Source organism: Arachis stenosperma, chromosome 1, assembly GCF_014773155.1.
Source record: "Arachis stenosperma cultivar V10309 chromosome 1, arast.V10309.gnm1.PFL2, whole genome shotgun sequence".
In the NCBI taxonomy this organism is placed as follows: Eukaryota; Viridiplantae; Streptophyta; class Magnoliopsida; order Fabales; family Fabaceae; genus Arachis; species Arachis stenosperma.
In genome coordinates, this window is record NC_080377.1 from 117,848,155 (window position 1) to 117,910,769 (window position 62,615).

Here is a 62,615-nt window from a genome sequence, read left to right on the forward strand (position 1 = left end):
TTGAAATGAAATTTTCAATTTACATATATATACATGATAAATGTGTTTAGGTTTTGTAGCATTTCAGATATATAATTTAGTAAAAATTAAAGGAAAAACTGTTGCTGAATTCATCAAAAGGTTATATAATTGTGGGGGAGAAACTGCTAGAAAACAAAATATGAAAGGATTAAAAAAAAAAAAAGTTCACAGAGTTGCACTTTCCATCTTCTACCAACCCCATCCTAATGCAAGTTTAGAATTTCAAATAGCCGAAGGTTCCAAAACATTAGAATATCGATTGATTCTCCTCCTTCTTAGCTGATCCATAATGGGATGAAATCCGAATTGAAAATTACAGGAAGCTGAGGAGGATAATGAGTATTCTTTTCTAGATATCAATTCGTAGTGTTACCCATTTTCTAGATATCCTTGCCTAAAGTTCAACTAAAGAGATACATGGATAATTGGTTTCTTGAATCCGTGCAACCACCAAATATTGAAGCAATGGTTGCACCTTAGCTATGCCTCAAGAATGCTCATTTTGAAGGATTCTTAAAAATGCAGCTCAGTGTGACATTACGAAAACATCAGTACTCATACTAGATCTAATAGCTAGGACCTATACTATACTGTTGCTGTTACTATCTTCAGAAGGTGTTGTTAATTAATTAGTCATCTCTAGTGGTAAATAATGCATTGTGAAGAACAAGTGAAATCCATTGATGTGAAGTATATGACCATAACACAAAGAAACAAAGATTTTCAGACTAATCAGTGCAAGGTACATGAGTACAGGATCAAATATCCAAGAATGCTATATGAACACAACCCAACCAAACCATACAATCTCATTATAACAAAATTAAAGGAGAAAAAAAAATACAGCCCCCTTATAATCAACTATCTGATTACAAATCAATTGCACATGTAAACCCCACTCTCCAATTTATGACTAACCTCATAAAAGTCTGTCTTACCCTCAGAGGCAGGCCGTAGACTAACTCCAGAAAATGATTGAGCTCCTTGTAAAGAGAATTTCACATACCCAACCACCTCAATTTCTTCATCACCTTCACTAGAATCTACAGGCATCCTTGCTCTCAACCTTCCAGGAGAGCCCTTTAACGGGATCTCCGAAACAAGCCACCTCACTTCCTTTTCAGTCCTATTCAACACGGCCTTTGGTGAAAGTTTCAACAGTGTCGGGTCAACCGGCAGTTTAAGAATGAATGTAACATCAGTCAGAGGAGTCAGCAAATCAGGGTTTGAAGCATATTGTATCATCACAGAGAGTAAACTTCCAGTATGTCGTTTTATAAGCCGAACCCTCAAAGGCAATGGTGTCAGCCTCGGCAGTAAACTATACTTGATTATCGGTATAGGCTCCTCTGAGGCTGCAGTCCTTACATGAAACATCCCATTACCAAGGCTACTAACACGAGAACTCTGCATAGCAAATCTCTTAACAGCACTAGTTCCCTCAACCCGGAATGAGAATTCAGTTTCCTTATCACCAGCAGTTTTAGGTGGCAAAGTCCTGAGGTAAACAACACCCATCAATCCAACCCTTGCAAGCAATGATTCCCTAAACTCTGCACTAATCTCCTCCGAGATATACATCTCAGGACCCTTCATGCTTGTCACCAAATTATCAAGTGGAGTACCAGCACCACTACCGGCAGCACCCGGTTTAGTTGCAGCATCAGGACCTGTCTGCAACAATTCTAACCCACCTAGACCTTGCGGCTTGGGAGCCTTGGATGGACCCACAAACTCCGAAGGATCAAGCCCACCACCCCAAGCATCATTGAAACCTTCAAAAGCTTCACCAATAGAAACTTGCTCTTGACCAAACTCAACCCCACCATAATTCCCTTCAAACCCTTCAACATTTATCTGCGTAGACTGTGTCGCCTCTGGCGGAGGCAATGTAGTTACCTCAAGCCCCGCCAATGCCAACGTCAAATCAGTAGCAGAAGGATCCTTCGTCTTCTTGAACCCACCCGCAAGATCCTGAGGCTTGTTAATGGCGTCACTGGCGGCAAAAGGGTCCTTTTCTGCCGCAGCCTCCTCCGGCTTTTGCTGCGCCTCGTCCTGATTCTCCGCGGGGGCGGGGGCGGGGGCAGGGGATATGGCAGCTGCGATCTCATCACCGGCCTGGAGCGTCTCCGCCGGAAGCTCAAATCGGGTGCCAGAGAAGGCATCGATCGCGGCCTGTTGCTCGAGAGAGTGGATCTCGACGGCTGACCAGGTGTCGGCTCCGCGGATCTTGTTCTCGGTGTCAACGGCAGAGTGGACCATCTTGGCAATAGATTCGCCGTGCAGGGTGGCGAGCATGGCGGCGAGTCGGATATTGCTGACGCCGCGGAGGACGATGTCTAGCGCCATGTAGATCTCAGCGTACTTGCGGCTGAGCTTCTCCGGCGTGACGTCGACGCCACGACAGGCGGTGACGACGACGCTGACGGCCTGGTTGACGACGTGAATGCACTCGAAGACGTTAACGGAGTTATCATGGTCGGCGACGGTTATTCCAAGGACGTAAATTCCGTTGACCAGGCGATACACGATTCGGTAGCGGCTCTCGACGCCGACGATGACCTGGCCGCTGGAGGCGGCAAGGGGGTCATCGCCGATGGACTCTGCTGCGTAGGCGTCATCGGGGACGGCGTTGGGGTTCTTTGCGCTGGCGGCGAAAGCGTGGCGTGTGTGGCGGAAGGCGGAGAGTGCACCGAGGGCGCGTGAGGGTGGGAACCACTCGCGCGTCTGGAGGAGGATGTCAGATCCGTTTGCCGGTTGTAGAGAGAGCGCCAAGCAAGACATTGGCCGTTATAACGGATTTGGATCTGTTAGGGTTGGGTTGGGTTTAGAGATCCAGGTTTTGGCAATTGCAGAAATGAGATTTTGTGTAGCATTCGATTACCATAACTCTAGCTTAATTGGATTATAGAGTCGATAGGGTTCTGATCGAGGTTGAAGGAACGTTTGGCATTCTTGATTTGAGAATTGTAGCTTGGAAGTTGAAGCGGTGAAGAACTGCGTTTTCAAACAGGGAAGAGTGTAGTTGTCAGATGATAGATCAGATCAGACTCAATAATTTTTTTTTTTGGTAGTTAAAACGGGAGCTAGACTCATAGTTTGATTCAGAACAGCTGAGACTCGCTTCAGGAATCTACACCATTTCTTCTTCTTTTTTTCTCAACTTATTGGGCCGAATAGTCCATAGGCAGGCCCATAGCTTGTTTGTTTCAGAGTGAACAGCACCATTTGTAGCTGCTATTATTATTATTATTATTATGGATTTAGCTATTCTAATGATAGTTATTCCGTGTTTATATAACATCTAATCATCACCGAGAGTCTAATTATTTTGCTTTGCTGTATATCATATTGTAGTTTCGTCGCCTTATAAGTTAGGGATAAAGTTCAGCCATAGTCTCAAGTATATTATGAATGAATTATCAGTTCTTCTTACAACGATGCTTAATTTGTCCTTTTTGGAATGAATTTTGATGTTTCATTTGTTCTTCAACAAAACATATTTCATGATCTCAAACCTTGATTGTTATCAACACCAATGAGCTAAACACTTTTATATTCACAAATTAACATTGTTACAAATTACAAGCCCCTCAAATCCTTTTCATTTATTAGATTGCGTACAAACAGCTAAGCAGCTTGGGCATATATTAAACATGTACCAAAGTAGACGTAACATTATAAATGTTTTGTATCTGTATCTCTATGCTGCTACCAATGATAAATTTTCATAGACTTCTCGTGATAGGTAGCTATAAAATCTAGATGTCAAATTAAATAAATATAAGTTGCACCCGAAAGTAAGTATAAGTGGGAGGGAGAAACAGTGTGGAACTTGCATTAAATATAAGATGAATGTATATACATTTGATACGATATGATTTAGTAGGAACTCCTCTAATCCATGTAGCATGGAGGTTGGTTATCCTTATCCTATGAGTATCCACACATTGGTTGGTTTAATCTCAACTCAACAACCACAAAACAGGAGAAGACTACACTGACTCTGCTGCCCCATTGAACAGACTTGGCTAATTGGCTTATTGAATCCCACATATTCTCTGTATTACTATTTTGTCTCGGGACAATTATCTTATCAAACTGGGCCGACAGCACTCAATAGTGACCCTCCTTATGATTCATGAGGACGAGTAAAGCCCTGCACCAAATGCCAAAAACAATCCATTCATGTAATGAAACTCCCCAATTACAAAGCATAACAAGAAAAAAGAATAATCAAATAATATCGTATTAATTTCCATGCATTATCACTGTGCTGCATTATCAGCTGATTATAACATTTCAATTTTGTAAAAATCAAAAGTAAGAATTTTCTTTGAAATGAAGCATAGATGCTATGTTTGGGCGGAAAGAAACATGAAAGCTGTCTGCACGTGTTACTTGTGGAAAAATTCACATGTGAATTAAATATCTTGCTAAATGACAATGAACCATCTGGTGAAGCAGGAAATGGCAGCATTCATTGTCTCCAGCCAAGTTTATATTAAGTATGTAATATGTACTACCTCACAACAAACTCATGTTTGTCTACTTGAAACATTTCAGATGTTATATATAACTGAAACACAAGTTCAAGATTGTAAAATTACCTCTTGAACTGGTTGCTTGAAGCAGCTGTTTAACTCACCTTGAATAAAGCACAAAGGGAACTGCAGTGTAGGAAAAGAAAATACCATTGATTAGCAGCATGGTTTAATATAGAAACTAAGATAGTAAATCTTTAGCATAGAGGTCTAACACAGGCAAAAAGACTACAATGATTAATCTTGTGCCAGAAAAAAGATAGGAGTACAGAAAGTGTGAATATCTTGTGAAAAACTCAACCAGCTATTTAATACCTTATGTTGCTACTATATATAACAATATATTTGTGTTAAATGTGTTCACTATTGATCATCATAATCAAGATTCTACAAATAAAAAGTTTCATGATCTTCTAAAAAAGGTTTATTACTCAACCATAACTCATCACCCGTGTACAGAAAAAATATGGACTCCTAATTTAATACAACATTTTTAACAAGGATATGTGAATAAAGCTAATAGAAGAAAAAAGTAGAGACAAATGTCATGCAGATGAAAGTTTTTAGGACCTGGACGTTGAAAAGCTTACCAATGAGAAAAATGGTCAACAATAGAGCAAGTTTAACTTGAACAGAACAACCTTGTCGAAGTTGCAGGGGACTTTGAAATTGTCTGTGACTCAAACCAATACGCCCAAAAAGCTGCAGAGTAAACAAAAAACTCATTAGCATCTATGAGGAAATCATAAATATCAATTTGTGAACATGTTTCAAAATTGAAGAGCATAAACACAGCATCATAGACATTGAATGATTGAATAAATTCAAATTTTATTTTACATGCATCTATTTCTTAGAACATTATTCATCTAACCTGATTGAACCTAAGACCTGTCCGCATGGCCTGAGGTTCTTCACATTTTTGTTTCCAGAAGAGAGATCTGAATCCTCTCCCTTTTGGAGCTGCATCGACAGTCCATGCAGGTTTAATTCTCTGTTCATCTTCATTGGCAATTACAATTTTCAAAGCACCATATCCTGGTGAACTCCATGTCTTCCTTGTACTACTTGTTCTATCTGTCTGAGAAACTATGTCATCACTATCTCTAGAAACAGCATCTGTTTTTATTTCTATTGCATAATCTGCATCTCTCTTAACAGCAATAACATCCTTCGAAGCCTTTTCACTATCAATGATATCCCACTTGAAGGCAGCATTTGCATTTAGATTTTTATCTTCTATGTTGCCTTGTCTCTCCAAAAATGAGCTTTTCGAGGAAGATGTACCCTGTAGGCATTCATCCTTATTGTTTTGTATGGTCTGAGAAGTTCCGGATAGAAATGCAGCCAAATCATCTCTCTCTTCTTCATCGAGGTTTACCCACTGAAGCGGTTGCTTACCTTCCTCAGAGTAAGATTCCCTCAGCGCTGTTTCAACCTGTAAAATTTGGCTTTCAATGGCGTAAATAAACTGCCTATGCCTGGTGGTTGCAGTGTCGTCACCATGTCGGTAGCTTAGCTGGACAGCTTTCTCAAATTCTTCCAACTATCTCGGCATGTTCAACAAAAGAAAAATTAGGAAGAAAGATTCCAGAAAATAAAGGAAGAGAGTTGAAAAATAGAGAATCTATAATAAGATAATTAAATATTTTTAGTGCAAACATATATATTCAAGTAAGTTAGGGATGAAGAGGAACTCAAAATTAATGATAATAAACAAAAGATTATTGACAAACCTGCCATTTTGCAGTACCCAAAGTAGTTTGCAGCTCTCTACTCAGTTCATAAAATTCCTCAGGTGTTGATCTGTCTCTCTTCTCTCTTAACCATGCCCTATATGTAGATTCCATTCTGCAAAGGAGTAAAGAAAAATGAAATTCACGAATAACAGAAATTACATACTCCGATATACTTCTAAAAGGAGTTTCCAACAAAGAACATAGCATGCTGATGCTGGGGGAAAACTAACAATATTTACCCACATAAAGCTGATAGACTTACCCAATCAGAATATGTGAATCTATGGCATGTTGCTATGCACATCATTTTAAATGCACAGTTACTCAAGCTAGATACTGGTATATGATTAACAATATAAGAAACCAGCTCCATGAACGTTATTTAACATGAAATTCAACGAGTCTCGTGATTGAATCAATCAGAAACAACAAAAACACCATTACACGCAACAAAATAAATATTAAAAAAAGGATATTTTTTTATAATGGAATCGGAGGTTAGGAACGTACATATCAGCTGATTCCTGCACCTCTTCAGCTGCAGAGAAGAAGGCGTCCTTTCGCCATAGATCGAAACTATTAGCTACCAACATCTTCAGAAACAACACAACACAAACCCTCAACGAAAACCAAATCAATCCACCCTCAGAAGGAAGAAAACGAAGCTTAAATCCTTCTAAGCGCAAAGGAAAGTTATATCCGGTGAAATAAACAACACAAGCAGTTAGGTAGGTAGATTCGCTCGTAGATTAGGTTCCTTCTCTCTCTCTCTCTCTTCGAAGTTATGGCGAAGCAAAGCGAAGAAAGAAGAGAGAGAAAGAAACCTTCACAGAGGGAAAAGAGAGAGAAAGACGTTTAAGCGACCCCTGTCTCCTTTTTATTCCGGGCACTGTCTATGCATAACCGGTTGGGTGTCATCACCTGTGGAAGCCTCCACAGTAAGCCGCCTCCATCTATCTGCCACGTGTAAGATCCGATCAAAACCAATAATATTCTTTGACGTGTCAAGTTCTTATTGGGTAGCGGCTTCAGGGAGTTTTTGGGGAAGGTTGGAGGGACTAGAGAGAGGCGTCGGCGGTTGGAGGGAGAAAAAGACAAGAGGCCAGTGTGTTAATGGCTGTTACATCATTGATTCACCAAAGCAATTTCTGTTTTTTTTTTTCTTTTCTTTTTTTTTTCTTTTTTTCTTTCTGCCCCCAAACTTTAATTTAGTAATTTACTCCAGCAGAGTTGTTCAAATTTAAACCAATCCAAATTAAATCGTTCATCTAATTTAATCTAAATCGAAAATCAATTAAAATCATACTAATGTGAATTTGATTTGATTTTATTTTTTGTAAACTGTGGATCAAATCGAATTTTAAATCTACTTTTTATAATCAATTCAAATCACACAGTGTGCTATAATATTATTATTTTATTTTATATTTATAATCATATTTATAGCATGTCCAATTTATTATATATTTTTATATTATTCATATATTATTATTATTTAATACATATTTTATATTCAAAATATGATTTGTTTATTTATTTTAACTAATCTATAATTTTATTTCTATTGTTATATTATCGTTGGTTTTTAAGATATTGTTAAGATTTGTTATGTCATTGTTGGTTATTTAAAATTTAATGTTGAGACTTATCATATATATTTAATTTTTTTAATCTACAAAATCGCAAATTCAATCTAATCTAAACCGCTTAAAATTGGATCGGATCGGATCGGAATTTTTTTAAAAAAATCATCCAATCCAAACCGTACTGCAAGTAAAATTAATATTTGGATCGAATTAATTTTTTATTCAAAACCGATTCAAACTGCACTGCGAATACCCTAGTTTGGTGCAGCCACATAATAGATAATACTTATGAATTTTATTTATTTTCTTACGACACAATATGTGTTGATGGGTCTATGATGAATATTTTCAGTTTCATTGGTAGTTTGGAGTTGGACTTGTGATTTAGCTGGCTATAGTAATGCCATTATGATAAAGGCAATGTTTCCTTCTTTTTTAGGTGGCTTCGTACACAAAATAGACTATAAATATTAATATGATTAATATATTTCTTGCGTTTGAGTCATATATTAACTAATTTCTAAATTAAAAATAATATCCCCTAATATTCTCCTAAAAGATATGTTTAAGAAGAATACGGCCATTTGCACCTAAAATGCATCCTAGTCACACTTCACTTACCAATCTCTTTTACCCTCGAATGTTGGGTGGCCTGAAACGAGAATATGCTTTATTTCATTCTTCTTTATTACTTATCTGATCAGCTTCTATAATTTAAACTTACTTGTTATGAATTCACGAGGTTGAAGGGTTGAATGAACTTATTAGTCTTTTATTCATATTTTAGCATGATTAGGTTTAAACTTTAAATACAAGACTACTGAATTGCTATACAAAGAATATTACACAAATTTTATTATTTTTGCGCCAATCATTTTAATCTGTTAGATACACGAAATATGTCACCATCACAACCGGAAATTTTATTTTATTTGGACACAAAGGAAGAAATAACAAAAAAGCATATATATCGGATCAAAATTTTTTAAAGTGAAATTGATAAAATAGTAAAATAAAAAAATATTTTTAAATTAAGAAATGAGATACATATTTTATAAAATTTATAAAATTAATAGTGATTAATCCTTTACTTTATTATTCTATCAACTTTCTCACTTTAAATGATCCAAATTTAAACCTAAAAATAGTAATCCTTTTTTTGTGATTAAAAGAAAAAGCTATTCATGATTCACATGATGTATAATTTAACAAAGTCAACACACTTGTGAACTAGGAGCGATAAGCCAAAAAGAATCAGGACTGGTGGTGACCAGATTAAACGATGCATATAATTATTGTTAATTAATGTTACTGTTTGGAAGTATTATGTCAATTTTAAGACATTTTTATTGGGTTGAAGTCAAATTAAGACAGCCGAATACTTTAATCCAGATCTACCCTAATTCAACGCAACGTAAGCCCAGGCAACTAGTTATAATAATCAAGACTCTTCCGACCGCACATTTTAAAGGTAGTGCATGCCCCATTTTCTTTAATTTTGTTGGATTTACAATGCGCATGCTTTTTATTTAAACCAACATTTCATTATTGCAACTGCAAGTACTCTCCACCTAGCCATAGCAAAAGAACACGTAGCGCAAATGGTTACAAGAAGCAACTGCTCTGATCTCTAAATAAAACTCTCTAACCATCTACTCTCCACCTACTAAAATAATACATTCTGAGCTGCCCGCGTGGGTAATCAACATCGGCTATAACGAGTGACAAAGCCAGCCCTAGAGGGGTATATTTTTTTGACAATATGTAGTTAACAATTTCATTTACTCTTCATCTTTCTCAAACAAAAAATAATATTTTTGGTTAACTGATTTCTTTGTTTTTTATCATGTTGGCTACAAATCTAGTCGTGTAATATGACTTTTTTTTTACTCCATTTTCCACAGTGCTATCCTAAATCTTCCAAAGAATTTCGTTATCGTTACAACTGGTGTCCGCGTCACAAACAACAATCCATGGTGATCAATTAGCCTCGTGTGTCCTCAGCCATGCACTTGTTTAATTCATTCGTCAACATGTTGACACCATTATGACATGAGCTTGAAACAGAACACGCAATTCGTCTTTGTAGATTCTTAAAATCCATTGCCAATTTTCCATCCCAGCTGCAGTTTTCTCTGACAACGAAGGCATGTGATAATATCAGAATATATATATAAGTTTTTGCAGCAATTCAGTAATGGCCCTCACCTGTAATCAAAATCGCTCTCACCCATGTTGTCAATCATGTCATCAAATATATATATTAGATCTTCAAGAATTTGCAGCTCATTTTCCAAGTTTCCTTGCAACTGCAAAAGAAAAAAGATGAGATAGAAAAAAAGTAATGCAATATATTTTAACTAAGGTAGGATTTTGAAAATGAAGAAATGTTATATGCAACATCTCTGAGTACATTTTTCTCATATTTTTTCACTTTTGATAATAAAAGTGATTGATAAAAACTTTAGAAGAATAAAAATATCTCTTATATCATAAAAAAATTGTACACAGTGATACTAACATCATTTCTCTATGAAAATAGGGTAACAATGAGCTTGCTTAGAGGGTTAATAGCAAGTTTTCTCTCTCTCTCATTAAGGTCAAACTACCAATGCATTGCACACGCGAAGCCTACAATTCAAAACTGTAGAAGGCAGATGACACCTGAAATCTAAAAAATTGAAAACAAGAAAAGGTTAAAATTGGGAGAAGGAACAGTACCAAGGTCTTCGTATTCAGCATGGGACTTCGAGATCTCCGAAGATGGTCCAATAATGGAGAGGGAAGGCCATAATAGAATAGGCTGTGATGGTTGGAGAGCCAAGTACCACGCACCATGTGAGTCGTCCAGTTGGGCGGGCATTTATCCTCAACATAATCAACATCAGAACCATCAATATCTGCAAAATGACAGTTAGAATGTCCTATCTAACAGCACACATAAGCAAGCTTGCAACCAAAAGCACGTTAAATTCTGGAAGGGGGCATTGATTGAGATACGTATACGGCATAATATTAGTACCTAATGGAATGGTATCATATGGGTTGTCTCCTCGCGGTAAGAAACCATAGAAGGTAATTAGATGAGAACTGGAGAAGTTCCCATAGCTTAAGCAGCATTCTTCTCCAGATTTGCATGGTCTTGATAGACGAAATTTCAATGAATTTGTAGTAGCATCTACTTTGCCATAGTGCAAAATATGTGGGCACAGCTGTTGTCAGGTACCAGAAAAGAAATATAAGAGAGAAAACATTTAAAGGGCTCATAAGGTAGCTATGAAGATCAGTGATATTCTTAATAAGAAAAGCCAAATTGTACAATAATCAATTATATTTGTGGAGCACATCAGGCATCATCAAATGGCAATTCTCAAAAATGAAAAACTAGCTAGAAGCAATATATGCCAGCCCAGCTGCAGAGAATGTTCTATTCTTAATTAAGTACTAATCCACAGCCCAGGTATTTTACAATTTGGTTACCTTTTTTTCCGAATACAGCAGCCAATGCACAATACGTAAATAGTCTTTTATCAAAATATTCAATAATGGGAGACAAATAAGGGACAGGAAATGATAAAAAGAGAAGATTTATATACTGAATGATTAAGAAAGCCAGCTATAGGGATCAAGCATGTCGTCAGCTTTCCATCAGGGAACATTATCTTCATGCTATTGGAGTAAAAAAGTTCACAAGCCCATAAAAATTTCTCCCATGTATACAGCTCTACTGGAAATATCTCAGGGAAGTTGTTACACAAAGCAGGGAACAACTCGTCATACTGAGCATGCAGGTGCTGCCACAAAGAAGAAAGAAACAACATTCTCTACATGTCAGCAACCTTTAGCAGCTTTAGTATTTAATGAAACATTGAACAGAAGCATAATTAATGCGTAGGAACATGTTCTTGCAAATTCCAAATGACCTGTATTTATAGCCACTAAATACTTGTGTAAATCTTCTTAGTAGTTTCCAATTCTGGCTTATATTGTTTTTTACTTTCAAAAGCATCCTTAGTTACAACAGATACATGGCTTAACAATATTTCTAACTAAAAAACTCAAGCCCCAACTAAACTACTAAGTTTAGCTTAATTGTTTAACTACACATCAAAGGAAGGCAGAACCTTCAGTTCAGAGCAGATCAAATTAGAGGTCGAAACCTTGGATAACTGATTACCTGTCTTGCTTGCATTATCTCTTCCAACAGCAAGGTTCCATCTAACATTGTAATTGCTTCAATGCCAAAACTCAATCCTGTGAAGTAAAAAATATCAAGGCTATATGGAAAAAAGAGGGAAAGAATAAAGAAAATTCACAGTGGACAGTGCTTTCCATTCAAGGCTGTATATTTGTCATATACTTTATATCTTATTCAGGTATCCCAGATGATTATCCCGAACATCTGTTTACATTTTAAAACCTTGCTCTCCCTTAACCCCAAAAACAAAAAAGGCTCTTTACAGAACCAAACTAACATCCCGCCTCATCAGGCTTAAATGCACAGTAAAGCCACACTAGTACAATGGAAGTATGGAATAAGGATGGAGTAATCAATCTATAAATGAAAACTGAGTTGCATCAGTAGCTATAAAGGTTTCATTCAAAGCCATAGAAACAATTGTAAGGGCTTCAAGTATAAAGGCAAAGCATCACGAAGACCAACAATTTTGGAGATGCATGAAACATTTATATGTTTATGTGCATAATGCATGGGATACTTTAGTAAGATTACCTGTATTGAATTTTTCCGGGAGTGTGTCAAAGTATATTTTGAATTTTGAATTGACGTTGTACTTCTCTTTCATACTCCACAGCAGCAATATTGTTTCTGAAGATATGCCATCAACCTCTTTTAAGACATGATACTGAATTGTATAAGAAGGAAAAATATCAAATATTAGCTGAAGTGCCAAGCATGTAATATTTATCATCTTTAATTTAAAAAAAAAAAAAACACAATGTAAAGTGGAAACTAGGGTAACTTGAAATTATCTCCATACCCTTACCAAATCACAGAAATCAATATCCAATTATGTTGTAAATCTTCCCAACAGAGGCAGCAATTGCTCCCATTTGGTAAAGGTATAGAAATATTTACTAGCAACCTATTTGACATTATTTGGTAAGAAAGAAGCTAAATGATGTGTAAGGATAAAATAGGCATTCATGTTCAAGACTGAAACAAATTGGAACCATGCCAAATTGGAGATAAAACCAATGCTAATGCAACCAAAAAAAAGGCAGATGAACAGTAACCAATAAATATTTTGTTTGCTATGAGTGACGGTTAGTCCATTCTAGATTTCTTAAAGTTGAAAACAACCTGTCTCAACTGTTTTAGCTTTAACATACCATATCAGTTTCACAAACAAGCTCCTCGGAAATGATAATGGAACTAGGAATTTCTAAAGCAATGTCTCCAACTTTGAGATCCTCCCTCGCTATTGCACCACGTCCTGCACCTTGGACATCTGTATATGTTAAGGGGAAAAGAAAGTTGTATCACATTTCCTAAAGATAAAATCCGTGAAAATCAAAGAAATAATCTCTAAAGTCTAAAACCAACTAATAAATGAGTAAGCAATTAAAAAACATATAAATCATAACAAAACTTACAAGCAATTTTTAGCTGTGTCCTTACACCATTGCTTTCTGCCCATTTTATCAGGCGTTCTTCCTGGTCAATACCATGGTCTCTTTCAACTATTCCCTTCACACTATTCTTATCCCCAAAATCAGAAATCAAATCAAGAATTGTTTGTCGTAACAATTCCAGGATATTTGTATGGAGATTTGTACAAGAAGAAAGTGATATGTCAACAAGTGAAAGAATTGAATCAAAAGCCTCTAACTCATTCCTGGGGCTGTAAAACTCCACTAAAGGACATCCATCATCTTCGGCAAAATAAAGTTCCAGCTGCAACTCAATGTATCAATTAATTCATATAAGTTGATGACATCCCCAAAAGTGAAAAATAGAGTAAATAAAGGAGCAACCCAACAAACAATTGCAGTGCGCTGTACTCAATGTTTTCTTGATGAATAAAGCACAAACGCACTTAAATACTTCATACTTGCATATTTCTGGTATTGTAAAGAGAATTATTTGAAATCAAAGAGGAGTGTAAAATCTCTAGGCTACCTCAATCCCCTTACTACAGCTTGTCTTTGACCTAAGATTGATATTGAATAACTGAGTTATTAGGGAAACCAGAAAGGGAAGTACCTCATTTAACTGTATAATTCGCGCAATCTGCAGTAAAACCTTTACGGTAGCATTCACCCAACCAGGCTTTGAGGTACCCTTGAGGTATATTCGTTCCTTGGGTCGAAAACCCTTATTTTCTAGTAATTTCTGAGGAATCATGCAGATTAATCAGTTTTGTAGGACAGATTAGGACTCATACTCAGAACAAAAAGAAAAGGATAAGATAAAGCACACATCGATAATGTGGCTAAATCATGTTAAAAATATATTGCCTTAAAGTTCACACACATGAAGACATATTATGTGTAGTTGGCTGCCTTTTCATATTTGAAATTTCTTAATGAGAAACATCGATAAAGTTACTTATTAGAAATATAAATTTCCTTTAATCATGTCAATCTGACAGCTTTATCCTTATGAATTATGGAAATACTACAAACAAAAAATTATCTATAAGATGTCGAGAAAAAGAAAAATGCAATATTTAAGTGACTCAATATCTGAGTTTTACCTTCTTTTGTTCAAAGAAAAGATCGTTTTCAGATAGTTCAATAACAAGTGAGTACTCCTCTCCAGTATCCATTACTACAGCTGCAACGAATAGTTTGAAATTACAAATTCATCACAATTCAAAATATCTAAAATAAATAATTATGATATCACTCTAAAGTCTAAAGTCTAAACAAAAACAATAGTAATCATTCTTGGCGCCTTATAAATAATACATTTACCATAGACTGCAAAATTTCCAAGTACTGAAGAAACCATACTTAAGTTACACTTATTGGTTATTACTTATTTCCAATTGAAGTATATTCGTATATCGCATTGCGATTTGCCACTTTTCTCTTTGCAAGTACGGATTAGATTCATTAAATTTTCACACATGCAAATCTCAGAAGGCAATACTGAAAATTCTAAAATAACGAAGGAAATACAACAACAAATGAAATGCAATTGGAACACGAAGGGAAAGCAAAAACAATTTAGCTTTACAGCGATTGGTAAACTCGTGTTGCCTAGCAATGGCATTCTACACATTCACAAAAATTTATATATCGTATATTCATATCAGTAAGGAGCAAGTACAAAATGAATTTCTGCGGTGTCTCTGAGTGATAGCAGCGATTTTTAGTTTTTCATTTCTTCATTTTTCCGAAAGCAGTAGTATCATTGGTTGCACTTTCTTAGCAACTAAACACAAAGTCAAATTTCATATCAGAATCGAAGGGGAAAAAATTACCGGAAGGAAGGAGCTGGAAAAGAAAGCGCAACTACTTGAGAGTTGAGAGGAGCTTCGGAAACGGTTAGAAAATTAAGCTAGGCTCGGTTCGTCGTTTTCTAACAGCTGAAGCCGCCAACGAAGCACGAGAGTTTGAGCGGCAAATATTAGTGAGTGACTGAGTGAGTGAATGAGGGAGGAAGGGAAACGTGTTTAGATCAGTGAGCTTCGCGGGATGATGGGCCTGTTAACTGTATAATGAAAATTAATTATTGGGCCACCTAATATTGGGCCTGATGGACTCTAAATTGTAACGGATGCCTTCGGTATTGGGCCACCTAATATAGGATCATGCATGTTAGGAATTAACCGAGGTATGTAAAAAAAAAATAAGCAGTATACCAAAAAATAATAATAATAATAATAATAATAAAATAAGCAAACCAAAGTGAATTGGTATAGTAGTTAGCTTATTAGTCTGTTTAAGCAAATATCAGAAATTTGAATTTCATCTTATGCCCTTAAATAGAGTTAAGTACCATGGTGAATTAGTTCTTAACTTATCAAGTTAGAGAATATCATAAAAATTTAAATAAATAAATAAAATAAGCAAGACTTTTCGCATATAAACTTTTGTAATTTATTTTAATCCCATGAAAAAGATATACTTTTAAAGATGATTGTTACGTACGCATTGCATAGCATGCCATTTAATTACAGTCTTGAGTTTCCAGTTACAACATGAAGATTTTGTAGGCCTTGAAAAAGAAAGGGTTTGAATTAAAGCATTCTTTTAAAGGTTATTCACATTATTGATTAAACAGAAGATAAATGAGAAAAGAATAGAGAGATTTAAAGTAAATATTCTAGTTTAATCTCAATGTATAATGAGGTCTACGTCTCGTATTTATCACAATAATGACAAAATTTTACTATATCCAATTTAAGATTATAATCACCAATACCAAGCAATACAAAGACAAACGAAACAACAATTCCATGCTTCACAAACCAACACCAAAACCAAATCAAATTACTAAGATCAAACAAAATCAAGAAAAAATTAGATCTGAATCTATGTTATCTTTCTTTTTTTTAGTTTACAACTTTTTGTTCATAGACTTTTTCAAATAATCTTTTAATATATCATGTCTTTTTTTTTTAGTAATAAAAAGACTCAAAATTGAATATCAAATACAAACCAAAATAAAAAAGAAAGATACTTAATAGTACAGTGTTTAATTTCTGAATATTCTTCTTAGTTTTTTCAAATCTGGTTCATTTTCTTATATTCAAAAGTTCAGTCTCTATTAGTCATCGCAGTAGATTTAATGCTCCTTAATAGTGTGATCTTTCTTTTTTTATAAACAGCAGTTTTTTCTTTTTTTATTTTTCTCATCTTTCCTTATATATACACAGGAGCTCTTCTATTTGATTAGGTCATTGCATTGAAGACGATTATAGTTGTTGTTGTCTATAATCTTTTCATGATGTTTAGAATTGTTTTTTTTTTCTATTTAGTAGTAGAAACTCTTTTCATATATTTCATATCTTGATTTTAATTAGTTGATTCGTTCTAATCATAACCAAATTAGCATACTAATGTTAAATCTAAAGTTTTATAGCACAATCACTCAAATTATAAACTAAGATTAATCTTTAATTAATCAACTAAATGTTTGTCTTAATAAAATGTAAAATCGTTTTTGGACTCAACACAACAATTTTTATGTTGTGGTAAGTGTTGGTTAATATATATGCTGAAAATAATATTTTCAAATGTAAAAGATAGTATATTTTTGTTTGTTTGTTAGATTGTTCAGCTGATTAGTTTGTTAGGGCTAGCTAGTATAATTTGTTATTTTTTTTTATTTTCACACCTTTTGCACAGCTATATAAACCATATAGCATAGTGTGAAATTCTTATGATGTATTATTCAATTGGAATCAGAAAATTCATCATCACAACACTCCTCTCTCTCTTTCTATTTCTTCTCAATCATTCTTTTCTTCCTTTTCTTCCTAATTTTGCTGCAGCTATTTCACTGGCTGCTAACAACTCTTTTTCACTTTCTCAATTTATTGCCAATTCGCTGCTTAAGATTGATACCATTTTACATGGTATCAGAGCAAGGTTACATCAATGGCGATAAGCGAAGAAAACAACTCAAATACCAACACTCAAGTAGATTCCGTTGCAGATTTTGAACGGTTCACAGCGTTTATGCGTCAGCTCTCACAATTTCAAGCTCAGCTCAACAGATCGAACTCTTCTTCTTCAATCTCTGACCCCATCAGCCCGTATTATCTGCATCCGAGTGAAACCCCAGGTACGACTTTGATTCCGCTTCAGCTTACTTCTCAAAACTACTACCAATGATCGCGCGATATGTGGAGAGCACTCAGATCGAAGAACAAGGTGAAGTTCTTGGATGGTTCGATTCCAAAACCAGCTGAGAATCAACCTTTGTTTGAAGTTTGGGATCGCTGCAATAACATCTTGCTTTCATGGCTCAACCTCTCGCTCTCCCCAAAAATTGCTAAGAGTGTGATGTGGATTAGCAATGCTTCAGATCTGTGGAAGGACTTGAAGAATCGTTACTCACATGGAGATGTCTTCAGAGTTGGAGAATTGAAAGAGGAATTCTACACTATCAGGCAAGGTGATTTAACTGTTACTTCTTACTTTACCAAATTGAAGTCTGTTTGGGAAGAATTAGAGAACCTTCGTACAATTCCTAGCTGTATAGCTTGTGTTAATGGTTGCAACTGTGGATTAAAAATTATTAGGGATTATGCTCCTGAAGAATACGTTGTGAAGTTTCTCACAGGTCTAAATGAGCAATACTCTACTGTGAAATCCCATATTATGTTACTAAAACTTTTGCGTGATACTAATGCTGTTTTGGCAATGCTAACTCAACAAGAGAGAGAACTAAGTTCAGATTTCTTGGATACAAAGATAATCACAAATTCTATGGAAGTACGACATCAACAAAGAGGTAGTTATTCCTCAAGAGGCAGAGGACGAGGTCGAAGTGGTGACAAGGAAAACACTGCTCAGAAGACTTTTGGTAAAGGATACACTTCCAAATTATGCACTTACTGCAACAGAATTGGGCATTTGGTTGAAAATTGCTACAAGAAAAATGATTTTCATGCACACTGGAAGCAGAAAAGTGCAAATCACATCAGCACTAAAGGTAAAATTGAAGATTCAGGTGCTGGTGGTGACATTACTGATTCTGCTCAAGAAGAAGGTAGTACTGAAACTGCTCTTGTCTTGACTCCAGACCAGAAGCAAACTTTAATTGCTCTTCTCCAGCAACCACTCATGACAGCTTCAAGTAGTGTGAATCATATCACTTCCTCAGCCACCTTAACTCAGCCAAAAGGTAGACATATTTTGAATGCATATTTTACTAAAACCTCTTGGATACTAGACAGTGGTGCTACTGACCATGCCTGTTATCTTCAAGATTTTTTTAAAATCTTTTATGATATAAAGCCTGTTTTGGTTAATCTACCTGATGGATCTAAGACCTCTACGAATATTTGTGGAACTGTGCAATTGTCAACCTCTTTAATCCTTACCAATGTTTTATTCATACCTCACTTTAAATACAATTTAATTTCTATTTCCAAGCTTACTAAATCATTACATTGTGAATTTAGATTTACTGATTCTTACTGTGAGATATAGGCACTTCCTTCATTGAAGATGATTGGACAAGCTGAGATGCAAGGAGACTTATATGTGATGAATGCTGAACCTATGAAACTGCCTTCATTATATTTTAGGATACAATCTATAGCTCTTAGTGTGCAGCAAGACCTAGGAACTCTTTGGCATGCTAGACTAGGTCATTTACCTTACAGCAGAATGATTACTATGCAAAAAGACTTTTCTTTTATTGATTGCATTACTTCTTCACATGTTTGTGATTCTTGTCAATATGCTAGACAGAAAAAATTACCTTTCACAATAAGCAATACAAATTCTAAAAATGCTTTTGATTTATTGCATATTGATATTTGGGGACCTCTTTCTATTCAATAAATTTCAGGTCATAAATATTTTCTAACTTAGTTGAAGACAAATCTTGGTTCACATGGATTTATTGCATGAAATTGAAATCTGAAACTAGAAAATTGATTCAAGACTTTGTCCAACTTGTGCAAACATAATTCAGCAAAAGAATTAAGCGAATTCGAATTGATAATGGTATGGAATTCAAAATGGACTCGTTTTATAGTTCAAAAGGCATAGAACATCAAACTTCTTGTGTTGAAACTCCACAACAAAATGGTGTTGTGGAGAGAAAGCATCAACACCTACTGACAGTTGCAAGAGCATTATTGTTTCATTCAAATGTTTCCAAATGTTTTTGGCATTATGTTGTGCAACATTCGGTTCATTTAATTAATAGATTACCTAGTGCCTTTTTGAACAATAAAACTCCATATGAGGCTTTATTTCATTCAAAACCTGATCTAAATGAGCTTAAAGTTTTTGGTTGTCTTGTGTTTACTTCAACATTTACAGCTGGTAGGACAAAACTAGATCCTAGAGCTCGAAAGTGTATTTTCTTAGGCTCCAAGTCAAGAACCAAAGGTTCTATTTTGTTTGATTTAAACACAAAAGAAATTTTTATCTCACGAAATATAGAATTTTTTGAACACGTCTTTCCTTTCAGATCTGTTCAAACAATAACCAGGACGCATGCAAACTCAAATTCTCACCCACAACACTCTTTTAATCCAACAGATTTTGATCCTTTTCCTGAATTGCAATGGCTTTCTGCATCACATTATGAGGATATTATTCATACATCATCACATCCTAGAATTACTGCTGATGTCTCTAATAATAATAGCTCTCTTACATCTTTGAATAATGACATTAGTAAGAATTCTACATCATCTGCATCTGCATCATACATTCATGAAAATAGTGATAATGCTACTGCCCTTATGCCTCATGTTGATCACATTCAACCTGAACCAACTCAGCCTGCCCTGAGAAGGTCTGAGAGGGATAGAAAACTACCCTCATACCTTAAGGACTTTCATTGATGCAGAACTTGTTGCTCTTGAGCAAAATAAGACCTGGATCGTCACTTCTCTTCCTCCTGGCAAGAAAGCAGTAGGTTGTAAATGGGTTTTTCGCACGAAATTCAAACAAGATGGGACAATTGAAAGACACAAGGCTCGATTAGTTGCTCAGGGGTTCACTCAAATTCCAGGAGTTGATTATATTGACACCTTCAGCCCGGTTGTTAAAATGAGCACAGTGAGAGTTCTCTTAGCAATTGCAGCATCAAAGAATTGGCATCTTCATCAACTTGATGTCAATACCGCTTTTCTTCATGGGGATCTCCATAAAGATGTTTATATGAAGTTACCAAAAGAGCTGAAGTGTAATAATCCCAAGTTAGTTTGTAAATTAGAAAGATCTCTTTATGGTTTGAAACAGGCGAGCCGTCAATGGAACATCAAACTATCCAATGCTCTTATTGATTTAGGATATATTCAATCAGAAAATGATCACTCTTTATTCACCAAGTCCACTAATGTTAACTTCTCTACCATTTTGGTCTATGTCGATGATCTTGTGTTAGCTGGTGATGATCTCTCAGAAATTAAAGTTGTCAAACGCTTCTTGGACAGCAAATTCAAGATAAAAAATCTTGGTATTTTAAAATTCTTCATTGGCATGGAAGTAGCAAGAAGTAAAACAGGGATTGTTCTTTATCAAAGAAAATACGCTTTAGATTTGATCAATGATTGTGGCTTACTTGGAGCCAAACCTGCCACTACACCCCTAGATTATACTACACCTTTGTCAAGAAATTTTGGCTCTCCTTTACCCGATGCTACTCTTTATAGAAGGCTGGTTGGTCGCCTTCTTTATCTCACTAATACCAGACCCGACCTGACCTACCCTGTAGGTTGTCTTACTCAATTCATGGAATGTCCCACTGATGTTCATCTCAAGGCAGTTTATAGAGTGATTCGATACTTGAAGCAGTCACCAGCATCAGGTCTTTTATTTTCTGCCTCTAATTCTTTTATTCTCTCTGGATATACTGATTCTGATTAGGGGGTTTGTAAGGATACTAGAAAATCTATTACTGGTTATTGCTTCTTTCTTGACCAAACTCTTATATCTTGGAAAAGCAAGAAGCAAACAACAGTCTCTCGATCTTCTTCTGAAGTTGAATATCGAGCTCTAGCAAATGAAACTTGTGAACTTGTATGGTTGCTAAAACTTCTAAAAGAATTCAAGATTTCTCCTCTCCTGCCCGTTGATATATTCTGTGACAATAAATCTGCTATATATATTGCCTCAAATCCAGCTTTTTATGAACGGACGAAGCATATTGAAATTGACTGTCATGTAGCTCATAAAAAATATAAAGAAGGAGTTTCAAATCTTCAACATATTGTCTCTAGTGAGCAGCTGGCTAGCTGGCTGATCTGTTTATCAAGCCTCTTGCACCGGGACCCTTCTCCTATTTGCTATCCAAGCTGGGATTACTTGATCTACACAAGCCAAGTAATACCAGCTTGTTGGGGGGGATGTTGGTTAATATATATGCTAAAAATAATATTTTCAAATGTAAAAGATTTGTTAGTATATTTTTGTTTGTTTGTTAGATTGTTCAGCTTACTAGTTTGTTATTCTTTTTGTTTTCACACCTTTTGCATAGCTATATAAACCATATAGCATAGTGTGAAGTTCTCATGATGTATTATTCAATTGGAATTAGAAAATTCATCATTACAACACTCCTCTCTCTCTCTATTTCTTTTCAATCATTCTTTTCTTCCTTTTCTTTCTAATTTTGCTGCAGCTATTTCGCTGGCTGCTAGCAACTCTTTTTCACTTTCTCCATTTATTGTCAATTTGCTGCTTAAGATTAATACCATTTTACAGTAAGTATTGGTATTTATTTTTTCTTAAGAAAAAATCACCAACCTTTTTGGTAATTTTAAAAAGGAATGAAATATGCATGAAAAAACTCATTATATATACATTGTTGGGTGACATGACACTCATTACCCTATTCCTATATTAAATGTGGTATATAGTTCTAATTTGATGCAGAATCACGATTAATCCAATAGTAATAATAAATTAATAGCAGAAGTCATACGAGTTCTTTATGAACAATACTATGCATGTGGAATATGCTCGTTGCCACTGAGCTCCTTGCCCAATTGGATTTTGTTACGTTGTTGCCTTTTATGTTCGTTGGGATCACCGTCAATATAGTAAATAAAAGTTTAGAGAGTGAGCACTTTTTATTAAAATTTGATGTATTTAATAAGTAAAAAAAATATAAATAATCTTATAATATTAGATATAATTTTATATTATTAAAAATATTAATAATAACTAATTGATAATTATAAATCATATCATTGATTAGTCTCTTAACACTCTTCGTATAAATATATAAGGTTATTCTGTTTCCCACATCCTTGGGACCCTTTTTGAACTTAATAGGAAGGATTGAAGAACCTTTGGATCAAGAATTGGATATATATAATTAAGATATTATTAGAGTGAAGCAGTCATGTGATAAAACAAGATCTCACGTGCGAACATTAATCCTTTTTGCTTAAGAAAGCTTGCTATGACTTACAAATGCCACCTATCGCTCGTTCATGTTTTGGGTTTTGTTTGTTTGTGTTATTTCTTTTCCGAAATTCATTTATATATGCCTTTCTATCATTTGACAAAAATGTCCACCATTCAATTCATGCACGGTTCCGAAGAGCAGAATAGAGGTATCTGGTTCTTTGTACTCTGAAAAGGCATGAATCCATTCAATGGTTGCAACGAGAAAAAACAAAAACCACACTTGTGTAAGTGTGTTAAGGACCCTCATTTGTGCTGTTTTTCTGTGGAGCTTAAAGGAACGAACAAAGTATTTTTATTCTTGGAAGAGAAACAAAAATACACCTAAAAATTTAGATGTTGGACACGATTATACTTCAATTATTTAATGAGTCACGCGTGCACATTATTTATACATTTACCCTTTTGACTATCAGCATGTGACGGCATTAAATAATCGAAGTGTAATTATATCCGGCGTGTAAATTTTTATATATATTTTTGTCCTTTTCATAAACACCAAAAATACTGTGTTCGTTGGAGTGTATAAATAGTTTTTAGTGTATAAATACTAACTCATTAAATGATTGAAGTATAATTGTGTCCAATATACGAACTTTCAGTATACTTTTGTCCCTTCTTCCTCTATTCTTATTATGACTTTGATTGCATTTTTTCTTAGATTTACTGGCTACCATTTTTTCACGATTAAAAAAAAAGCGTGGAATGCATGTAATGGGAGGAGAACAAGGTAAATGAAGAATAGGGATCCTCATTGTTATTTAATTAATTTCTTAACGTTGAAATTAAATAAAGCATATGCATATGTAGCAGAATAAATGTAACTGACGAAGAATTCAACAAACTAATTAAAGTAGCAGCCAATAAGTCTTTATTCAAGATTCACGAGCTGCACGCATATGCTATATATGGTCTAAGATCCGTTTAAAATCTACATAATCTTAATCTTAAATTATATCTAAAAGTTTGCATGGTCGTAAATAAAGAAATAAATAAAAAAAGACGGGTCCGTTGAAATTATTCGTACTTTTGGTGTTGAGAGAAAAGTACGGAAAAATGGGTAGAGAGGAGGATTTTGTTGGGCTAGCATAAAAGCAAAAATCACATCACATATATTCATTTTCCATTTTTTCTGGTGGGGTATGTTTTATGCCTCAATAGGGAACCATTAGAATAAAAATCCTTTGCATTGATCTCCAAGCAAGAAAGGGACACACAAATAAAGAAGCTGTGAGAGTTAAAAAGCAACAAAGACTTATCGTCCTTGTATTTCAAATAATATAATGTTGCTTCATTAATTAGCATGCTGTGTTTAATTAATTATGAGTAAGATTGTGGACTTGTTTTCTTCTTCATAGTTATATATAGTTCAAGTGTTATTAGTTGCACGTGTTACTTCTTGTTTCAAAATCTAAATTCAAAAGTACTTTGTATCATTGCCAAAAAGATGCAAGTACTTTTTATTTTGGATCCAAGCAAAATCTTACACTTATTAATAATTAAAAGCAGGATATATTCAATTCCAGGAAACTTCGCCGCCCTGCTGATTAATCAGGCATAAATGTCAATGCTTACCCTAACTATGTTATTATTTATGGACGAACTTTAATTATTGGTCCTTTTTTTTTTTTTTGAAGTTAAAGCAAGTATTAAACCACATTGAGGTAAGGAAACAAGAAGGGACCATAATGGTCCTTTTGGGATATCGATCTTTGACAGTGAATCTGGACAACTGAGCAGCTTCGTGCTCAAGAGTAGAATGTGAAAGTGACGCTTTATATCATCAAACAGCGCCAACAACTTTGAATTGTTTGGTTGAATCTTAAGAAAAGGGTTTCTTATAAGCCATATAACAAGGAATTTAATTAAGAAGCAGTTCTTTGTTTCAAAATTTTATATTTTATACATTATAAAAAGTGTATATTTTACAAGTACTTTTTTCGAAAATCTTGACCCTTAGGTGCTCGTGGAGGCATGTTTTGCATGTAATATAAAATATGTATATTCATGTTAAGGATGGATCAATCAATGGCTGTGGCTTCGTGTTCATGTAAGAATATAAGGTAGATGGTGTTGTCATTTGTCGGCACTCTCATAAAATGAATTGCTTTTTCATTAGCTTGACAACCTGAATAGCCTTTTTCCCAACTCAATATGAAAATCAATGTTACACCCAAACATAAATTTTCAACTTTTTCAACCTTTGAGCTTGCTTTTGCGCCCTCCACCCTCTCACTTTTTGCCAACACAAAATCCGGGTCTTTTTTTAGTTGTTTCCATTTTCACCACTTAATAATTAACGAAAAGTGCGAGAGATCAGCAATTTTTATAATTTGTAGCCATCAAGTAGTCATCAATAATATTTTTAATAGTATAAAATTTCATCTAATAGTGTGAAATTATTCACTTTTCTTTTACTAATTACGTGCTTGTCAAAATTTAATAAAGTTATTAATTGCTAAACTTTTCCATAATTAATTATCACAGTTCAGCCCATAGTTCATAAAGCAACCTTGTATTGTATTGTAAATTTGTAATCCTATCCACTCGCACAGTCAATTTTTCAGAAATAGTTGTTGTTCTTAATTATTGTAATATATTAGAGGTTAACGGTATCAATATATCCAATCAGACACGGAAACATAAGGCCAACTTGAATTAATTAAGAAATTAAAAAAAAGTTCTCATGAATATATTAACATTACATCAATCACGATACATGACGAACTCAAGCACAATAATTCTTTTATGCAATTAATTTCACATAATTAACAGAAATCATTTTCTTGTCACTAGAAAACAAATAGTACATCAAATCTCAATCACTGCCAATTTTCTGCGTAAGCTGTCACAGTAAAAACTGTTACTAGATAGGTAACTTTCCTTGCACTCCAAATAATTTTCCCAAAGAATCTATAGTCTGAATTATTCTGAGCTTTGCCTTTTAAAGTTAATAAGTTTTTTTTTTTTTTTTTTTGAATAAAAGTTAATAAGTTTAATATACCTGAACTTGCCATTTTTCACCGGGAAGGGGAACTATATAATTCTGAATTTCTCATATCATATCACAACCCATATGATAATAAAACATTAATTAGTATAATTGAATTGAATTGAACCATTGGGTATTTTTGTGGTACCCTACTTATTACTGATATTCCCTACCCATCTCATCAACACACTAACCATGTGCACCCCAGGTGTTCACCAACATCCCAGCTGGCTACCCAAGCATGTCAGGGTGTAAAGTCCTTCCTTACTAGACTAATTATTAAGATTTTAATTAAATCTTAACTAATTAAGGGAAACAATATGCAAATTAACTCATAATTTCTTAGTGCAGTGCCAACTACTAAACTGGTTCTAGATAAACTTCCCCGACAACATATATGTCTATGTAAGACTCCATTATTATTATTATTATTCAAAATCAAAAGTTCAAAACTTAATTAATAAAGAAAGACAGGAGTATGTGACATGTTTAGAATTAGAGGCCCCAATTGCTGCTGCTTCTTTCCATGCTTCTTTTTTTTCATTCTTCTAGTTCTATCTGATATGTCTTGTAATTAGCTCACCATAAATTTCATTTTTTTTTTTCAAAATATAATCAATTACACTTGAGATTACAGTGTATGCTGCTCAATATTTTTCAGTAACATGTGAAACTCATCTTTGTCACTGTAGAATAAGAAGAACAAGAACAAAGAACGGTTCTTGTTAACAACATTACCATCATCACTTAATCTTCTCTTTTTCTCCATCTCCTTCTTCTTCTTCTTCTTCTTCTTCATCTTCTTCTTCATCTTCCACCTTGTTGCAATTGTCCTCAATCTCAGACTCCTCCTTAGGACTCTCACTATCCAGAGCCCTCTTCTCTTGTTCTTCTTCCTCTTCTTCATCTTCATCATCATTTTTCCCCCTTCTGACTGCTCTTCCGCCATTGTTGGCATTGCTGTTATTCCTCTCAGCTCGGATCTTGAGTGTCTCCAACAACTCAACGACGGCTCTGTCCTTCTTGCGGCGGTTCTTGATGAGAACCTCGCTGATGTCAGCAGGGGTCATTCGGGCCATATCGACCACCATCTCGAGCTCCTTCAAGACATGGCCATCCAAGTCGCCTTCCTCATAATTCAAGTAGTTCCTGAGAAGAATCTTGAGAGCAGGGAAGGAACAGAAGCTCATGAAAACATGCATATCCATTCTTCCACTTCTCAAGAGAGCAGGGTCAAGCTTCTCAATGTGGTTCGTCGTGAAAACGAAGATCCTTTCACTCCCACAGCAAGACCACAACCCATCCGTGAAATTCAGCAACCCAGACAGAGTAATCGAGTTCCCGCCATCTTCACCGCCACCCCCACCGCCGCCGCGTATATCACCGGAATCATAGTAACTCCTGGAAGCGCCGCCCCCGCCATTGTTGGTCTTCTTCCGGTTGGTCAAGTTGATAGAACAATCAATATCCTCAATGACGATTATGGACTTGGAACTGGTCTTCATGAGAAGCTTCCTGAGCTCAGAGTTGTTATGAACCTCGGTCAACTCAAGATCATAGATATCGTAGCCAAGGTAATTGGCCATGGCGGCGATCATGCTGGATTTTCCGGTGCCGGGAGGGCCATAGAGAAGGTAGCCTCTCTTCCAAGCTCTGCCAGTTCTGTGATAGAATCCTTGACCTCTGGCGAAATCCTGAAGATCCTCCATGATCTCTTTCTTCTTGTCAGGGTCCATAGCCAATGTATCGAAGGTGCTTGGGTGCTTGAAGGGCACAGATTCCCAAGGGTGGCCTCTGGAATCTAGAGAACCGCCTCTGGAATTCGTATACAGCAACCGATCCTGATTCTTTCTTCTTATCTCATTGGCTTTCTCCATAACATAGTCCAGGTAAGAGTTGAGGATCAAGGGTTTGTCTTTCTTTCTGATTCGGAGAGTGAAGCCTCGTTTTTCTTCCGGCAAGGGGCGCCATGAGAAGGTTTGGGATTGCCGCTGGGTGACCACGTGTTCCCAGAGCACGGTGGCGCCGTTGAAGGTGTCGGAGATGGTGTCATTGTTGGCCAGGCCGAAGGTGAAGGCGGAGGAGTTGAGGGCGCGTGTCAGGCTGAGGCGGTTGCCGGTCACTGAGACAGAGGAGCTGAGGTAGAGCTGGACGGCGTTGTAGAGCTCGTTGGTGTTGACGCCGTCGATCTCCGTTATGTCGAAGTAACAGTAGGAGGAGAAGCAGTGGAAGATCTTGTTGAAGAGCTTCACGGTGGCAAAACGGAGCTCCGGTGGGAACACCGCTTGGAGTATGGTTTGGCAGAAAGCGAATACCCCCAGAACCGATGCCAAAGAGGTCCAATATTCTTTCATTTCTATTTCTTTTCTTTTTCTTTTTTTTTTTTTGTTTTTTTCCTTCTTGTGTTTGTGTTGCTGATAAATAATAACAAAGAAGAGAGCAGAGAAGTGGAAGATGATGTGAGAGAGAAGAAAAAAGAGAGATCAAGTTAAGAGTTAAGATAGAGATGAATAGAGGTGTTGTGTGGTGTGAAGTGTAATTTAATGGAAGTGGTGTTGGGTGTATTTATAGACAGAGTGAATGGGGTTTTGAATTCAATTCAATTCAAGTGGAGAACCTGTGGGGGAAGGCCATGTTTGTTTGTGGCAAAAGCATGGGGATGAGAATAATGCATTTTTCTTAATTTAACATTATTGTACAAACTTAAATAAATAAATGGTTAGAAATTCTTAGAATTTCTTAATCCCAAAATCATCTATATTAAATCATTAAGAGAGAAATACTTGAAAATGCGGAAATTATTTTAATTTGTGAGCTTGAGAGAGTTTGACTGTTGTGATTTTTTAATCTATAAAAACATTTTGTATTTTAGATATATAGGGTTGAATACTTGAATTGTAACTCTTTTGATAGAAAAAGAACTATAAGAATAAATTTTGATGTGTTAGGATTAAAATCATGAAATTAATATTTATATTTGATCGTGACATTCATTAAATCTTAAAATTTACATAAAATAATATTTTTAATTTTATTTTTATTTAATTTAATATTTATAATAATAAATAAAATCATTGTTAATGAATATTAAATAAAGTAAGTTTTCATTATTTTTTGTTAATTTTTTTTTGTTACTAAATATTTTGGATTGTATCTTAAACGTATTTATTGTATAGAACTTTTTAAGAAATTTCATCATTGTAAATCTTAATCCTTGACATCTGTTTTATATATTATATATAAATAAATGTTGGAGGTTAAATGTTAATTAAAAAAAAGGGTTAGTTTCCTAACAAAATTAGCACAAAAAATAGGGACTAAAAGAAGACTATTGTTGAGTTGTAGTTAATTTTTTTTTTTTTGAGTTATATACCAAACTTTATTTTTTTGTAATAAAGAGGTTTTAAATTAGTAGTAATATTATAGGAAAGTTTTTAAATGTATCCGAAATACTAATGTTCCAATAATTTTAACCGTTTTTAATTAATATATTATATATATATATATATATATATTATAATTGAGATCAACGATTAAAATTATTGAATCATCGGTGTATCTAGTACATTTAAAATTCTTCCAATACTATATGATCCAATTATTTTGGTAATTAAATTTAATTAAGTTGATTCAATAACTTAAAAATTAATAATTAAAAATTTTAGTTAAAAAAAAGACAGATAAAACCAAAAAAGAGATTTAATTAATTTAATTAGAAAAATAACTAATGATGATGTGAGTCTCAATGTGGGTTATCAAGTGTTTGAGATATGAATAAATTGGTAAAAACAAAATATTGGTATTGGATGCTTTAAATAGAATGACTGCTGGGAAGGCAAAGGCCAGATGAAGAAAATGAAGGTATTTTTGATATGGAAGGGAGTGAGTGGGCCAATGAAAGTACAAGTAAAACAGAAGCAGAGGAAACAAACAAAAAGAGTTTTGGAGTTTGGGTTATCAAGATTTCAGAGATGGGGCCCTAATCTATTGGGTTGGGTGCTGGACTTGAGCCAGCCACCCACTCATCATTTTTATTTTTTATTTTTTACATATCTTTTTCTAATGATTCTCCCCCCTTACACTAATATGGAAAGTTTTGTTTATTATTTTTTTAGTATCAATTTTGCTGCCAGAGATGGATGACGAGGATGCCTGAAAAATGTGATATTAATTTTGAACACATTATATTAATTGAAATTGGACAAGGAACTAAGTTGTAAAGGAAAGGTTAAAAATTGTGCTTTGTTTGCAGGTCTGTTGCTACAGTAATAAACATGTGCAACAAGTAAGGGGTGAAAATATGTGCACAAAATTGGAAACCACAGAGGGAAAATAAACAATAAAAATTTTAATGTTAAATTTAGTGGCTGATGCTGATAGAGATATGTCGTGCATGCATGTGAGTATTGCAGGCACAATAGAATAGACCATCATATCATATAGAGCATCATACTATATCATATATCTTTTTTTTGTTCGGTTTTTGATGTATGTGATTAATTATGTTAAAGTTTAGTTTCGTTTATGCCATAATGTCAGCGGTGGAATGGGATTTAAAACTCATGCAGGTTGAAAGTGTGGACTTATGTTGCAATTAATCCATGTGGATATCTGTGCTTTGTGAATTATTTTTTGAGTGTTGGTGTGAATTGTTATCATTGCAACACTAAACTATGAATGAAAATCTGATTAGGATAGGGCCTGTTCATAAAAGCCTAAATAGTAGATTCGAATGTGGAGGGTAATATGGCCCCACCACCCTCTTGCCTCACATGTCAAACACTTTGCTTTTTTCGTCATCATATCATATTATTGTTTTTTGTTATTAAAAATTACTAATAATTAATGTGGTTGCTTCATTGGGTTGAGAAAAGATTGAGGAAATAGTTAACTGAAAGAATCAAGATGGAGGGATTGGGTGGCAGCCTCTCCTTCAATCGAATATTGGTCTGGTTTCGAGGCTATTTCATTCCTGAGAGCATAACATGGGATTTTATTTTTTAATAAGAAGAGTGATATATTTTTTTTTTTGTGTTTTTTAAAGTTGTGGGGAGAACTAGAATTGGAAGGTGTTGAAAATTTTTGAATTGTTTAATTCATGATTATTTATGTTATATCATTAAGAAAAAATATTTAAATGCGAAAACGTATCTTAATTCTTAAGCATGATTAAGAGAAGTTTTTTTTTTTTAATTTTCTCAACTAAAGCTTTTTGTTATTTTTAACATGACTGAATCATAACTATTCTGATAAAAAAAATTTTAGAGACGATTTTGATGTGTTGGAGGTCAAAATCTTAAAATTATTATTTATTTGAGTATGACACTCATTAAATCCTAAAATTTAAATAAAATAATATTTTTTATTTTATTCTTGTTTAATTTCAAATTAAAAAAAATAATAAATTATTTAATTCAATATTTATGACAATAAATAAAATCATCGTTATATAAATTATTTAATATAAAATAACTTAATTTACAATTATAATTAATATACGAATTATCCATAAATAAATTAAAAAATAATATTTTTATTAATAGAAAATTTAATTTCTGTATCTCAAATTTTTTAATTTTTTTTTAATTTTTATACTTCACATTAAACGATTCTATATTTAAAAATAACATTTCAACGATTCACAATTCAAAAAGATATCATTATCAACCTAATATCAAAAATAAGAAATATGAAGTGCCCTTATTAATTAAATTAGATATGCATGTTACGTTCTTTTTAATTTCTCTTATTAAATAATTATGTAAGCTCAATTTACCTTGTATATACATGGCATGAGGGGGCAGAAGAGACAAAATGATATTTATGGGATTAAAAAGGATATTTAAAAATAGAAAGCAATTATTAAATACAATTATATTCAACGTAGGTGTTTCTAACATGTTTCAGAAAAGGGGGCATACAGAGGCGTTAAATTCCATCTAAAAATAACTTAATATATAATTCAAATAGTGAAACTCTCCATGCATCTGTCAAAAGTTTTAATAATTGTGCCTTCTCCTACTTTCATCTTTTTCTTATATATTGTTTAATTGTGTGTATAAATTAAGTAATATGCTTGGCTCATTACAGAGGCGGAGCCTCTCATTGGTTAGGGGACATTGTCTCCTCCTAAATTTAAAATTTTTTTTTTTATAAATTCTGTATAAATTTTGATTAATTTCCTTTAAAATTTTTATTTTGAATTTTTTTATATTCAAAAATTAAATTTTAGCCTCTCTCCAAATTTTATGCTAAGCTAGCTCATTAATAACGAAATTACAGGAAAATCATAGGTGCTTCATTCTATTAATTTTCATGGTTGCATGGATTTTATATAGGAAGAGAGATAGATAAACATAGGCCAAGGCCCCGATTGAATGTGCAGGAATATAATAACACCACCCAATAACTTTCCCTAGTTCTCTCTCTTCTCTGATTTGTTCCGATAGGCTGATAATATATTAATGCCTTTATTGATATTGGTTAAAATAATAGGAGTCTTCTGGTTCAAAATCTTGCATCATAACGCACTGTAGATCAATCATAATATTAAGAATTTGTATTTTTTAAATTTTAAATTTTTTATTTTAAAAAATAAATTATGGTCTTTTATTTTTAAATAAATTTTCTTATATTTTTTTATTTCACTTATAAAATAAATAGTAAAAAATTTTATTTTATTTTTAAAATAAAATTTAAAATTTAGATGATCCAAATCTTAATATTAAAAAACATCTTTTATATGCATCAAAATTAACTATAAATATAAAAAATATATTAAAATATAAATACATATTAAAAATAAATTAAATTACATATATATTTATATATAAATATATTAATAATTAATTTTAATATATAAATAATATTTTTAATAAAAAATGAAAAGCCGGGTGGATTCTCTGTCTCTGCCAAGTGCCAAGTGCCCAACTTTGCCATTTATATATATGAAAAAAAGCAATAGTGAAAAAAAAAATGTCCTAAAACTTTATTGAAACTTTTAACATTTTTATATTGTTAATTTTTTAGTGAACATCTTAATTAGATGAGAAAAAGTATATGAAATGAAATGCATTACTAAGGGTGTGTTTGGTAATCACGTTTGAAAGAAAAAAGCACGTTAGAGCTTCTTGAAAGCTTCACTTTTTTGTTTGGCTAATTTTTTTCTTTACAAACGCAGAAGTGCTTTTGTTCCTAAACCAACGTTTACAAAAAGCAATAATTTCTAGCTTCTCCGTTGTACTAACGTGCTTTTAGCTAATACCTTCAATATTTATTTTTCTTTTACCAATTTTATCCTTTATACATATTATTGCATTATTTATAGAATTCTTATTATTCCTCTCTATATGAACTCTTTTTTATTATTTTTTATCAATTTTTTATTTGACATTATATATTTTTATAGTTATAATTTTTGTGTATTATATTTATTATTATCTTTTTATAATAGAATTTATTGATTCCATTAGATAATAATAATAATAGTTAAAAATTATAATGTACTAAAAAAGAGTACTAAGAGTATTAAAAATATACTATATAAAAAATATATAAGAAAAAAATATAAAAAAATTAAACATGTATAAAAAAATAATATTATAATTTAATGTCATGTCCTTTTAAGTAATTATCTATCTAAAAGTGATTTTAACTAATATTATCCAAACAAAATTTATTTTATCAAAATCAATTTTGGTAAAGAATTGCCAAACATAAATTATGTTAACACAAACTTACTTCTATCCAAAATCAATTCTATAAAATCACTTTTATTCAAACTCCAGTTTGACCAATCACAATCCAAACACACACTAAAATGTTTACAATTAGATGAGAATGGTTTGGCGTAATGGCAGGTAGAGAATAACATCTATGAGAAGATCCAGAGAGAGATGCAAGTAAAGTTAAAAAAGAGCTCACACATTACGTAAAGCAAATTCTTTCTGCCTCTGATTCTGCAACTGCCACCACTACCACCACCACCTTCCTCTTTCTTAGCATTGTTTATTTGAATTGCCGTACGAAATTTCACCATCACGTAAAACCAGAGAGATGGTTACTCAACAGAGACCACAGTAGGGTGACGCAGTCATGAGTGATCACTGCCCTCTGCCTCTGCCCCCTCCCTCTGCGCCTTCCGTACTCTCTGTTCATTCTTACGCTAAATCAAACAATTATCACCATATACACTAATCTCGCGTGTGTGTGAAATGAACTTTGTTTTTAGTGAAGACATATACAATTAGGTGATTATATATATAAAAATATCTTCATATAAAATAAATATAGTAAAAGTTTAATTCTGTATTAAAAATATAAAATATTTTATTAAATTTTTTTAGATAATTATCTACAAAATGAATATAAAAAATAATTATTTTTACTAAATTAACATTAAAAATAATTAGAAGTGAATTATAATTAAATTTATATTTTATAATTATTGGTATCTTATTTTTTTAAATAATTTAATACGTATTGTTAAACTGTTTAACATAATATTTGTTTATATTTTAATTATTTTTTTATATAAAATACCTATTTTAATGAAAATATCAAAAACGTATTTATATAAAAATATTTATTTAGCTGTACTTTAAAAACGTAGTTCATAAAAAAAAAAATTTAACAATTTAAAAGTAATGTTTTTATAACCCGTCAAAATTAAATTCTACGATTTAATATCTCATGATAAAAAAAATCTTCATATAAAGAACGTTGTAGAGTTTTTATTGGATTATAAACAAAGGAATAAATTAGTTTCTTTCTTGTATTTTTTTTCCCCTTCTTTCTGTTTGAGCACATCCTCGCAATCAAAGTGCAGCTACCTTCCATTCTCTTACTTTAGACTTCAGAGATGCTGCTTTATTGATTTTTCTGTTATAGTCCTAAAAGTAACCTTATACTAAATGAATTGCTTATGTTGGAAACAAACCTTAGTTTATAATAGAAGTGCCAGGCGAATAAATAAAGATAAGAAGATATGCGGAGTGTATACTTATGATATTTATAGTGTTAACATTATTACTTTTTTTTACTAAAACAGTTAAAAGATATGATATTATTTGGTAGAAATGGTATGACTTTGATTAGGTGAGAAGTGATTTAGGTTCCACAAAAATTAGATGGTTTAGGAGTTAAAATTGCGATGGTTTGTAATATATCATTTTTGTTTAAATGGTGATGGAGGTTTTTTTTTAAAAAAAATGTCTATTGTAAACAAATTTTGGCATGCTCTTGCAATAACCTCAATTCTAATAAGTTATTATCCACTCAAATATTATTTATTAAAGAGAGATTATGAAAGGATATTTGTTAGATTAAGAAGTAATATGTAAGAGACAAAATGATAACTGGTTTATCCATAAAAAATTGGTGATGGTAGAATAATTCGATTCTATGAGAATGCCTGGCTAAATAGTGGTTCTTTGAAAGAAAGGTTTTCACGATTCTTTTCGGTTTCAACCAAAAAAAGATCTACCATAGGAGTTTGTGGGTTTTATAATAAATTAGAGTAAATTTGGAATTTTTAATAGAGACGAGAGTTATTGCAATGAGAGTTGGAATTAGTGAATTAATTACATAACACTTTGAGACCGGTAAAACTAGCTATTGATGTAGAGAATAGAGTTGTGTGAAAATTTGATAAATAATATATATTTTCTGCTAACTCATTTGTGCATAGTATTACATGGTAAAAATATTTTCAAAGTAGGTAACAAATTACAGTTTTATTAAAACTATTTGAAAAAACTTAATTGCTCTAAGAGTGAACCTGTTTATCTAGTTTGTTTTGATCAACTTTTGTTACATGTAATTGAAAAAAAAAAAAAACTAGATACTCTCGATATTTTAAAATTTGAAAAACCAAATAGAATATTATTATTTTAGTTTGTGACTAAGAGAATATGTAAAAAATCACCAATCTGTTCAGAAGATGAATTATTTGCATACGAACATATGAATGCTCGAATACATGTAGTATGTACTATGTAAAGTGTGTCCTTTCCTTGCACGTTTGACTAAAGGTACTATTAAATTAAGCAGCTACACTTGGAGTACGTAATCAATAATTACTGGTTGAATGGAGTAAATAGACAAGTAATTTGGTTACTATAGAATGCATCATGCATGTAATGTAACCTTTTTGATAAATATAGTATATTATTATTAAGCCTAGGTATAGGTCTACTTTGATGATTCAGAATCAGAGCTATCTCAGCTAGCTCCTTCCCCTAATAACCATATCCATCCGTGGAAATACGGTCATATCAAAACGTGAATAGCTAGCTAGGTGAAAAACAAAAGAAACGAAATGATGATACCGTAAGAAGAATCTATATAACATGCCAACTACGGTTATATTTTGTGGTGTCATTATTTGACCCTACAAACCGAACATGGAAGGCTATGATAATATGACTTTATCGCAGAAATTGGATGTATGTGTGTCTATGGAGTTCATTTATTCTCCGTCCGAAAGACCAATGTACGTATATGAGACTATAAATTGAAACAATCATATTCATCTATGACTATGAAGAAGAAGCAGCTAAGAATATATAAAGACGAATTGATTATTGATGGTGACCCTCCAAGCAATGGATCCTATATATTGATTTGATAATTGATTATAAATTGGTACATATGGTCCTAGTCGGTGAGGAAAGGAAACAAAGCACGCGCGTCACGATGGTTATATTAACTAATTTGCAACCATTAAATACTAACGTGTCAAAGCATAGAACATAAATAGACCCATTAGAATCAAATTTTGTTCATAATCATACATACGACAAAGTTGGCAACCTTCTCCAATTGCAAAATTTGCTGGCCATAGCTATGTACAATCATTATTAGTCTCCTTTGCATTGCACTTCTCCAACTGAGTATTATCAAAATCAAAAGTGAAATGAGTGAATGCTATTATGAACTGTTGAAACGCCGTTACCAATGTACAATTAGGGAGACAATGAATGCCCTAACGTCTCCATCATGCCCTACTAGTCCTAATTATTGAAGCTTTTATAGGCTTTTTTCGGTTGCCAAATTCCAACATGTATATGATTATTGTCTGATTGAATGTGACTATGGAATTGCGTTTCAATGGAGTTTTTCATTTTAAAATTTAAAGCAAACAAGCAACCGAACCTTGTAATAAATGTTTGGCGAAGCAACAAAAGCCTAGTCATAAATCATGATTGTCCTAATCAACAAACTCACCTTCCTATTTACGTTGGAGGTGCTAGTTGCCACTTGCAAGGTCCTTGTTAATACTACTTAATAGAGCAATATTACTGACCCAACTATTTTAATACGAACTTTGGACAATTATGTAAATGGATATATCTGAGTAACATTATTTGTCCTGGTATCATTCTTTTGGTTAAAGAATAATTGAATCGTGCAGTTATCACAAAAGTGCTGCGCCTCATGAGCCGTGTGGATAAGATCAACGTTGGCCAATTAGTACAAAATGGAGAGTGTCATTTGATTTTCATAAACAAATACAAAAGAAATAAAAAAGCACCACGCAAAGTTACTCATAGTCCTACCTTACTCTACACAAGTTGAGCACTTGCCAAATAAAACAACTAATTCAATAAACATAATAGTGGTCAAAAGGATTCGGTCAAGCATGAATGCATGATTTTGAGTTCAGTATATAGACTACTTTTCTTTAATTTTCATTTTTAATTTTATATTCATGTGAAGATAAATTCAGTGTACACTTTCCTACACTGCAGACGTTGGAAATGGTAACTTACGGAACAACTAGAGAGTTAATTCGCAGCCATACAGCCTACGCTAAATAAATATCTCACTGGAGCAACAGAATATTATATTGAAAGCCACGGAAGTACATAAGCAGTATTTGCAAATTTGCGAGCATATAACCAGAAGTAAAAAAAATTAATTATTTGAGTCCATCCATGACAATCCTATTCCTATTCATTATTCACATTCACATAGCAAGTATGATCCCATCATATATATCTTCCACGTAATATTACACAATTGTCTGTCTCAGTGTCACAAATAATTCTAGCCAACATATTGAACAGAAGAAATAGAGAGGGAAAAGAAAAAGAATAAAAAAAAGTTGATCAGATCAATAAGCAAAAATTCCTATTTAGAAGCCGATTCAAGCTGATCATGGGATTGAGAATATAGTAATCAGAGGCTCCGATTGATGCATTTAGTCAATGGCAATGATGAGAAAACCAACAGATACATACATGAGAAAAACTGGGTAGAGTGCAAGAGCTTTTCTCCTGGGGTTGACTGCAGAACTCATGAATGGATATGCAGCCCAAGAGCTCCAAGCCAATGTCACACAGACCACAACAATTTTCAGTATGACATTGTCCTTCAACATACAGATCAATGCACCCACATCCAATGGGAACAAGCAATAACCCAGCAGACTCAGACTCTGGAAGAAAATGATGTGTCCACCCTGAAATTTTTTCAGACATGAAATCAAAGTGAAAAATTTGCTTGCCTGCCATCACTTATCCAAATATAATTTGAACAGTGGTTACTCTCCCTCCCCCACCCTTCTTCCCCTTTTCTCAGTCAGTGTAGGCAACATCAAGTAACAGCTAAATCCTCATTTTCACACATGAAAACCGATGTTTTACTAAAGTTTATCATTGAGATATGAAACTGAAAAATTCAAATCAGGACCCAAAATATGACAAGTTGAGAAAGGGAAGTGACTAGTACCAGGAGCAGTACATTCAATGTCAAAATTACCGCGCCAGCAGCAAGTAATCCAAATGCAACAGCAAAGACCTCAGACTGAGACAAGCAAAATAAAAAAAATAAATATAAATATAAATGAATAAAAATAAATAATAGAGAGAGAGAGAGAGAGAGAGAGAGAGAGAGAGAGAGAGAGAGAGAAATGTTAGGAGGAACACATCTAAAACAAACCCAACACACTTTGTAATTATTCAGCACATTATGTAGATTACAATGAAGAAAAGATGAAGAAAAGAGGGTAGAATTGCCAAAATCAGTGGAACATGGTATACAAGGAGTGAACTAAGAAATGTGAAGTCCTGATACAGAGATAACCGAATTCCAAGCGAACTGAAGTGGTAGACATTCTCTAAATGTTTGGTATAGTGGCATATATGGATAAAACTGGTTAAATTTATGCATGGACTGATCATTAATTATATCACGCAGGCCAACATACTTATAGATTCCCGGATAAAATTAAACTTCAGGAAGCCACAAAAGAAATACATATATAATTTTTCGTATTGCAGAGAAGAAAACAATTCTGTTTATAATGCAGTCCGTGTAATTTAATATACCAGCATCTAGCAGTGCTCTGTCGTGCTGAACTCACTGTACTTAGAGATGTATACCATTTGGATGGCAAGCTTATTGATACTTTGGACTTTTATTATCACCATTCACCAACTCATAATTATACCTATCACAAATTTAAAGAGAAGGGATGTTCCAAGCAGTACAAAGGAAAAGGCAGCACCAAGTCCCGTAGCCCTTGGATGTGGATCATCTCCTTTCGTGAGAAAACATGAGACCGTCATGTTCCGAAATCTCGACATTTGATTATCATTTAACACACATCAAAGACAGAACAGTTTTAAATAAAAGATATCATTTAGTGATTTATATGATACATTAGTAGATCCACTAGAATCTACAGGAATCAAGAGTTCTTAACCTGGGGCGAGAAAAGAAAAAGAAAAACATGGGAACAGATTCTTATATCTATCCCATGTTTCAGGCAGGGAGCAGCACTGGGTTTCATAACAGGGGAGGGGCTGAATCCTGTGATATTTAACTTCAGTTCTCAAGGTTGATTAGTTAATTTGATATGACAACCCAATAATAACATAATACAGCTTCAGTAATCAGTACTATATTTGCGTTGATGCCCGCGTTGTTCAAATTCGATCCCAATCCGAAGCAATCTAATGGGATACAATTCTTTACAAGTTACCTTAAGAGAACTACAAAATCAGATCTCAAATTTACTTATCTACAATGTAAAGATAGACAAAGAAATGGCCAATGTAATTTCTGGATAAAAAATGCAATCTAAATTCTAAACTAAAACCAATACATAAGCGGCCGATAAGAAAAAGAAGACAATGTTAATCAGTCTGTACTTTGTTTATTTACAGAAGCAAAATGTTCCAATCCCCCTTTAACATTTTGCATTATACGGAGCTATGAAGCATATAGATATAGAAGCTCAATAAAAATGGTGCTCCACATCCAAACTCAATGTTAGATTAACACAGAAATGGAATCGAGAACCTATCAAGATTCAGATCTAAGGTATAAATAAGAGCAGAAGCTTGATATGCATTCTAAATCATTGAACTAAACATGGCTCGAAAATCTAGATCTAGATCAAGTAAGTGATGTTCGTGATCTGAATTCCTAAAGAACGTAGCTAGGTAGAAAATAGAAAAAAGAGAATGCACCTTCTTGACAGAAGCGGACCAAGAGAGAGTGAGACCAAGGAAGACGATGAAGAAGAAAGGGCCCCAGAGATCCCAATCGCGGAGGGCCTTGCCGGGATCCTCACGGTAGGGGTTGGGGAAGACGACGAGCTTGAGGTTGCTGATGATTCTGGAGAGATCGCGCTTGACGGTATCCCATACGGGCTCGGTGAGAGTGTTGGGGGCAGGGCCGAATCCGGAGGCGGCGATTTCAGGGCGGGAAGAGGGGAGGGGAGGGGGAGCGGGGACGGAAGAGGAGGGAGGAGGAAGGGGAGGGGGGAAGGAGTGTGGCTGGGGCTTGGGAGGGGCGGGCTTAGGGGGAGGAGGGGGGAGGCTGGAGGAGACGGGGATTTGCGCGCGTGGGGGACTGGGGGGTCTAGCTGGGAGGACGGTGGCCGGAGAAGCGTTGATGAGATTCTCGATCTCGTCGATGTCCGATTGGGATGATGGATGCAGGGGTATTGTATCGCTGTGTGACATCTTTCTTTCTTTCTTCTTCTTCTTCTTCTTTCTTAACAACACAGCTCAACAACTCGCCAGAGGCACGGTATGGCTCGATGGAGTGGACTCTTCTTTTCTAAATTCTAATGGCCTTTTTCTTTCCCTTGCTCCTCTCTTTTCTTCTCCCTTCAGCTTAATTTCACTGCCTCACGCGTCCTTCTCTTCTCTTTTCTTCCCTTCCCTTTCCTTTCCTATTTTATCAATTAATATTAATGTTATTACTTACTTTATTTCTTTTTTATTATAAATTTAATTTTTTTCAACTCTGTTATTAAAAATATAAATAAGAATAAGTACATACAAAATTAATTTAATTTATTTTTTATTTATATTTTATATTTTAGTATATATTTTATATGAATTTAGTTAACATATGTTCTTACAACATATGATAAATTCATCGTTAATAAAAAATTTTAAATATTTTCATTTAATAAAAATAAAATAAATGTATTAAAAATTTAAATTTTTCATATTTTTTAATAAAAATTTTTTATTTATAAATTTAATATATACTCTTAAAACAGAGGATAGATAAACTTTAAATTAATAACTAATTTAGTAATTAATTTTTTATATTTATATTACGTAGTTGAATAAATAAGTGTGTTATTGGACGCAATCGGTACTCACAAAAAAAAATGTGTCATTGGACCTCACAGTAAATGTAGGTAGTTTTCTGGTAAGAAAAACTCATAAGACCAAACATAATCATCAAATAATCGATTTTGACTCCGATTAAGTATATATTTGAATTAAAATTTGTAAATCGGAATTTATATCTATGATTTATATTTGATAATTTTATATTAAAATAGATTATAATAAAATAAATATTATTTAAATTACATTATTCAAAATTATATTTAGATAAAAATAATAAAAAAAATAAAATTATATCATTTAAAATCATATTATTTTAACACTATTTAACTATAATTTTTTTAAAAAACAACTTAAATTTATGTTAAAATTGAGTATTCTTTTAGTCATAATTTTTTAGTACTCTTCTTTAGTACTATAAATAAATCTACTAAAAAAACTAAGTCTCTAGGCATTATGTGTATGTTTCAAAATTGGGTCCTCTTTCCCCTTTTTCACTGTAGAGGATTTAACAAATACAATTTATCCTTTGGTTTGACTTATGATGACCATATGATAGGGTTTAAACACCCAACATGAGTTTTGGAAACAATATAAAACCGATGAGATGGAAGGATAAAATCACCAAAGAAGAATAGATTGTCAGACAAAGGAGATTTATGGCTTGAGAGCAAGACCAAGACCAAGCCTTGTAGATGAACCAAAGATTTTTGTGGAGTCATATTCAGCAGATAGGGTTATTAGTGAATTCGGCCTCCATGCTCGCTGGACTTGGAGAGCAGCTTTTCCATCGTCACTGAATCTAGTTTTTAAGACTGTAACTGGATCTATTGACTGTGAACTCCCAATAGTAAATCTGTTTTCAAAACTAGAAAACCTGTGAGTAATTTCAGCAGCTACTGTTAATCCATCTGGGCGATCCACATAATGAATATAGGATGCTTTCAAGTTCTGTCCTTTGTCAGCCCTGTATAAATAGTGAGTAATCGTTATCTTAAAGAAATAAACTATCAAAGCAGATAAGTTACATCATTTGAATCCTAAAGGAAAATTAAGAACATAAAACTATGAAAATTGAGAACACAAAAGATCCTTTAAGCATAAATTACATCTTTCTTGACATGCATGTTTGCATAGCATATTGATAAAGGATTTTCAAATTCAAAGAATATTAATTGAAAGAAATTTTTATCTTCCAAATATGGTTTTCTCTCAAATGAAAGATTTAAGTTCTGACAACTATTGATTGAGATTTTCAAATTTCAATTAACTTATGCTTGTAAGATTGACAATACTATCTAGTTATTTTACATTTAAAAAACAGAGGAAGATGTGGTAACAATGAAACTTACAACATAAGAGCTGCAGAAAAATCTGGTCTATTGAAAGCAATTCCAGCATTGTATTTTGTAAATGAAGCAGAAGTTGTGTTAAATCCGACTTCAGCACCCAAACAAAGATCCTTACTGCCAATTGCAGCAGAAACCTCCAATTGAGGGGATGGATTCAAGCCAATACTAGAATCAATTGTAGCATGAGGATGAACATAATGCACATACAGCTGAGAAAATATTGAATGGTTAGATACCTTGTAAGAATGTCCAAGTACATCTAGTTATTACATGTAATTAAGCTAAAAAAAATATTGTCTAACACAACCCCAAACTCAAGAAAATGCATATATTGCAGTTAACTTAATGATTTGGTGCATTATCTTATTAAATGGTTTTCTCCAACATGCCATATTGTTTGCTAATATTGCTAAGCTGAAAGCTTTTATCATGAATACATTTGCTACTATAACCTGGTAGAGTTTCTAACATAATCAGGATATTTAGGAAATACTCAAAGATAAAAAATTTAATGTAACAGAAGTATTTTCAGCAGCAAGAAGACACTATATTCCTCAAATCCAACCTATGAATCATGCATTAGTATCATCATTCATCGTACATAGCACAATCATGATTGTATTCACCTTCCCAGACTTGTGATCAGGTATATTGAAGCTTAAAGCAGCTTTAGTACCATGCAAGATATCATTCACCGTGATTTTTGAAGTTACCTAAAACGAGATAAGAAAATATTATTTAGCATAACACATGATAAAATATTTAGTCTACCATCATAATGACCACAACTTTCAGAGTTAAAATAAACATTCCAAACTTAACAAGTTTTACAAAATTTGAACTCTGGTTACATTCACTCATCAACAAAGTGGGAATGGTAGTAAGCAATAGCAGAAGTACAAAAATAGCCATATATAAATTATTAAAAGTCATATGATTAAATTTAGACCTCTATTTCTTACATTAGAGTATGTATCAACTTTCACATCCACTATAGTATTTCCACTCTTGTAAAGGGTGTTTATGTCACCAACAAAAATTTGATCCTTCTTCAATCCAGTAGCTACAAGGCCCTGCCAGAGGAAAAATTTCGAATTTGAAATCAGGCACATTAGACAGAAACTATAAGTATTATCATTTTGGGTCAACATTTGGCCAACAATAGTTTACATATATATTTACAAGAGTTTGCACACATGAAACCTATGTTCGTTAGAGTTTACACACTGAGTTAACATAGTTTATACCCACATTTATCAGAATTTGCATACATGAATTAATAAAATTTATTTGTAGAAAACAATTTGATATTTGACTGCTGACCCCCAAGATATTCTGCATGAGACTATAAACAACAACATATTGGAAGAAGATATGAGCTGTCATATTTGTTAAACCATGATGCTCATGTTTAAAGGAATAGATGATTGATTATTTAGAGGTTTGCAATATGATTGTTTTCTACACTTTAACATATTTAATCCATTTTTTTAAATACATGAAACAATGATTCCTTTTTAAAAGGATTGCATTCCTATAGGATAGGACAAGTTAAATTGATCTAAACAAGACATTTGTTGACAAAAATAAACTAATTGCATATTGTTCTAAATCTATTTATTCTTTCTTTTTTCACCCAACAACCAGTCAAATAAAAAACATTAATGGAAAAATAGAAGTAAGTGAAACTATTTGTCATTCAATAAGAAATAACATGAGTATCTTTAACGAATTAATAACAATAATAAATGTTTCATAATCCAATAAAATTAAAATAAAAAATCAAATAAACAGTCATGAACTTACATATTATTTGAAACTATGTAGTGTTCACACAATTGTGGTTGTGATATTAAAACTATGTCATATTGAAGCTATGAGATTTTGTATCTAGTAAGCATCAATTAAAAAGAAAAACTAAAAATTAACCTAATTAAACAAAAAAAATAGCAGAAATAAGGATAAACATTACCAATCCAGTGGTGTTAGGAATTGACAAGCTAAACTTCTGATCAAAGTTGTAATCCTTGTACAAAAGATCTACATAAGAATTGCAACGTTCACAACTTAAATGCCAAGTATATTATAACAAATTTAGACATGGCTTGATAAGAAGCCAACCATCTAAAGGATTTTAAGCGACAGATACTTATAAAGTCTCCAAACATGTAGCATTGTAGGCTTTATGTATACTAGAGTTATTATGATATTTGAGTTAAGATATTATGATTGGTTTTAATATTTAAAGTACTCAGAAAGAGTACAAGGCATTCTCATACTCAAAAGAGAGTACAAGAAACATTTGATTTTAATATAATCCCATATCACTATAAATCTTCATGCGCTGTGGTCAAGCACTATAATTACAACACAAGAAATAAGATGGGATAACATATCATGAACTAGCAGATAATCATGAATATATTCAACTATATATAAAGAATAACTTCGTACAATAATCTTAAAGAATGTATATATATCGTGGAATGAAGTTAAGTTCAAGTTTACCTTTTGCCCTTTTGCCAATATCAGAAAATGGTGCTGGACCATTGCCCATAATGATTCAGAATAAATGTATGTATTCCTGTACATCATCATAAACGTTTAGATTAAGATGAACAAAAGAGTTGAAAATGTAAAAACAGTTAAAAGAATAGCGTTATTCCAACGCACAACAACTAAAAGCCTAAAATTATACGAACTTCTTCAACCCTTGTACAAAGATAAAGGACAAGAGCTACTCAACAAGAGAGAGTTCAGTATCGTTTCATAGAAATTCACATGTTTGTTAGGCCACCAGGTGCTCGAGGAAATAACCAAAATAAATAACGCAAAAAGGAATGCAAATTTGAAGATAACGACGGCAATAACAAAAATCAACTGAAGCAAAGAATGAATGAATAATAAATCTGATAAGTGGAATGTATAACACGAGAAGGAGTGATTGGTTGTAGGATCCAGTTTCGTGAATGGGAAGAAGAGAGAAGAAAATGGCTTACTAGGAGAGGAGAGAGGCTAAAACGACGTCGGCGCAATACACCGACGACAAGAGATGATTGATTGCGATTGAGATTAGGTTGCGGCTACCAAGGAATAGGAGCTGCCTCAGCCGCAAAGCCAAAACCCCCCTTTGTCTCTCTCTTCAGCAGCTGACAGAATAGAAGAGTGAGGTGTGGGAGGCGCAGCCCAACAGCAATAACGCAATGCTGAAACTTGCTTGCACGCACCCACCTGGCCACCACTCAAGCTAACGTGGCCTTGAATTATGAGCATACGTGTCAATTTTAACTTTTGTGCGCAAATATTTATATTTTTAAAGATTTGAAAATAAATTTAAATATCTGATTTTTTTTGGATATATCGATTTTGAATCTAATTTGTCTCCTTTTAAAAATTTTCCATGTGTGCATTCATATATCGGGCCAGGCTAATACATCAAAAACAATGTTTAATTTTTTCGTCTCAAATGAACAGAAAAATCCATATGTCCAAATTTAAAAAAAATAAAAAATTTAAATATATTTTTAAATCGTTAAAAATTTGAATATCTGCAAATAAAAAATTAAGAACCTATTTATCCATTTTTCAAAATTAATATCAAAAGTTCGAAACTACAAGTTTTATTTGTTGTGTGAAATGAATTGGATAGTTTTAAATTTTAAGCATTATATGAGAAGGTAAATTAACGCTTCTTAAGACGCAATTACTTTGATATTTCTTCACTTTTTCAACCTTGAAATCTCAATTCAGGACAGTTTACCTCCATTCAACCTGTGAATATTATTTTTGACTAATTATGAAAAATTCTTATATGTATTATATATTAAAATGAGTTTAACTGTAAAATTTAAGTACAAGTGATAGTTATTTGAACTTTATTTTATATTTGATTTCAAAAAGTGCCGTATATATAATAGGTCTATGGTTATATAAATTTAGCTAGACTAATTTATAGTTATCCAAGATTTATATTTATTAACCAGAGTTAGGGTTAATTTAATGTTTAATTACTCTATATCAGTGTAATTTTTTAAAATTTTATATTTTTTAATTGAATTTTCATACCGTTTTTAATTTTATAACCGATATTTTTTCATATTAAAAATATTAGAATTAACAAGATATTTTTTAAAAAATGTACTAAAAAATTTAAATAGATTCTTAATAGAAATATTTAATTAATTTTAATATTTTTTATATAAAAAAAAAACTTAAATACAAAATTAAAAATAGTATAAGAATTTAATTAAAAAATATAAAAATTAATTATAAATTTAATAAAACTATAAAAACCCACAAAATAATTAAAATTTAATTTAATCACAAATTAATTTTATCCACTAAGTTAAAATCTTTGATGGATAAAATTCATTACAATCGCTCACAACAACTGCATACAAAGATCTCTTAAATAGTATATATTTAAAAAAATATGAAAAATATTAGAAGATTATTAGAATTTATTATTTTTAATTATTAATTAGTTATTAATATTTAAAAGTACAAGATAAAGTATATCGTTATATTATTAAATTTAAAAGATTAAACTAAAAAAATTAAGTTAATAACTAAGTGATAGTCAAACATAATAAATTTTAATATTCTCTAGCATTTTTTAAAAATTCTATACAAATGGGATGTTAAACCCCTTGTTTCAAGTCAATTTGTTCTTTTTTTTAATTATTTAGTAAAGTCAAAGTATACAATTAGATATTTATAAAATGATGTATAAAATACTCTTCCATAGATGAAGAAATAGCATATTCGTTAATTTTGTATAATCTACAATGTAAATGTAGTATATTAAGAAAACACAAGAATAAATCTTAATCCAAATATTTTTCTTGAATTTGATTTCTTAAATTGTAATTTTTTTTCGTATTGTTTATCACATCCTAATTTGTGGGTTAGATGACACATAATTAGAACATGTCCAAAAAAGATTCACGAATGAATAAAAGATAACAAAATTTTATTCATACAACAAGTTTTACCCCTCTTTCTCAAGAATTTGAAGCAATTTAAGTATTTTCCTCCTTGACTGTGTGAGGAGTACATAGATGATATAATTATATCATGTATATAAAAAATAATTAAATAAATAAAGAAGATAGTGAGCTAAGTAGTACAAATGCCTAATAATATAGGACTAACTTATATGATATAACTTTGATGGCTTCAAATTTTGAGTGACATTGAAAAATGTAAGAGTCCTAATCCATTTTTCTGGATTCTTCAACAAATGAACAGCAATAGTATTAGGCCAAAGATCATGGGAACACACAGAAGGTGGATCAGGATAATTGTACATAGACCACTTAGCATTATACCTGTTTTTCCCTTTCTTACCCCATCTCATCCAATCTCCAAAGACCTTATCTTCAGGACCTTCCACATGCTGCTTTGGAATATCAGAATCATGAATCCACTCCACAATATCCCACGAGACCAAGAACCCCATCCCAGACATATAGTGCTTGAAAGGGTCCATGCTACCACACGGTATCACGAATCCATAGTAAAAATCCTCCCTTGGCAATGGTTTCAACGATTCCACCAAACTGTTGAGTCTCACATATGTGTCATCGTCTGCTTTCATCACATAATGGTAAGGAGGGTAATGTTGTCCATCACTGCCATCTGTTTCGTTGAAGATCTCCGGCAAACTCCGAAAGAAGGTAGAGGTTTTGCCTTTGTTCATGTTTTCAGTGCAGTTGAGGATGATGATGTCATCATAGCGCATGATCTCAAGGGCCACCATCACCTTTTGCTCTTCCTTCGTGAGGTTGCAGAATACAAACTTCACGTCAATTTTGGTTCCCTCCGGGAGTGCTTGTGTGCCGTAAACGAGGCGGAGGAAGTGGCGGCGCAGGTACTGGTCGGGTAGTGTTAGAACGGCTATTAGGATTCGAAGCTCTTGGTCATTATTGGAAGCAAGTAAAGATGATGATGATGATTGATTTGGTATTTTACAACGACCGAACCTGAGTAAGCCCTGGAAGCGGACTTCGTTAATGGAAGCGAGGATGCAGAGGAAGAAGATGAAGATGAAACAAGGGAATATAAAGCAGCGTCCACGGTTTGTCTTTTGGGACTTGGCCATTGTTATTCTCTGTTTTTGGTGTTGAAGGTTCAGAAGAGGTGGAGTTTTTTCTGGGTAAAAGTTATGAGGGTGTGCTTGGCACTCATCGTGTTATTATTGTGATGAGGGATCATATGATACTAATAAATTTTGAAGCTTCTTAGAGGCAACGCATCACTCTTCATTTTTTGTGCTACTGGATCTAACTTTCCCCCTTTTTGACTTCTCCTCATTTGACGAGTGGAATTAACACCCATTTTTTTAATAACTTATTTTCTAATTTTCTGCTTAATTACACAAGGGAAAAGTGTACATTGAGAAATGTTTAATTAATCAACATCAAGTACTATATAATGCTTTATTTAATTTTCTAATAAATATCCCTAATGTGTGCCTAATATTGAGCAACTTCAATAGTAAGTGCGGATGAACCTAAATGTTGGCTGCAACCTCAAGCCAAGTCCATTTTAATTGTGTATAGTCAACTTTTCTATAACTAGGCATAGTTGCATGAACACCATTCACGCCATACTTGATTCTTAAGCAAGTATAGACATTGACTAAGAAAATAGTTGTTTAATGTACTTAATTAATTTAAAACAAAAGTATAATTATTGTAAGTTTGATGATGGAAGACGTTAGTTTTTATTGGCACGGAGTATCAGATCTCAATCCTTTATGTTCTCCCTCTACTAGGCTACCATGACATTCATGAAATACTATTTTCCTGCCTCGAAGAACGATTCCCTTTAATTTCTAATTTCTAAGAAAGAATTATATGTCCTTATTTAAATTAGAACAATTGGAAATTACAAAATGTCGCATATTTTTTAAAATACTATTATTAGTTAAACCAAAAAGTCATAAGAAAGAGTTTTCAAGATAATTCTAATATTAATTTTTTCAAAAACAATATTAAAAACTAAAATAAAATTAGAATATTTTTAACAATTTTAAAATAAAACACTTAGATTAATTATTTATAAAAAAAATAAATAGAATTCCTAACCTTAATAAAAAAAAATAGTTATTGACAGTAGAATAAAAAACAGAACTCTTTAATACAGTGTAGGACGTGTTATGTGATATGTGATTCCGTTGTGTGTTATCCGTAAATAAGTTTTTAAAACCTAAAACCTATGATTCAAAACTAAAATCAAAACAGAATCAAATCTAATTAAATCAAATATTTTTTAATAATTCTTAATTAATTAGTTATCTTTTTGTAATTAAAATTTAAAATTTGATATGTTACTTTGTTAAAATTATAGGCTTGCAACTTAATTTTGGACCACCTCTTAATCTACTTAAATTACCAAAATATATGATAACAACAAAAATTAGTAAAAATGTTTAATAAAAAAAAAACTCAAAAACAGTCTTTTTTTTTTTTAAAAACTTCTTTAATTACGATATACACATTTATTGTTCTTCTTCTCCGGTTCCTCATTTTTTCACCCGGACAACTAATAATAACTGAATAATAATAATAATAATAATAATAATAATAATAATAATAATAATAATAATAATAATAATAATAAATAATAGAAGAAAGTACATTAATAATATTCAAATTGATTTGCCAACTATTTTTTTTAGTTACCTACAACAGTTTCTAATCTGATAAGTCAAAGATTAATTTGTTATAGTCCAGATCTCCATTTAAGAATTTATTGTTGGCCAATTAGTTATTATACGAACAAGACGAGATACAAATTTTTAACACTTTTTTAATCGAACTAGTGAACTAATTAGTTTATTTACCAACTATTATAGCAAATATATTATCTACCATTAACAATAATTATACATATAATTTTTTGATCTATTTTCTTTAAAATTTTTTTTCTTTTCTTTGTAGTGAAAAATAGTTAAAATATTTTTAATTTAATATCTATAATTTTATATTCATAACATTCAAACTTTTATACTTATAATATTCATAATTAATAGATTTTTATGATTAATATTACCTAATTTTAAAATATGTATTTTTTGAATTATCTTACATATGCATTAATAGATAATAATTTTAAATCATGAACAAAAATACATCCAAATCCATCAAGTGATTTTGCAGCATTATGTATTTCTTCTTATTTAGTTGATTAGATGAAGAAGACAAGCAAAAAAGAACATGAGAAGTTTGAGGAATTTTTTTTCTTTTTTTTCTTTTTTTTTTAGTTTTATTCCTCTCAAAATAGTGAAACAAAAAGAATCGTAACAAAATAATTCACTCAAAAATGAACCAAAATTATATTCAGTTCATTCTAAATACAATTTCATTTCATTTTTTAATATAATTTCGGTTCATTTCTGTTCTGCATAATTCAAAAACTCTTTCTCGTCATCTTCTACTGCTTCTTCACCAGGAAGAGAAAGAGGAAAAGAAAAAAAATACAGCAACAGCAACAAAAGAATGACGATAAGGAGAAAACACGCGAAAAAGAAGGGACGCGAAAAAAAAAAAGGAGAATGAGGAGAAGGAGGAATGTGAAGAAGAAGAAGAAGTGTGAGAGAAGAAGAAAGCGGGAAGAGCGCGTGACCTAAAATTACTTGGATAAACTTAGATGCTTAAATTGATTGGATGTGGAGAATATCTCTTTTTTTATAGGGTAAAGTATATTTTTTGTCTCTAAAGTTTGACAAAAGTTTTAAAAATATCTCTTAGTTTTATTTTGTTTCAATTTTGTTCCTGAAGTTTTCGATTTGCATCAAATATACCATCGACGGCTAAATTTTCAAAAAAATTAAGGCCAATCTAACAATAATGCATGAAAATTATGCTTGATTTGCTTGTGTTGAAAGTTGTTCTTATGAAATTTTTGTTGAATTAGTCTTAAATTTTTTGAAAAAATAGCCATCAGAGTATATTTGATGCAATTCGAAAATTTTTGGAAAAAAATTAAAACAAAATAAAACTTAGAGGTATTTTTTTAACTTTTGTCAAATTTTAGAAACAAAAAATATATTTTACTTTTTTTTATAAAATGTGTTGTTGTGGTAATTTAAAAATATTTTTTAAGAATTAAGATTAATTACATACGAATTTAAGACTTTCATTTGAAATAAAAATTATAATTGTTAATGCAATAAACTAATAATGAAGGTGAAATTTTTGCGATTTGATTGTCATAAAATTTGAAATAATTTTTGGTGTAACTAAATCAAAGAAGATATTTATAAAAAGAAAATTAATTGTATTAATTAATTAAAAAAAGTTATTTATACTTTCCTATAATTGAAATATATAATTAAGTATATACTTTATTTTTTCACGGTATCCCCCAGCTCGACAGGTCAAGAACTAATTCGTTGCGGATCTGGATGCACAAGGTAGGATTCGAACTCTCGACACTTGCTTAAGCGGACGAGTGAACTAACCACTCGACCAACCTAAGTTAGTTTAAGTATATACTTTTATTTATTGTTTGTGATTTATGGTTACTGTAGCATTACTCAAGGCCCACAATGTGGGCAAAGGATTGTTGTATTTCAAAGTTCAAACCAAGTTAATGCTCCATTAAGCAAAGGGAGATGAAGAGTATTTTGCAAGAAAATGGAAGCAACAAGGTAGGTTATTTTTATGTGAAGATCAATTTAGTCAATAAAAGATCCAATTGACACAAGAAAATAAAATACAAAAATATTTCACATGAATAAACAAATCTTTTTGTATACACATCCTTTTAGGGAAAATGCAAATTGCATAGCCTTAAGGGGAAAAAAATAAATAAAACAATGAATGAAATAGCACACATGATAACAGATATCCTTTTCCCAAAAAATAAAAAACAAGATCCTCCATTAACAAGCATGCATCTATATACTCCTGAATCTGAGGAATCCCCAAAAGTTAAACTCATGAATCATGGAGATATCAACTCAAAGCTGTGCTCTCTGTGGTAACGTAGCTGCAAGGAGATTTGCCTCTCCATACGAAGTTGCTTTCTGAAATTAGCAATGAACATCTCTGCTCTTCTATCAATATCATCTTCATCCGCGGATGGATAGCTTATAGTCCTCTGAAGCCCAGGCCCAGGCCCACGCGAAGCCGAACCTTCCGAATCCGTTTCATTATCCGAAGAACAAATCTTCAGTCCAGGTGGATCATTGAAACTAAGATGCCTTTTGCCTAGTGAAGAAGCGCGGCGGATGAGGGATGCGGCATGCCATGTGCGGCTGATTATGGTGGAGCTTAGCAGAAACCTCACCTTCTGCACCGCCCTCTTAAGGCGGCTTAACAAAGACTGCTGCTTCTTCTGCTTCTGTTCGCTCATTTTACTCATCTATGTTGTGGTTGTGGTAGGTAGAAATTGATTAAGATGGTGCCTGGAAGATTAATTTATAGGAATGGCAAGTTAGGGGAGTTTGATAATTTGATTTTTTTTTTTATAATGGAGATTATTAAGCTAAGAAACTTGTTAGGAAAGTTGTGTTATGCGACAACACATAGTTTAGTTTCGTGACGAAATTAATCACTGTGTAACCGTGTTATTAGCCTGATGGAAACTTTGTATCTTTTTGACATATCCAGCATGGTCAAAGGTTTGATTGGTACTTTCTCGCTTGTCTCCTAAGTCACAAGCTTATTCGTGCTCATTGACACAGTCAAAGCTGATTGTAATTTTATAATGGGAGAGGAATCATCATCATATGAGTATATATATATGACTCTTGTGTGGTATTACATATAACGTATCTCCCTATCCAATCATCTTAACCTTAGTTTTTTCCTTATCTGGTATAATTGGTTTGTTTGAATTAGTAAATTCCTTTATGAGGAAACTTTCGCATCAAAGAATATCATGATAAGTCGATAAATAAATTACTGTCGGGTGGAAGTAAAGCTTAGCTGTCAACAGGACACGGTCTTTTCTTTGTGGCAGCCGTCTTGAGCTTGTCCGGTTCCAAATTTTCAATCCTAACTCCAAAGGGAGTAACTCCGTTTTTTTTTTTGGGGGACGGTTAAGGTGGCAGAATTCGTTTTTTGTTTTTGTTTTGGGCTAGCCCATGAATCCAACCCGAACACCCAATCCACCCTGACCCAGAACCCGGTTTCCTATTCTAAGCTCCTAACACATAGATGTAACTAATTCAAGTTTCAACCCTAGCAGCGTTTGTTTTGAGGTATTAAAACAGAAACTGAGAAATTAAAACTCAATATTATGTTTATTGGTTTAGAAATTGGTATTAAAATTTTTGTCTTTGTCCCAAAAATTTCAGTATTTTAGTACCTCCAAAAAGTGGAGACACAGTGGACTAAAATTTTTAGAGACAGAGATTGAAATTTTAATAACATTTTATACCTAAAATATTTTCATTTCAATTAATTAATTCCAATTTTATCTTTTGTATAAATTAAATTATAACTTCATTTTTGTTTCAATTTCTGTCTCCTATTTTGCACTAAACAGAATATTGAGATTTATTTCTGTCTCTGTTTCTCAGTCTCAGTCTTTCCGTCTATGACTCTATACCAAACGCTACCTTACAGTCCATTTGGTTGATGTCCATGTCCATCAGAGACATGGACACGGTGACACACATCCAGTATTTGTTGTATGAGACACAAAAAAGTGAGAGACACGGTTACACATAAGAGTACATGAAATACGTGATTAAAAGAAGTAGTAATAATCTCAGAAAAGAGAGAGAGAGTAACTAAGTGAGAGTGAAATAAGTGAATATGAAAACTGGTAGTGGAACCTGCTTTAGCCGAGAGTATTAGTCCGGCTTTATAGGGATTGTTTTACCGTTTTCATGTGGATAAGTCCTAGTTTGTAGGTTGGTTGGGATATTCTGTTTTCATGCGATTAGGTTGACCACGTTTCCTATTTTCAAATGAGTGGGGTCGTTACTGTCTGATGTCGTGCCGAGTATATCGGCCTAATGGTATCATCGGCTTATGTGCCGAGCTTCTTGCGCGGCCGAGGATAAGGGTTTTGTGCGGCCGAGAATAAGGGTGACATATCAGTCTTTAATGTCGTTAACTTCCAGATCTATCATTCTTCTTCTCTTTTTCTCAATTTGTTTCCGTCTTTCTCTTTTTTATTCAAGAGTTTCATCATTTTCATCATTTTTGAAATTAAGGTTAGAACAATGGTTACTGACTTTGCTGATAGATCTTTAAACTGAAGATGGAAGATAGACCTTGGTATTGTTGGAGGCAAATGGTTAAGATTGTTTGTTGATGGAGTGTTCTTTACTTTTTTAAAAACAAATTGTATTTTATTGGAGGCTGGTTAGGACCATTTGTTAAATATCTTAGATTATTTTATTTAATTAAATTTTTTTATTAGTTTAAGAGTTGTTAATAGTAGTAGAAAAATAGAGGTGGTTGTTTAAGAGAAAAAATGGTGATGGTGGTAGTGATATTTTGTAGTAAAGACAATATTAACATTTTATAAAGAGTTAATTTATTATTATATCTTGTACTTACTTATCAAACAAATTAAAAAAATATGTATATTACTGTATCTATATCTTTAATATCTATATATTTATGTCTATGTTTCAAACTACACATAAACCAAATGCAGCTTTAGATCCCAACAAATACTTTGAACATTTTGCTTCTAGTCTTTTCTTTCCATCACGGGTTTTTCTGTTTTTTTTTTTAGAAGTTGGTCAACTTTAACTAGCCTACACTAATTCATTTTGTACAGGAAAGGAAAATAAATAGAATGACCCATAAAAATCAAAGAGAAATTTTTGTGTGCCTATATCAAATTTTTTTATCTAAATTATCTAAAAATAAAGATAGAAATTGTCAAATTGATGGGATCTATTCTTTTATTTTTAAATTCAATGTTTAAAATTTAAATACCATAGAATGGACCAAAATCAAAATTCATGATAACATAATTTAGATCTTAGATCGAAAGAATCATCATTTAGAGTTTATTTAGATAGAATGATGGAAGTAAAGAGAAAAGAAATAAAAAAAAAGAAGAGAAAGAAAAGAAAATAAATAAATTTTTAAAATCTCTTAGTATGTTTGTATGAATGAAAATAAAAAAAAAGAAAAATATTGATTAAAAAAGAATAATATGAGAGATTTTTTTTCTCATCATTTTTCATTTCCATTAGCTTTTTTTTCCAAAGGAGAACCTTTTAAGTTACTTTACAAACTTTTCTTTCAAATTTTCTACCCAAATAAATAAGGGGAAAATGATTTTTCTTTCCCACTTCTTTTCTTTTTTTTTTCTTTTTTTTATTTAATTAAACACACAATTATTTGTAAATACGAAACATTGAGATAGAAACATAAAGATACAAAATTATATTTGACAAATAAAATATAGATAAAAATATTATATTTAAAGATACTAAATTAGTATATTTTGTATTCTTCCTAATATAGAAATACTAATAAAAAATATAATTTTTTTTACTTTTATTATTTCTATGAAATTTTTATAATTATATATTTTTATTATAAAATCTAAAATATTAATTTTTGTGTCTTTATTTTTAAGGTTTTGTTTTTAGTATTTTATGTTATTATGTTCTCAGAACTACAATCTTACACTATGTTTGGTTTGATGGAAAATGAATGAAAAGAAAATGGATGAAAAGAAAATGGATGGAAAATTATATTTTCTTTTGTTATCAAAGAAAATAGAAAGAAAAAATTTTTTTTGTATGGGTCCCACTAAAAGAATTTTTTTTCCATCACAAGTAAGAAAATAAGAAGAAAAGTGTGATATTTTTGTATTTCCAATATTAGCTTTAGTTATATTATTATTGACAAATATTAATATAAATTTAGTTTTAATATATTATTATAATAAAAATTTATATTTAAACATTATATGTATTAGATAAATAATTTAAATCAAATATATAAAATTATAATATTTTTACTTTATTTTATGATAAGAATATTAATGTAATTTTATGCTATTATGATTTTTTTTATTTTTCTTTGTATCCAAACAAAAAAAATTATTTATTTTTTTTATCTATTTTTTATTCATCCAAACAACATACAAATAACTTAACTTTTTCTTTTTTTTTTTTCTTTCATTTTCTTTCTAATATCTAAACAAAGTGTTAAAGAAAAAAAAAACCATTCAGACACCCCACAAGCCACAAGAAATCATTGGCATTCATAGGGACGCAATGCAGTACGGGCAATTAGCCAAGTAGGAATATGATGTCAATCTTTTCCTGTTTCCTATTGGGTTGTGCCCTATTATTTCTAACACACGGCATGACACTGACATTTTGGATCAACTCCATGGCTTCACTAACTAAAAAGGCCGTACCAATTTATTTGCTTTACGATATGTGATATATGCTATGCTTTTATTTATTTATTTATTCATTCGTCAATTGATATCATAAATCTCTCTACATTCCGCCGGAATGTGTTTAGCTAACCGCACACTTATGATCTTTTTTATCTGAGCTCATTAAATTTGTTATTTCATTTGTCTTTCTATCTTTTCAGATTTTTCCAGAATAATGTAGATTACTAGATTGCATTAACTTGGAAGGGCATACATCATGTCAATTATACTATCCAAGTGCCTCGCTCGCCGCGCCACACTATGCTCTTCATTAATTAATTAATTAGTGGTTTGAAGGGCGTTAAAATTTTTGCAATCCTTGATGAAAATGAACTGTATAGTAGTGTTCTGTGAAAGAAAAACCAATAGAATATCAGTCTCATTATGCTAAGTGTATTGAGAAGTTCTCAATATATATGCTACATTAATTATTTACAACTACTGGTGGGTTGTCAACCATAGATTACATTAGTATTTAGTAGAGAACATCGGAATAAAATTTTAGTCTTTTTTTTTTTCCATCCTCCTTTGATTTTGATTAGTGTTAACAAAATCCCCTTGTAAATGTTTAAATAATCATACTCTTCATTATTCAATTCAATAAGTATACAGAAGATTATGTTAATTTTTAGTTAGATAATAGTTATTTCTTTTGATTCGGTTTACTCATGTACATTTAATAATGGTCGGATATTTAATTCATTGGATGTATGGATAGTTATCCTAATGTATTTGAGGGTGGAATATTTTTTTATTTGAATGGATCAATTCTAAAATCTATTATTCATATTGTTCACAAAAATTATTGTCTACCTAACAAAACCGATAATAATAATAATAATGTCTTATAAATTTTTGTTAACATCTTCCCACTGTTGTTCACATTTATTATTTCGTTGGTAAGTGTCCAAATCTAACTATAATTTATTGATTTTGAGAGAATAAAAGAAAAACTAAAGAACTCATCAGGATAAGTATCATGCATACCTATGTTGTATTAATGGGTTGGACACAGGTTACCCTTGAGTAGTAGTTTCCTTCCATCCCAGTTTATTTGCTGTATAATCCTCGATCACCTACTTTTCATATCAAACTGAACCAAATTCACAACCAACCTAGGAGAAGTCTCTGATCACGCAAGAAACTGCTCATGCTCAGTAAAGTAAACAGAAACAATTAAAGTTATTAAAGCCACACCTTAATTAATTACCATATAAATAACACTTGCAACGAACAAAACCCACTCTTAGCATCTTTCAAACCAGAAAGAAAAAAGATGGAACCAACAAGAAACCATGATCATCATCACGGTGGTGACCATCACTTTATTTTCCGTTCCAAGCTGCCAGACATTTACATCCCAACCCACCTCCCTCTCCACACTTACTGCTTTCAGAATCTCTCCCACTTCAAGGACCGTCCTTGCCTCATCAACGCCACCACCGGCGACACTTTCACCTACGCCGCCGTCGAACTAACCGCCAGAAAATTCGCCGCCGGACTCAACAACCTAGGTGTTCGTCAAGGCGACGTCATCCTCCTCCTCCTCCAGAACTGCCACCAGTTTGTCTTCGCCTTCCTTGGCGCCTCCTACCGTGGTGCCATCGTCACCACCGCCAACCCCTTCTACACCCCCGCCGAGGTCGCCAAGCAGGCCACCGCCTCCGCTGCTAAGCTCATAATAACTCAGGCGTCCTTCGTGGACAAGGTAAAGGATCTGGCCAGGGACAAACACATCAAGGTCGTGTGCATCGACGCGCCGCCGCAGGGGTGCCTTGACTTCTCGGAGCTAACAGAGGCGGATGAGGGCGACATCCCTGCCGTGAAAATCTTCCCGGATGATGTAGTTGCGCTGCCGTATTCGTCCGGCACGACGGGGCTCCCAAAAGGGGTGATGCTAACACACAAAGGGTTAGTGACGAGCGTGGCTCAGCAGGTGGACGGAGAGAACCCCAATCTGTACATTCAGCACGATGATGTGGTGGTTTGCGTGCTTCCACTGTTCCACATTTACTCGCTGAATTCGGTTCTGCTGTGCGGGCTTCGAGTAGGGGCTGCAATAGTGATAATGCACAAGTTAGAGGTGGTGGGGCTGCTTCAAGTGGTTGAGAAGCACAGGGTGAGCGTTGCGCCATTAGTGCCTCCGATTGTTCTTGCAATAGTAAAGAGCGGGGAGGTGACACGCTACGACTTATCGTCCATTCGGATGGTGATGTCCGGTGCGGCCCCATTGGGTAAGGACCTTCACGATGCTTTTAGGGCCATGCTTCCTAATGCCACCTTTGGCCAGGTACTATCAAAAAAAAAAAAAAAAAAAAAAAACTCAGATGCAATTAATTTTAGCTTAATCTTTATCTTCACCGTCCCTAACCGTTTCTTTGCCCTACCAGAAATTATTGCATGATGTTGTTATGATGTAGACCTTTCTCTATCCTCAATTATTTTACATCCGAGATATAAAATAAAAATTAGGTTTTCAGGAAAGAGCAAATTAAAACCTCTATTTTACTTAAAATAGTACCTTTCAGCTAGAAAACTAGAAAAGGAACTGTTTAAGCAAAGAACCAATTTTTATTTAATTAATAATCAGCTACGAAAAGAGAAAGGGGAAGAGAAAGAGAGAAAAAGAAAACTAGGTGCCAGAAGTTTTCTACATTAGGAGTGTTGAAAGACTTTTGATGAACAGAAACGTAATATGATCGCTATAGTCATTGGGACAGATGAGCAAGCAAAGGCAGCAAAAGTAACTACACAGACACACAAATTAAATGTATGAACAGCCTTTAGGATTCGTAAATCCGGTGTGTCCTTGATGAGCAAGCAATGTTACGAAACTGCCCTCGCTCAACACAATAAGCATGATAAGATTATTAGAGCGTGTGTGCATGCAGGGTTATGGGATGACGGAAGCAGGTCCAGTGCTTTCGATGTGTTTAGCGTTTGCAAAGGAACCTTTTGAGGTGAAATCATCAGGTGCGTGCGGGACCGTCGTAAGAAACGCAGAGATGAAGATTGTGGATCCTCTCACGGCTGCTTCCCTCCCCAGAAATCATGCCGGTGAGATTTGCATCAGAGGCAACCAGATTATGAAAGGTACAATGTCGTCTCGTAGGAGGAAAATTTTCATTTTTATGCCCAATCACATACATATTCAATAGAAACTTATTCTGTTCTTGTATTTCTGTTCACTGAAAATATTTTTTTAAAAGACGTTTACATAGTGTTATTATTTGACATTTTTATTAAATTAGTTAATACTGTATTTTTTAATAAATTAAAATAAAATCGGTTTAATATAACAACCATAATAAATTTAATTATTAGATTTGGTTTAATCTGATCTTATTACACAATTTAAATTGAATATTTTTAAATTTTTTAATAAAAAAACAAATATATCACTAATTTTTTATTTTGCGGACATTTAAATCTTTAAAAATTTAAAAATACAATTAGATCCCTAAAAAAATTAGATTTATTGTTATTATTATAAAAAAAATCGGTTTTGTTCTAGTTTGTTATGAAATTTAAAAATAACCGATTCACTAATACTTCCAATAATAATGCAACATGTAAACGTCTTTAAAAAAATGTTTTACGCATCTTTATGAGAGTATCCGACTTATCTTCTTGAGTGTGAAACTATACATAAGAGAATAAGTTGATTCTATATTATATAAAAAAGAGAAAGAGTTCAAATAACACATTAATCTTCTTATTAGAAAGTCAACAAGACTGTATATTATATATAGCTGTGACATAATGTTATGGATGGGTAGGTTACTTAAACGACGCTAAGGCGACAGAAGATACCATAGACAAAGAGGGATGGTTGCACACAGGTGATATAGGATATATGGACGACAACGATGAGCTATTCATCGTTGACCGCTTAAAGGAGTTGATCAAATACAAAGGATTTCAAGTGGCTCCCGCTGAGCTCGAAGCTATGTTGATTTCTCACCCTAACATTTCCGATGCAGCTGTTATAGCGTAAGTTCTATGTATGTACATAGATATAATGCAGCTATGTTGATTTCTCACCGCAACGTTACATTAATTGGTTTCAGCATGAAAGATGAGGCAGCAGGAGAGGTTCCTGTTGCATTTGTTGTAAGATCAAACGCGTCTAAGATATCGGAGGATGAAATCAAGCTATATATCTCAAAGCAGGTAATTGAGGAATGAAATACATACGGGAAGTGCTAGATAAATGATGACCATCTTGAATAACATAAACAACTATTAATCAAATAAAAACATATTATGCCTTTAAATTATTCATCTAAATCTTAATATTAAAATAAACATCCATACATCGAGTGAAATAAACATCTAATATATCTATTATTTACATTGTTTAATATTTTCATTGTCTACCTATATTTTTCCATACATAAATTACCCTTGAGTACTTTACTTTTCCTTTTATTTTGTTGAGTAATGCTAAGTATATATTAAAATCAGTTATTAAAGTCAACTACTAATATAAAATATATGTTAAAATATAAATATATATTAAAAATAAATTAAACTACATATATTTATATATAAATATATTGATGGTTAATTTAGTGTATAAATAGTATTTTTGTATTATGTTATACAGTTGATTTTTTATTTTATTTTTTTGTGACAGGTTGTGTTTTACAAGAGAATCAACAAAGTTTTCTTTGTGGATTCAATCCCAAAGGCACCGTCAGGTAAGATTTTACGAAAACACCTCAGAGCAAGGCTTGCATCTGGCCTTGAAGTTTAGTCCTAATTAGAAAGTTTTATGATACGGCCCAAACTACTTGTGCATATTGGAGGCCCAACCCATTTTTTCTTTGTCACTAGCCAGGGTGGCCCACTATTACAAAAGGCACCGAACAATCGTTTTTGGGTTTTCTTTTTTATCTGGAGTCTGTAATATAAATCTTCCAAAAACTATTTGATTTTGTGTCCCTGTAATCATTATATAAAGTCGTGGTATCATATTCACCAACCACTCTTGACATTTATATAAAAATATATTTGTTAATAATTAATTATATATTTAAATTATTTTTAATTCATAAGATAAAAAAAATTCATGTTTAGTTATTAAAAGAATACTAATATTAAAATGATATTTTATTATAAAAAGTGTATACTTAAACGGGATGGTATAAGATTTATTTGTAATGATTGCTTGACAAGAATCAAGCTCATACAAGTTGTTTGGGCTGAAATTTCCAACGCTATAAAAGACCAGATTATTAATGTACTATAGTCTATGAATAGAAAGGATTTTTCATTTAGGGAGCCCTATTTATTATTATGAGTTCAATTAAAATATTA

The 62,615-nt window shown here is 32.7% G+C and overlaps 9 protein-coding genes and 1 long non-coding RNA gene across 10 annotated transcripts; 2 read left to right on the forward strand and 8 right to left on the reverse strand.

Annotated features, from left to right (window-relative positions):
* Nucleotides 1-722: 722 nt before the first annotated feature.
* On the reverse strand, nt 723-3,154 carry LOC130967857 (uncharacterized). Its single transcript, XM_057892894.1, has one exon. It carries the CDS (start codon nt 2,803-2,805, stop codon nt 898-900), a length of 1,908 nt encoding a protein of 635 aa, XP_057748877.1. The 5' UTR covers nt 2,806-3,154; the 3' UTR covers nt 723-897.
* A 668-nt stretch (nt 3,155-3,822) lies between these two features.
* On the reverse strand, nt 3,823-7,160 carry LOC130968545 (uncharacterized). Its single transcript, XM_057893887.1, has 6 exons — nt 6,815-7,160; nt 6,302-6,416; nt 5,440-6,111; nt 5,156-5,267; nt 4,632-4,691; nt 3,823-4,180 (listed from the first exon to the last, which is right to left on the reverse strand). Exons 1-5 carry the CDS (start codon nt 6,895-6,897, stop codon nt 4,666-4,668), a joined length of 1,008 nt encoding a protein of 335 aa, XP_057749870.1. The 5' UTR covers nt 6,898-7,160; the 3' UTR covers nt 3,823-4,180; nt 4,632-4,665.
* A 2,295-nt stretch (nt 7,161-9,455) lies between these two features.
* Nucleotides 9,456-11,872, forward strand: LOC130962809 (uncharacterized). Its single transcript, XR_009079792.1, has 2 exons — nt 9,456-9,634; nt 9,795-11,872. It is a non-coding gene; the product is annotated as an uncharacterized LOC130962809 (long non-coding RNA).
* Nucleotides 9,797-15,489, reverse strand: LOC130962801 (uncharacterized). The gene is made up of 12 exons (XM_057888970.1): nt 15,342-15,489; nt 14,610-14,689; nt 14,117-14,245; nt 13,507-13,807; nt 13,243-13,361; nt 12,623-12,755; nt 12,068-12,144; nt 11,487-11,684; nt 10,913-11,102; nt 10,612-10,790; nt 10,099-10,199; nt 9,797-10,025 (listed from the first exon to the last, which is right to left on the reverse strand). The coding sequence occupies exons 2-12, from the start codon at nt 14,679-14,681 to the stop codon at nt 9,875-9,877; spliced, it is 1,650 nt and encodes a 549-aa protein (XP_057744953.1). The 5' UTR covers nt 14,682-14,689; nt 15,342-15,489; the 3' UTR covers nt 9,797-9,874.
* Nucleotides 15,490-26,358: 10,869 nt separating this feature from the next.
* On the reverse strand, nt 26,359-28,530 carry LOC130979312 (AAA-ATPase At5g57480-like). The gene has a single exon (XM_057902758.1). The coding sequence runs from the start codon at nt 28,312-28,314 to the stop codon at nt 26,704-26,706; it is 1,611 nt and encodes a 536-aa protein (XP_057758741.1). The 5' UTR covers nt 28,315-28,530; the 3' UTR covers nt 26,359-26,703.
* A 9,337-nt stretch (nt 28,531-37,867) lies between these two features.
* LOC130946811 (protein YIP4b) lies at nt 37,868-41,121 on the reverse strand. The gene is made up of 3 exons (XM_057875920.1): nt 40,438-41,121; nt 38,693-38,767; nt 37,868-38,423 (listed from the first exon to the last, which is right to left on the reverse strand). Exons 1-3 carry the CDS (start codon nt 40,933-40,935, stop codon nt 38,163-38,165), a joined length of 834 nt encoding a protein of 277 aa, XP_057731903.1. The 5' UTR covers nt 40,936-41,121; the 3' UTR covers nt 37,868-38,162.
* An 890-nt stretch (nt 41,122-42,011) lies between these two features.
* LOC130973444 (mitochondrial outer membrane protein porin 4) lies at nt 42,012-46,129 on the reverse strand. The gene is made up of 7 exons (XM_057897959.1): nt 45,911-46,129; nt 45,420-45,495; nt 44,884-44,951; nt 43,874-43,984; nt 43,538-43,624; nt 42,912-43,120; nt 42,012-42,526 (listed from the first exon to the last, which is right to left on the reverse strand). The coding sequence occupies exons 2-7, from the start codon at nt 45,466-45,468 to the stop codon at nt 42,217-42,219; spliced, it is 834 nt and encodes a 277-aa protein (XP_057753942.1). The 5' UTR covers nt 45,469-45,495; nt 45,911-46,129; the 3' UTR covers nt 42,012-42,216.
* A 1,733-nt stretch (nt 46,130-47,862) lies between these two features.
* LOC130963255 (uncharacterized) lies at nt 47,863-49,138 on the reverse strand. Its single transcript, XM_057889390.1, has one exon. It carries the CDS (start codon nt 49,012-49,014, stop codon nt 48,061-48,063), a length of 954 nt encoding a protein of 317 aa, XP_057745373.1. The 5' UTR covers nt 49,015-49,138; the 3' UTR covers nt 47,863-48,060.
* Nucleotides 49,139-52,595: 3,457 nt separating this feature from the next.
* Nucleotides 52,596-53,446, reverse strand: LOC130940541 (uncharacterized). Its single transcript, XM_057868710.1, has one exon. The coding sequence runs from the start codon at nt 53,283-53,285 to the stop codon at nt 52,866-52,868; it is 420 nt and encodes a 139-aa protein (XP_057724693.1). The 5' UTR covers nt 53,286-53,446; the 3' UTR covers nt 52,596-52,865.
* Nucleotides 53,447-58,269: 4,823 nt separating this feature from the next.
* LOC130940532 (4-coumarate--CoA ligase CCL1-like) lies at nt 58,270-62,276 on the forward strand. Its single transcript, XM_057868697.1, has 5 exons — nt 58,270-59,583; nt 60,185-60,386; nt 61,073-61,286; nt 61,364-61,466; nt 61,933-62,276. The coding sequence occupies exons 1-5, from the start codon at nt 58,570-58,572 to the stop codon at nt 62,050-62,052; spliced, it is 1,653 nt and encodes a 550-aa protein (XP_057724680.1). The 5' UTR covers nt 58,270-58,569; the 3' UTR covers nt 62,053-62,276.
* Nucleotides 62,277-62,615: the final 339 nt, after the last annotated feature.

Coding starts and splice junctions, on each gene's coding strand:
- LOC130967857 (XM_057892894.1), bottom strand. CDS start 2,805: ATGTCTTGCTTGGCGCTCTCTCTACAACCGGCAAACGGATCTGACATC.
- LOC130968545 (XM_057893887.1), bottom strand. CDS start 6,897: ATGTTGGTAGCTAATAGTTTCGATCTATGGCGAAAGGACGCCTTCTTC. Junction 6,417..6,814: donor GTGCAGGAATCAGCTGATAT/GTACGTTCCTAA, acceptor ACTCCTTTGCAG/AATGGAATCTACATATAGGG. Junction 4,692..5,155: donor GTTGACCATTTTTCTCATTG/GTAAGCTTTTCA, acceptor CCTACACTGCAG/TTCCCTTTGTGCTTTATTCA.
- LOC130962801 (XM_057888970.1), bottom strand. CDS start 14,681: ATGGATACTGGAGAGGAGTACTCACTTGTTATTGAACTATCTGAAAAC. Junction 13,362..13,506: donor GACACAGCTAAAAATTGCTT/GTAAGTTTTGTT, acceptor TAACATATACAG/ATGTCCAAGGTGCAGGACGT. Junction 11,685..12,067: donor AGATAATGCAAGCAAGACAG/GTAATCAGTTAT, acceptor TCTTTGTGGCAG/CACCTGCATGCTCAGTATGA.
- LOC130979312 (XM_057902758.1), bottom strand. CDS start 28,314: ATGAAAGAATATTGGACCTCTTTGGCATCGGTTCTGGGGGTATTCGCT.
- LOC130946811 (XM_057875920.1), bottom strand. CDS start 40,935: ATGTCACACAGCGATACAATACCCCTGCATCCATCATCCCAATCGGAC. Junction 38,768..40,437: donor GGTCCGCTTCTGTCAAGAAG/GTGCATTCTCTT, acceptor TGCTTGTCTCAG/TCTGAGGTCTTTGCTGTTGC. Junction 38,424..38,692: donor CATTGAATGTACTGCTCCTG/GTACTAGTCACT, acceptor AAAAAATTTCAG/GGTGGACACATCATTTTCTT.
- LOC130973444 (XM_057897959.1), bottom strand. CDS start 45,468: ATGGGCAATGGTCCAGCACCATTTTCTGATATTGGCAAAAGGGCAAAA. Junction 43,625..43,873: donor AAGTTGATACATACTCTAAT/GTAAGAAATAGA, acceptor ATCTCGTTTTAG/GTAACTTCAAAAATCACGGT. Junction 43,121..43,537: donor CTGATCACAAGTCTGGGAAG/GTGAATACAATC, acceptor ATATTTTCTCAG/CTGTATGTGCATTATGTTCA.
- LOC130963255 (XM_057889390.1), bottom strand. CDS start 49,014: ATGGCCAAGTCCCAAAAGACAAACCGTGGACGCTGCTTTATATTCCCT.
- LOC130940541 (XM_057868710.1), bottom strand. CDS start 53,285: ATGAGTAAAATGAGCGAACAGAAGCAGAAGAAGCAGCAGTCTTTGTTA.
- LOC130940532 (XM_057868697.1), top strand. CDS start 58,570: ATGGAACCAACAAGAAACCATGATCATCATCACGGTGGTGACCATCAC. Junction 61,287..61,363: donor TCCGATGCAGCTGTTATAGC/GTAAGTTCTATG, acceptor AATTGGTTTCAG/CATGAAAGATGAGGCAGCAG. Junction 61,467..61,932: donor AGCTATATATCTCAAAGCAG/GTAATTGAGGAA, acceptor TTTTTGTGACAG/GTTGTGTTTTACAAGAGAAT.